Source organism: Oenanthe melanoleuca, chromosome 1 (assembly GCF_029582105.1).
Source record: "Oenanthe melanoleuca isolate GR-GAL-2019-014 chromosome 1, OMel1.0, whole genome shotgun sequence".
NCBI lineage: Eukaryota > Metazoa > Chordata > Aves > Passeriformes > Muscicapidae > Oenanthe > Oenanthe melanoleuca.
Window position 1 is genome coordinate 77,850,708 of NC_079333.1, and position 71,266 is coordinate 77,921,973.

At 38.9% G+C, this 71,266-nt stretch overlaps 4 protein-coding genes across 11 annotated transcripts in view; 3 read left to right on the forward strand and 1 right to left on the reverse strand.

The window, feature by feature from the left end:
- Window positions 1–15,344: 15,344 nt before the first annotated feature.
- On the reverse strand, window positions 15,345–19,564 carry LIG4 (DNA ligase 4). Of its 2 annotated transcripts, none has more exons than XM_056490783.1 (2): window positions 19,462–19,564; window positions 15,345–19,014 (listed from the first exon to the last, which is right to left on the reverse strand). In XM_056490783.1, exon 2 carries the CDS (start codon window positions 18,946–18,948, stop codon window positions 16,210–16,212), a length of 2,739 nt encoding a protein of 912 aa, XP_056346758.1. In that variant the 5' UTR covers window positions 18,949–19,014; window positions 19,462–19,564; the 3' UTR covers window positions 15,345–16,209. The 2 variants fall into 2 exon arrangements, with proteins under 2 accessions (XP_056346758.1, XP_056346750.1); XM_056490775.1 differs by having other exon boundaries at window positions 15,345–18,962; window positions 19,462–19,539.
- Window positions 19,565–19,585: 21 nt separating this feature from the next.
- Window positions 19,586–27,883, forward strand: ABHD13 (abhydrolase domain containing 13). Of its 3 annotated transcripts, XM_056490816.1 has the most exons (4): window positions 19,644–19,731; window positions 20,364–20,550; window positions 21,411–21,446; window positions 24,710–27,883. In XM_056490816.1, the coding sequence occupies exon 4, from the start codon at window positions 24,745–24,747 to the stop codon at window positions 25,756–25,758; it is 1,014 nt and encodes a 337-aa protein (XP_056346791.1). In that variant the 5' UTR covers window positions 19,644–19,731; window positions 20,364–20,550; window positions 21,411–21,446; window positions 24,710–24,744; the 3' UTR covers window positions 25,759–27,883. The 3 variants fall into 3 exon arrangements, with proteins under 3 accessions (XP_056346771.1, XP_056346781.1, XP_056346791.1); XM_056490796.1 differs by lacking the exon at window positions 20,364–20,550 and having other exon boundaries at window positions 19,586–19,731; XM_056490806.1 differs by lacking the exons at window positions 20,364–20,550; window positions 21,411–21,446 and having other exon boundaries at window positions 19,638–19,731.
- Window positions 27,884–31,804: 3,921 nt separating this feature from the next.
- Window positions 31,805–47,971, forward strand: TNFSF13B (TNF superfamily member 13b). Of its 3 annotated transcripts, none has more exons than XM_056491029.1 (7): window positions 31,805–32,074; window positions 37,386–37,564; window positions 37,646–37,751; window positions 45,322–45,378; window positions 45,776–45,888; window positions 45,986–46,136; window positions 47,750–47,971. In XM_056491029.1, the coding sequence occupies exons 1-7, from the start codon at window positions 32,041–32,043 to the stop codon at window positions 47,860–47,862; spliced, it is 753 nt and encodes a 250-aa protein (XP_056347004.1). In that variant the 5' UTR covers window positions 31,805–32,040; the 3' UTR covers window positions 47,863–47,971. The 3 variants fall into 3 exon arrangements, with proteins under 3 accessions (XP_056347004.1, XP_056346995.1, XP_056346986.1); XM_056491020.1 differs by having other exon boundaries at window positions 31,824–32,134; XM_056491011.1 differs by having other exon boundaries at window positions 31,824–32,074; window positions 37,152–37,564.
- Window positions 47,972–60,285: 12,314 nt separating this feature from the next.
- Window positions 60,286–71,266, forward strand: part of LOC130252881 (arylsulfatase D-like) — a 14,496-nt gene continuing 3,515 nt past the window's right edge. Inside the window, exons 1-8 of one of the 3 annotated variants that reach the window (XM_056490937.1) lie at window positions 60,295–60,399; window positions 60,482–60,848; window positions 62,655–62,743; window positions 63,236–63,385; window positions 65,227–65,348; window positions 66,685–66,807; window positions 70,052–70,475; window positions 71,203–71,266. The exon at window positions 71,203–71,266 is cut by the window's right edge and continues 73 nt beyond it. In XM_056490937.1, coding sequence (XP_056346912.1) covers window positions 62,718–62,743; window positions 63,236–63,385; window positions 65,227–65,348; window positions 66,685–66,807; window positions 70,052–70,475; window positions 71,203–71,266 — 909 coding nt within the window. In that variant the 5' untranslated portion in view covers window positions 60,295–60,399; window positions 60,482–60,848; window positions 62,655–62,717. Of the gene's footprint in view, window positions 60,400–60,481; window positions 60,849–62,654; window positions 62,744–63,235; window positions 63,386–65,226; window positions 65,349–66,684; window positions 66,808–70,051; window positions 70,476–71,202 lie in introns of all 3 variants that reach the window. The other 2 variants (XM_056490954.1, XM_056490945.1) reach the window with 2 other exon arrangements.

Consider the following 71,266-nt stretch of genomic DNA (forward strand, 5'->3'; position numbering starts at 1 on the left):
CTGCAGGGCCAGAACACCAGTTCCCTAGCCAGCCCATGCAGGGATTCTCTGAGGTTTTACAGTAGTTAGAGGCACTAAGGCACAACCAGCATCTGGCCAAAAACATGGAAAATATTTCCCACCCCAGTGCAACCTACCACTTAAACCATTGTGTGGTTTTTCACTACATACTCATGCCAATTACAGGAACAATGTGTTTAGTTCAAAGTGCTAATATTATTAACAACAATGAAAATAACTGATTATTCCTTTTCCTTTTTATTTATTTTGGTTTTATGATAACTTGTCACTTTTTTTTTATTTACCTTACCAATGCCATTTTCTCCCACTGTTTTACTCATTTATCCCACTAAAATTGCTCCTCTTGCTCTTTTCTCCCTTTGTTCAGGTTGGGCAGCCCCTGGACACATTTCTTGGCAACTTCAGGCATCACTTCAGGCATATCCTTCCAAAACTGAATGTCTTCTTTTTTCCCCTAGTATCACTATTCTGTTTTTCTGCTTTTTTCCCCCATTATATTTATAGACTTCAAATCTTTCAGTCACAACCATTATCTTGCCAGACATGATTGATTTCCTCATGGTTTAGTAACTCTCAAAGCTCCCTTTTTCTAACTGTTACAATGTCAAAACATTTTGCCATATGTTCATGCATCGCTTTCAAAAGCCCCATTGCTTCCTCCTCAGAGCAGAGCCTCTTTGTATGAATACCACCTCCAGCAGCAGCACTAGCATATGCCATCCCTGGAACAGCATTGGAACACACCTCACTTGGGACTTGTCTATCCTGAACATTGTGGAAAACTGTACAGGCTGCATGGGATCAAGTACACCAGGAAATGTAAAGGTCTCTCCTTCCATCTGTTGGAGGATGGAGAGAGGCAAGGCTATTTCAGTTTGCTTTACTTGCACATTTCTTTCAGTGTCATGCTGTGAGTCATCCTCCAGTCAGAATTAGCTTAATAAATTGGAGTAAAGAAAGATTCAAGAAAGACTACAAGTAAAGAGTCAGCTGGGGGACCCCAGGTGATCTGTGCTCCTTGTTACCCTCTGCGACAGTTCTGTCAATAAGATTTTTGTGAGAGAAGAAATAATGGCTGAAAATTTTAGGCCACCAAATTAGGCTAAGGAGACTTACCTTGAAGGATAAGATGTAATGGACTTGCTGGCCATGCCTCCCTTTCCTAGCCATTAATGACAGTAATCCTTAACCTTGTGATCTCCTTTTGATGCAGTCTTTCCCCATTTCATTACTGACCTGTCCCTCTGGGCAGGCTGGATAGATTGGCTGAGACCAACAGCATGAAGTTCAAGTCCAGGTGATTAGACATTGGAATGGGCTGCCCAGGGAGGCAGAGGAGCCATCCTCCCTGGAGATATTTATGGAAAGACTGGACACAGCACTCAGTGCCATGGCATGGTTGACGTGGTGGTGTTTGGTCATAGGTTGGACTCAATGACCTGAGGTCTTTTCCAACCTAATCGATTCTGGATTATTATGTCCCTAAATTAATTTCCTTCCTTATTTTCCACTCTCCCTTCCATCTTTAAAACACATGTTTTACAAAGTTTTTTCCTTTCTTAAACCTGAAGTCTAAAACTACTTTTTCTCTTAAGACCTGTCCCATATTTTGACTAACTTAATATGGGAATAAACCAAATGTTGTTCCAGGAAACAGCTAGTGCTACAAACTGTACTGTAATAGTAACAGATGCAACGATTAATTATTCAGAGTTTTTGAGCATAAGAAAAAAAAAGACTGACAAATTTTGGATTAAGATTCTTTTAAATTAAAAAAAAAAAAATTTAGAAAGAGTTATTGTAAAACAATGTCCCAGGAATCCCAACATGTTATTTGGGAGATTGAAATTAAGAAAACCCCACTTCTTTGGCAATTCTTTAGTCTCTGCCTTATTCTGAAAAATCCTTGCCTCACTGGAGAGATGCCATACCTCTAACTATATAAGCCATTTCTTGTCATCTTGGTGTCACTTTAGAACTATGATGTTTGTGCAGACATGTCTTTAAGTATTTTCCTTCTCTTTCTGCTCTTTTCACATGTGTCATATAATTTTTGAGGCTTGTTTATGTAGGTGCCTCATAAATTCAATAATTTCATAATTATGGGTACACATGTTTGATAAGACATCAGTGGCAGTGTATATGCTTCTAAAGCAAGGACCTTTTCTTCCATTTTCAGACAAATACATATACAAGATTAGTCAAGAGAATCTCAACGACATTCTTTCCATCCAAATATTTTTATTTTATGCTGTGTTTTGCTTTGGTTTAGTCAAAACAGAGTGGCAAATAGACTGCATTTCATTTTTATTGCTGCTGTCTCTGTTCTTCCTGAACTCTGCGAGTTGTCTCCTAAAATACTGTCTGACAAGGAAATTGTTTCCATGCTGTTTTGTGCTTTCACCCACAGAATCTCTCAACCAAATCCACCAAAAATTGACTCTGCTGTAAACTAAACAGAACAGTTTGATCACAGCTAGTGTAAAATAGTATCATTCAATCAAAGTCAAACCAGATTGACTTTTGTAACTTAACAGGTTGGTTCAAAATGTCACTTGTGCCTAAAGGTGCCCAGAATAATCTGTGTATATCAGATGTGAAAACTGAAATTTAAGTTTTAATCCAGTCCTACACATGCTTAAGCACAAGCCTTTTAAAAATTAATTTAAAAATACATAAGTCAGTAAAACCACTTCCACACTTAAAATAAACCATATTTTTAAGCAGTTGGCAGGATAACAGCAATAGAAATGCTACAAGCCACTGAATTCCTCTGGCTTTTTTGATGGCCTTTGATCTTTCACCTACTATAAGGATGACATGTGAACAAAATTTTTTGCTCTTGATGCACTGACTCAGGGGTTTTTGCCTGTGTTGATTTGACTTAGCACAAAGAGAAAATGTATTTTCAGCTATAAAAGAACAACATATCTTCAGTTTTTTTAAAAAGTGGAAAACAGGAAAGGTCAATTATTACTGCAGATGCACTGCTTCCTCACTGATGATATCATCAGAATAAAAGTGATGTTCTTGCCAAGTCAGCACTTTGATACAAGCCAACACGCTTCTAATTTCAAAGACATATTTATACAAATGTACAAAACCATAAATAACATGATTATCCAGATATATTTATCTTATCTTTTGATTTTCCTTTTCTTAAAATGCCATTTCTATAAACACAGTCACTTTCTGCATGACACTAAGATAAAGGCAAATTTTAACTCTTGATTTATATTTCAAATATTCGGCAACTCTTTCCACACATTAATAATAGTCAGATGGGGCTTCTCACTGAATACATCTTGAAAGCTCTGAGTATCTGTAATCCCTCTCTTAGTACTCACACAGGCATAAGGAAACAAAATTATACACAGGTGCATACAGAAAAAGGATTGCTTTTTCTGTTTTGAATATGAAGGAGGCATGAGACTGTGAGCAAGGATGTGAGAGGTCACCTACCTGCAGGGCTTAGACACAGAACCCTAGGCTACCCAGAGGCATTTCCAGCTAGTTAAAATGTGCAGGTGGAATGTCCTCTGGAGGAGGACACCTGCTTAATATATATATGTGTACCTACATATACATATATACAAAGCTAGTATGTATATACAAGGCATATAGTATGTGTGTATATGTAAATACATATACATACATATAAATATACATACATATAAATACAGTGACAAATTAATCCATTAGGATGCAGAAGCTCTAAACTTGAAACTACTTTTGAAGTATTGTTTTTGCATTCTACATTAAGCTTTTATTGGATGAAATGTATAACTGGGTCTTGAAGCAGGGCTGGCAATGCAGTGCTCCAGAACAGATTCCACAGGTAAGTTAAAATGCCTGTAGTCTATCAAGGCCTCCAGCCTGCTCTCCTGGGTTTCCTCTGGAAAGTTGGCACAAGTGACCCTGAAGCCTCTCAGTCTCAGGATATTTAACACAGGTCACCCACATCCTGCATGTTAACATCTGTTCTAACAACAGCCAGCATCACTTTAAAGAAACAGCAAATTTCATTGCATACCAGGCTGAGCCACAGCAGCAGGTTTGCTGTGAAGTGATAACTGAGTTGAGCCCTTTTGGAGCAGTGGATGGAATATTATCAGCCTTCATCACCAGCAATGCTCAGTGCTGTGAAAACTGACATGCTGCTCTTCATATTCAGAAGCAGGAGACAAAATATTTTTTTTAAGATAAGGTACCAAGGAGCTTAGAATCATAGAATCACAGAACAGTTTTGGTGGGAAGCTATCTAGTCCAATCCCCCTGCAATGAAGAGGGATGTTTACAAATAGATCAGGTTGCCCAGCACAACCCAACCTTGAATATTACCAGGGATAATTTACAAAGCTTTAGTAGCTTTTAGTAGTAATTAGAGATGCTAATTAGAAGTCTAAACTCTGTCTAAGGTTTGTAACAGCTAAATCCTATTTTTGCAACTTTAACAAAATGAAGGTAGCAAAGGGCTTTTATGCCAAAGGACTTAGAAAACAAGAATGATACAAGGTGAAAATTCTTAAAGCATTGGAACTGCTACAAATTAGGAGGTAAAAAAACAGCCTATACAAGCTGATTGGTATCTTTCAAACATGTATTTTCTCATTAAATGTTTCACTCCAGTGGTTCCATAGTTCTGGTCTCGTTCATTTCTGCACTTGGGAATGCTGACTGATGATTCAAGACCTGTGGATTGAAAACTTCATTTATTTAACCTTTACAGAGCCTAGGTAATTTCAAAAACATAGAGTAATATCTTTGCTTTGTTTTTGTGCTCAGGAAGTTAAAGTTATATTACTTCAGCAGAATTTTTCAGTTATATGTCAGCTGAATTTTCATGTACAAATGTATTCCCTAAGTTGAGTGATCATAAGACTTTAAATGTCAACTCAGTATTCATGAGGAATCTTTTGTCTGCATTAAGAGCCAGCTGCTGTCAGTGATATTGGGTTACAGAGCACAATAGCCAGCCAAAAAAAAAAGAAAAAAGAGAAAAGAGAAATCCAAAGTCATTGCTTGATTTGATTGTTATTCACTTTTAAGTACTTTCATTCAACTCTGATTGCTGTAGAATTTGTCTGCTTTATGAGTGTCTTTAAAAGGAGACATTGATGTTTTATGCTGCTTTAAGTGCTAACAATCATCACTGCTAATGAACACAGAATCATTAATGTCTAAATCATTCACAGCACAAGGGTGTTTCTTTCCCTCTTGAGTTTGCTTTTCCTGGGACAATTAATTTTTATATTAGCTACTACATCTGTTTCCAGTACCATCTATGAATTTTAGTTTATCCTTTGGATTACAACAGTAAGTTTTTCTCTGTAAAGGTAGAATTTTTTATTCAGGAGAAGAATTTTTAGAACCTCCCCTCTATCCATACAAATATACATTTTTATTTTGAATTTTTGTTTAATTCTTAAATCTATAACTTACAGCTCTTTTAACTATTCCCTAAATGAAAGCGGATATTATTTTAGTGTAAATAACATAATACTATGAACCATGAAGGAAACAGGACTCATTATTAAAACTGACAATATTACACAATGACATTATCAAATCATGTAGGAACAAGTTAAAGAAGAAATTGTATCATCATACCTGTTTTATATTTGGATCTTATATTTTGGATCCTGAAGAACAAAGCTTTCTTTAAAAAATGCTTTTTGGTGACATATTATTGTGACAATTTCAGGAAAAGCACAGCACTGCCAAAGACTTGGACTGAATCATAGCCCTAAAATTCCTAAGGAAGAAACTGCAGTGTTCCAAGAAAAATGAATACTCTGAAACTGCATCACCAACAAAAAGATAAGATTAACAGTTTTCCTGTGGGGTTGGACAGTGCAGCAACCCTTCATCCCACAAACTATCCAGTAACTCTGGTGAAGCACTGGAATACCACCTAAACCAAACCATAATCAAATCACATGATTTTACTGGGATTGTGTATTATCACATCACTTTCCCTGTTCTGTGAGCTTGGCAATTATGTAGTTTATGGAACTAAAAAGAGCAATCTGTGGAACTTTTTTTTGTCTATAGTCTCTTTTCCTCATATTTGGCTCTTTCTGTTCAGGTAGAAATTGCCTTCTTATATGAATACTCTCCTTTTATTTCCATTCAATTTAGATTCACTGAATATTCATAAAAAAGATGTGATAGCATTGAATTTTTAGAATCTTTCTCACAAAATAAAAATGACAACCAGCACCATATTACAGCAGACAGCAATATAGCAGGAGTGTGCTAGGTTCTCAGAGTCTGAGTAAACAACACAAATAAAAACCATGGCATTTGCAAGAGGGGTGCTCATCAGGATATACATAACACACTGCAGCAGTGCTGAACTTACAGGGATCTCTGAGCCACAGAATCAGATGAGAGTGGTTTCAAAGACTTTTGCTTAGATACTTTGATGCCTAAATGAAGTATGAGATTTTCATGTCATTGGGCATTCACTGCTCCCTCTTCATGTGAGCACTAAGCAGCAGGCTGCAGCTGGCAGTGTCACAGCCTGTGCTCCTGTTTCTGTGCCTTAGGTGGATTGACTTAATGAGAAAATGGGAAAACTGAGAGAAGTTCTTTTGGCATCTGATATATTTTCTTTCCAGGATAGGTGCAGAGACTATCCCTCATAGAGGCCATTGCCACCTTCTCAGGCATCTCCCACTGGAGCTTGGGCAGAGGAGTGAGCAGAGAGAGGGGTGCCATTATTTCTTTGTGAAATTTGGATGGAACTGGCCCACTGGTTCAGGAGTTACAATATATTAATAGACACAGACACAGGCATTCACACTTTGATTGCTCAGTGTTCGTTCTTTTCAGAGACCTTGATTGAAAGTGTTGAAGGGAGGGAGAGAGAACAAGTAAATAATCTGCTTCCTATGTAATGAGGTCTGACTCCTAACAATCTGCAGTTCCCTTCATTTTGCCCTTGACTTCTCACTTTATGGTTAACACAAAATTCTCATAGAGAGGAAAGAAAAGAAAAAAGCAAGTCTCTGGAAAGACAATTTTACTACACACACCACTTAATACATGCAGCTTCTCTCTGAATTCAAAATAAGTCTCTTGCAAGTTCCATTAAATATATATATATATGTATGTATGTTTTAGGAATGTATCTCCTTCATACAGCTTTTCTTCCCTCACAGCATTTCAGCTGACTGTGTTTCAAGAATGGCTTCCCTCTGGTAGAGAAGCCTGGCTCAGACTTCTGAGGAAATTTTTAAGTTGGAAGAAAGAGTTGTGACGACATCTGCACCCGTGTGAGACAAGAAAGGTAAAGTTGCCAGGGGAGGTAGAATTAGTGAAACTGGGTCTGTGAGTGGTTCAAAGATTTTGAAGGAAAAAAATCCAAAGTGGAAAAAAAAAAAAACTCTGAAGGAAGAAGAAGGAGGTGAAAGAGAATTCAGGAAAAGATGAAATCCAGAGAGCATCAGGGGACAACCTTGGTGCCTTTACCTGACCCAGGATCTTCCTGACCTGACCTCAGTATAGATCCCTGGCTATCTCTCCCTGGGGTCTCTGAGTGTCACTTGGGAAGGGGTGAAGGCTGAGCACACTAACATTTAGCCCAGCTGTTTATTAGGTAGCCAGTATCTGTACATGCCTAGCAATGAATAATTGTTATATACTTTATAGCTGTATGTATTATGCTGTCACAGTCTCTTTGCAAATAGCTAAAGGTGTCCAAAGTGTTACAAACAGTTACATCAGCTGGGCACACCAAACAGTCGTGCTGCATTTCTGTGGATGCCACCAAAACCCAAACAGACCAAAAGCAATTGGTGGCAGAGCTTGAACAAGGAGAGAATTCTGAGGTATAACTTCTAAGAGGAAAGGAGTTAAATGACCTGTGCTCTCCACTGCATTGTCTTTGAAATCTGGCTGTTGTAACTGCTCAGTGGGGTAATTTGTGGTTTATTGTTCACAACTAATGATCTGGAATGCAAGGCTAGAAAGCCTAACTGCAAGAAAGGGTCAGCCTGCCTGGAAGCAGGAATGCCAGAGACACATGGACTTCTTGCAAGGGTATAATGGTTCCCTAGGTGATGAGATGAGAAACAACATCAGCACTGCCTTATAAACTGTCCTGGAATGGGAATATTCAGGGGTGCAAGCTTAGGGATGACCTTTGGATAGCAGGGCTGGGCTGGGGGACAGACCCACAGCTGGGCTGAGGTGCTACATGGAACCACTACCAGGATTAGTGCTGATGCAAGAGTTCATAAGGAATTGCTACGACACCTCTATGGGAGCTCCATATAGAACTGCATGTACAGGTAGAACTCTGGCCAAGGCATTATTCATAAGCCATTTCTCTTTTATATTTAAGCACACATATGTGTTTAGCTGAACTCTAGCTGTACCATAAAAATTCCTCAACACTGTATATATCCCATTTTCAGACTGCACCCCTGTAGCTTTCAACATTTCTTAATCATTCAGGCAAAATATGGTAGCTGAGAGGTAAGCCCCAAAATGGAAACTGTGGCCTGACACTTTGGAAATTTATAGGTATTTTTAACCAGCAGAAGAAATGCAGTGTGTGAAGCCTCTCTCTTTTAATTGGAGACTTTATTGGAAATACAGTATTCACATCAGCCCAAGACTTCTCATTTCATCCTGTGGGCCAATGGCTGGGGCATTTATATAGATTGCTGTATCAGTTCCTATAATGATTTCTCAACGGTGTCAAACAAATAAACAGCTTAGAGAGCAGGGAGTGAAACTCCCCATGGCAAATACTTCATCTGTGAATCCAGGTTAAAAAGTCATTTAAAAATCTGGATGTTTACCAGTCCTTTTCAAAGAATAGTTTATGTTCACCCAGCTTTAGGAAGAATTCAAGTTCTGTGCCAGGCTTGCTTTATATATCTAAATTTGGAGGAAAAAATAAAGAAGTAAATTTCTTTCAGTTAATGAGCTTTTTCTTTGCCCTTCACAATGTGTTCAGATCCAATTATTAAAATTTTATTAGAGAGATGTCACTGCCTGAAGTAAGGTGCAAATGAGACTGAAGTCAATAATACAGATTTTTATTTAACAGTAATTGTGAGGTAGAGAGATAGATAGACATATAGATGGAAAGAAATAGGAAAAAGAAAGTGAAAGAATAAAAGTAGAAAGGTCTATGGTCATGTCCTGTTGGATCATGCCACAAGACTTGATTGTTGCAACTTCAAAGTCTGTTGGGGAAAGCAATGGTCACTGCCTTGATCCATCAGGGGTGGGGAAATCCACAGAACAGCATCAACACGTGCTCAGGTTTAGGTGGGGATGCCCAGGTACCCTCCCTGGATTACTGGAGTTTCACACTGAAGGATGTAATGCCATGGATCACAAGACACTTCAGGAGTCTTTGTGGTTTAAGACCTCACAGGTGCCTCTCAGGCCAGCACAGCTGAGTCAACAATAAACCATCAGAGGGGCAAATACCTTCAGGCTGCTTGTGAATGTCCAGACACTTCTCCAGAGGGGAGTTTTCATACCTGAGCCATTGTGTAAGGGAGGACACCTGGCATGATATAAAGCCTCATGGGATTTGCTCTTACCAGCCTTCTCCCTTATCTTGTTCAATAGCCTCCTGTGGTGAGTGTGCACTGCCCTCTGCACCTGGGAGGACAAGAGGTTGATTGTTTGAGTCATTAACCAGCCCAGTCTCTCACCCAGCTTGTGGGGTTTCTAGAGGCCAATTTGGTCTATTAGAATCAGGCAGGCAGATGTTTCTGTAAAATACAACAGTAGCATAGTCCACCTATTCCTGGGAAATACTCAAATCACAGACTGTAAATAAAGTAGGTGGAATATATAGAAGGGTGAAAACTCTTTTAACTGTTCTCCCAAAATAGGGATCATGAATAATTAAGAACATCAAGGAGAAAGAGGTGTGAAGAGTGACAGGGAGTTAGTGTCACATCCTGAGGTGTCTCCTTAGACCTGAGATCACCTCTGGAGGACATGCAGGTGGTCTGGAACCTAGCTCTTTCCAATGCCCGCCGATGAGAGACTGCAGGAGGCTGTTCTTAGAGGTTTTCATGGTTGTTTATTGTTGCTTATCTCAGGAATGCTTTGTCCAGCGAACAGCAGTCTGCTCGCCAGACGTCCATGGCAGAATCTGCCTGGCAGAGGCAGGACTTATCTTTTATAGTCTAAACTACGTACTAGGTATTTACAAATGACCCCCAATACAATACAATCTTGTTACATGGTCCAGATCTGTTCTCATCCAATCTAAAAGTGCCAGCGTGTCACCCAGCATGGATGACACGGAGAAGAAGGAGGAAGAATATCCACACCCCCAATTCTCCATCTTGGCCACGTGTCCCTTATCACAAGCATTCTAGAAATCTGCTAATTCTACATTCTAACAGTCTAATTTACACTCCATTTACTTTTGTGGCTTGCATTTCTTCTCTCAATGTTGGCAAACTGCTCCAAGGAGCCAAATCCAGCCCCTGAGACACCTGGGTCCCATTCCAGGGTCCTTGGGGACCCCGCCAGGGGGGTCTTAAACCTTCCAAGGAAGCCAGAGGAATACTCTGGACCCCCACAAGTTAGATTTCACTTTTATAGATGTCTGTGGGACAGGTTAAGACAGGCTTTCTACCTCTCAGTTTCTGGGACATATGTTGACCATTTTATGAAGAACTCCTGGGAAGAGGACCCACTTTATCTTAGGATACTTCAGAGAGCACTAAGCTTACAGCTGCAGTGAACAGACTGGACACCCAAATCAGTGATCTGCATGACATCATGGAAGTGAGGGAAATTTTTGTACAAGTAACAGGAGATAGGCAGACCTGATTTCTCTCTGCAGATCTCCAGAGTATGTTTAGGAAATTTAAGCAGTTCTGCTTTGAATCTAGATGCACATAATGTTGACGGGTCAACATTTAAGTTAGAAGGATATATTGGCAAAACTTATTTCTTCCTTGTGATCATCTTGAACCTGCTCACAGTATATTCATGTCTGTAAAACAGCCAGTCCAGCCTATTTGTCTTGTACAAGGCACACAAGTTAATGCTGGTGCATAAACTTCTTTATTTGCATTTAACTAACTTCCAAGTCATCCTGATAAACATGTTAATTGAAATAGCTTGTCTTCCTGATTCAACAGCATTTAAAACAAGACCTAGCACAGGATTTTGCAGGATGCAACCCCACTAAAAGGAATAAGTAAAGGATAGAAGAGAGGTTGGGGTTGGAGGTGCTTGTGGTTTGGAGGGGGAAACTAGGCTGACTAATAATGCAAATGCTGTTCCTGCTTGAATACTGATGAACCAAGTTATCTGTTCTGGCCACCTGCCTAAATATTTATTTCCTGCCAATGTTTGATTGCCTGTGCTGATCTTTGGGGAACTGTTATAGTGTGAATGCTGCTAAATGATTTTAATCTTTATTTTAATTCCTGTAAGCTTTTAATATAATTGTAAAAGATAATATGTGATTTGTGTGTTGTCTGACTGCTAAAACCTTTGTGCAATAATAAATGAGTATTGAAATTCCCAATGGAAATTCTGGAATATAGCCAAAGGGCAGATAACTGTGGGTGAAGGCTTAAGTGAACAGCAGCAAAGTTCTGCCACTGCCCTTGCTGGAGATGCAGAGAGAACACTTTGCACTCTTTATCTCTCCTCAGCCTGTGTAAGAGGCAGCTGTGGTCTGTTTTCTTGGCCTCTGTGCACTCATTCTGTTTTGATGTTGCCTATAACTGCATGGCCAATCATGAACACCTACTTGTCTTCCCACAAGCTCAAATTCTTGCAGAAGAGCTGTGCCTGTGCTCGGGAACCACAAAACCAGCCACCTCCCCATGTTTCTTGTCTGCTCCTGAACACAATCCAGGGCACAGCATGTATTTGCCATGGTCTCAAGGCTCTTCTTCATGTCAGATGCTCAGCTCAGGCTCAATTCCTCATCCTGACTAGACAGATCAGTGCCACAGTCTGCCACTACTATGCTGCTGTCCATAATGCAGCTTGGTTATAATATCCTCCAAAACAGTGATAAAACATCAGCTAGGATGGCCTGACCAAGGCTAAGTTTTAACATGACCAGACTATTTTAGGAAATAAGAATTTTTTCTGTATTAATGAAGAACAGCTGGTGGTGGTTGACAATATAGTTTAAAGAACTGGAACTAGGAACCACTTCTCTTTAGTGTAGACAGCAGAATGCAAGAAATGATCTGTGCTGAGTCCTGGCAACTTCTTTTTTCTACTGACCAAGTAAAATTTCCACAGTCCATTTTCTGGATGGGGAGGAAGAGGTCTGTGGGTAAGGCACAGTCATTCCAGTGACCCAGCCAAAAGTTCAGCACTCTGAATGAAACACAGAATTGTGCAAGTCAGACCAGAATTCATAAACAAAGACAACCAAGTACAAAGCATATAATTATAAAAGCATTTTGCATTGAGAGCAAATGCAAGCACGATTTTGAAAAGGTTGGATTTGCCATGTCTTCCAAAAACACAGGTCAGGAAGGCAGGTTATCCAAAACACATACAGCAGAGTATTTCTCCTGTACCATCACATAGTAAGACCCAGGTGTCTTCCCAGTGGGACAATGTTTCTTTATATCTCCCAGTCACTAAAAAAAGTTAAGCATTTCAGTCCTAAAGATTGAAATATTACCTGTACTGCACCTTAGATGCCTTTACTGAGTTTCTGCCAGGAATCTGCATGAGATCTGTATGCAGCAGTTGTTTTGTTCCTACAGCTCCTAATCACCAAGGGTAAGAATTTAGATAATTGATATTGAAAAAAATATATTCTTGAGTTACTACATAATTCAGAGAGGAAAAAAAGAGAAAATTATGTGCTTTATTAACTCTCTTTTATTTATTAACTTTGTTCATGTTGTTAATGCCCATGACCTCATTGCTCTGCCCTAGTTGCTGCTATAGCAGTGTGTCAGGAAGTTTATTCCCAGCACCTGCTGTGTTTCAGTTACAGAGAGATGTAATCAGCAAAACTGGCTATCCTGTTTATTCCTCTTCTCTTCATACAACCATGTTCAGAGACCTGAGCAATGTGATATCTATCATCTTTATATTTATTTTTGCCTTGAATATTTTTTTATTACTCTAATAGCACTCAGAGATTTTAAGTAAAATAAAACAAAAAAAAAAAAAAAAAAAAAACAATCAAAAACCAACTCACCAAACAAACAAACAAAAAAAAGACCAAAAAAAACCCCAAAACAACCCAACAAAAACCCCAAATCCAAGATGTACATGTTTGGTATCATTAAATGTGAACATGTTTACAGGGCAGACTGAAGCATAACAGAAAGGTAGGTGTGCCAACTAGCTTTAAACTGTATGACACTTTGACCATACACAAGACACCTAAAATCAGAATGGGAAATTTAGTTCAGACCTGAATCACAGAACAATTGAGGCTGGATGGCACCTCTTGAGTTCATCTAGTCAAACACTGCCCAGCTGAAGGGTCAGGTAGAGCAAGTTGTAGCTGATTGAATACTGAATGTTACCAAGGATGGAGATTCCACAACCCCTCTGAGCAACCTGTTCCTGTGTTTCACCACCCTTACAGTAAGAATTTTCCTAGTTTTAAGCAAAAGTTCCTGTTCCATTTTGTGCCCATTCTCTCTTGTCTTGTACCTTGGCTGCTGATGACAATTCTTCAAGCTAGGCATTTCAACCAGCTTTCAGTCCACCTCCCTGTCCATTCATCTAGCCCATACTTCATCAGCTGTCTATGAAAATATTACAGGAAAGTGTCAGAAGGCTTCCAAAGGCTGAGAAAAACAACATCTAGAGGTCTATTTTTCTCCATCAAGCTGGCCTTGTGCTATAACAAAACAAAAAATGCTAGGCAAATTATAAGAATTTAAATTAGGACCACAAGGACTTCCATAGAAAATGAAACAAAACAAACAACCTTCTACCTGAATGTATTTCAAAAGATAAATTTGAACTTCATAAAAAGCTACAGAAGTACCATAGTTAACACATCCTAACTAGTACAACTCTGTACAGAACCAGACAATGTGAATTCATTCTATTCTGGGAAAGACTGAGATAAAAGAATGGAATATGCAACACCTCACACCATACCACTCATTTTGTGTGTAACAATCCCTTGTTTTTCCCTCTGTTATCTTATCTCTGGCATCTTTAGTCCTGGAAAATGTATTTTACTTTATGCATGACAGGGAGAAAAACGAACTCTGGTTTCAGATTTGCATAGTTCCTCTACCAGTAATATTAACAGAAGAATAAATTTAAATATATTTTGTCACTAATCTAGTGACAATTATACATGTTGAAGCATTCTTATTACATCAGTTTTCAAATACAATCACATATTCTGTGAACATTAATGCCTGAGGTTTGAACTTAAATTCAACTCCCTTATGTTTTCTCAAAATAATCTTCCTCAAAATTACAAAGGAAGAAAAGCTACATCTGTTAAAAACATTAATGCTAAATGTATTTTTTCTAAAAGAAAATGCTGAGGTTGATGCTTTTAATCTCCTTGCTTCTAGAAAGGAACATGGAGAAACATTATACCTACAAGGTCCTTCACTGTTAGGTTTGTGCAAGTCAAACTTAAGAGTTCTCATTCCTATCCCCTCTCATCAAAAAACAGTACTGTAAAATTTTACAGGCCCATCTACTGTCTTGTGGTACAACAGCTGTTACCAGCTGGAGATGCTTTATGCTCAGTTGAACTGTGTTAAAAGGCATTTCCCTAGTCACCTTCAAATAAATTTTGTAATCTTTTAAAGACATTTTATAACTTCAAGTCCCTCTTTTGAAAGAATTTAAGCTGCAATTACATATAGATTGGAAAGATTAAATGGCTTTTGACTGTATTTTAACAGAAACAATGACACAAAGTATTACAAAAATCCCACAAGCAAGCTACAGAGGTTTTTAAAATCTGTCACCAGATCACTTGAGATGGCAAAAACAGAATAGTACATCTTACCTGTTATTTACTATAGCTGACAGATTTTGACTGATTTCACCTGAATAAGTGGATCTTCTGCTTTTCAAGGATATTAATACAGACTCTTAAAACAAACAGATGTATTCTTTCAAAAAAGAGTAACTGGAAAATGAGCAACAGGAACCACACAGTTCTTAACTGTTTCACCAAATAGATGTATTACAGTAAAAAGGTGACAAGCTTTCCACAATTTCTTAAATTTGGTTCTGGAGCTCACATCCAAAGACCAGATGAGTAACAGGGGGACAAGAGAAAAGTAAGGCTTTCCTTCATTCATTCAAATCCCTGTTGGGTCAAGGGGTGCAACTAAAAATAAATACCAGGCAGACTTTAAAAATAGATTTTATTTAGTATTTGGAAAAATATATATTGAACTGGATATTTGGAAATAATCCTCCAATAACTTAAGAAGCATTTTTAAAAGATAAACTGATGGTTAATTTTAAAAGCCCAATCCTGTCACAATTCACAGTTAAACTGTAATGAGCACAGGAGGTTATTACAATTCTTAAGTAATTGATTTGTATTTCATACATATTTATTAATTCATTAATTCATTATCACCTCAATAAAAAGTTTAGGTTCTTTTGTACAAAAGCTGTTTACACATAGAAACATGGGAGCTACACAATACCCTAAAATCAAAGTGCTTATGAGGCTGTGTGGTGCTTAATGCTAAAACAAATTAACTTCAGCAACTTAAAACAGTACAGATGAAGTTTATAAATTACTGAATTCTCTAGCATATGGAATACATACAAGTTCATAAAAACATGAATGTGATTATAAATCGATAGCTAAAGAATAGATAAACAGCAGAATCCCCATAAAATAATAAATTATTGTCTCCACTTTGAACAATGGAGGCAAGCATTATTAAAGCTAGAACAAGCCAGCCAGTTTCAAACACATTTTATTTAAATAAAACTTTAGATCTCTCCTGAGACCAGTTTGTGGATTAAAAGGCTTAAATTATTTATCTTGTGGTGTTTTTTTCTCCTCCAACATAGCTTAGCACCCTCCTGCTTCCGCAACAGTAAAATTAAAAGCCTCCCTCCTATTTCAGCAATTCAGTGTTATTCTTTTGCCAGAGCCAGCTTTAAACAGACAAGAAAAACACACAAAAAATTTAGGACAACCTCACAAAATCCAAGACCAATCATGCCTTTGCTCCAATCTTAAAAACTGCTTTAAGCTAAGTATTGATTTTCATTCTTTGCGACTCCTTCCTCCACTGAGTGTGTTACCCACAGCTCGGACACAATTTTAAATTTTTTCCCAAATGTTCTCCTGAGTGCTTTCATTTCTTCCACCCGTGAACGATCTTCTCCTACAACAACATGGGAGACACCCTCCTCAAGGTGAGGAACTATTTTTGCACCATAAAAACGGAGCTCCAAAGCCCTAATTGATAGTGCATTTCCAGGGATTTTGCTTTTGGGCACATTAACAACAGCATAACAGTCCACATAAATGGTGCTTCCCCTGAATATACCAAGCTGACAGCTGTTGTCCCAATAACGTTCTTCTAGCTCTGCAATCAAATCCAGAGGCATTGCCTTATTGTCTTTGATTCTTGAGAACACTTCCCTGAGCTGTGCAACATCTGTGTTTGCTGTGTAACTGTCTCCATAACAATCATACTCTCGAGCAAAATGTTCTTTTGTGTCAGGAGACATGTGAATCATAAAGGCTGGTTGCCAAGGCACCAGCATTTTGCTTTGAAAACACTGAAGGAGCCACTCTGCCCTCACCACATCATATTTGTTGGAAGCAATAATGTTTTTCACCCTGACATTCTCAGCTCCTACAATGACACAGTAAGTCTCTGGCCCAGGGTTCTGTACCACACTGCCACCACATTGGGCTATTCTGCTTTCCAGCTCAGACTTTGAGTATTTTCCTGTTCCTGTCATAACACAAAACTCAACGTCTTCAAATACATTTGAAACCTTGCTTACACTAGAAAGATCAGGAGCTTTAAACTGCTCAGCTATTCCAATTATCTTCCTCACCTTTGAAACAGTTTTCCTTTTTTTCTCATGTGGCTCATCATTCTCATCTATATGAAGGTGCTTAGAGGCCAGTTTTCCTTGTGCTTTGCTTCTGAGATCTTCTAACATGTCTGAAGTCATGCACTCATACCATTCTTTGTCTTCCCTTATCTTCTCAATTCGGGGGAATCTCAAAGTACAGTCAGCTTTGTACATATCACTGTCAACAATCTCAGCTGCCTTGATCTGAACTATGACAGAGTTGCAAGGATCAATGTACATTTCCGGCTTTTCACTTCCACACAAGATGTTACCAGGAGGGTCCTTCCTATTGTAGGGCTTCCAGTGTTTAGACAGTTTCAAGCCTAGATCATACAACTCTTTCATAGTATAGCCAGAGCCAACACGACAAATGGAGTGGAAAATGGTTGGTTTTTCATTTGGAGGGGGAGTCTCTGCAACAGCACATAGAAAATGAGACATCATGCCACCACGAGCCCCCTTCCCCCAGTAACCACCAACAATTAAAAGGTCCAGTTCATCCATCAGTCCATTGACATATTCTGGCTTGATTTTCAACCAGCCTTCCCCACGTTTGTCAGGCTTGTAGGTGGACGTGGGATCTTTCACCATAATTCCTTCCTCTCTGTTATCTATTGCATCATTTAAAGCATCAATTACTTCTTTTCTTGTTCTGGCACTTCTCTTATGGACAATATGTATCCTGCCCTTTACTGGGGTAAATACACTACTTAAGATTTCATATCTTTTGCTTAGGACTTCATGCCCCAACTTCTGATCATTAACCATCAATACATCAAATACACAAAAGCAAGTCTGCAGATCAGAGTCCTCCACCATTCTTTTTATGTCAAATTTGTTACCTTTTTGCATAAAAGTTTGTGTCTCAGGATTGTAAGCCATCATTTCACCATCAAGAATGCAATTTTGTATATTGCTCTTAAATACATTGTGAATAAATGGCGTTAATGAACCTTCAAGGGGTGAAGCACCAAACTGCTGAGTATAGTCAAACCCATTTCGGGAAAAATACTTGTACACATCCCCATCTTTGTGCATCTGCATACGTTCACCATCCAGCTTAGTTTCTATGTAGAATGTCTGGTTACCCATTTGTTTCTCAATTTGCTGGACATCTGCAATAGCAGCAAGCATTGGTTTAAAGGCAGAAAACAACATGATAGAAACATCACTAAGTGAGACAGAGGGATCGTGCAGTTCTCTGCAAACTTTTTCTAAATCAGTAGTAACATTGTGCAATTCAGCAGCATCAGGATGAAAAATGGAAAATATAGTTTGTTGACTAACACCCAGCTTTAGATCCTTTATAATCATTCGGATAAGCCATTTCTGTTCCAGCGCTGTGCTCTGACTAATTAACTGAAGAAGACTTTTCTTTAACTGACCCTTGTTTTTAGCAACATTATTATTAGCTATCACATCTAAATGTTCATTGACTTGCTCTATTGTCAGTCTGCCTTCTTTTGGGCTCCTATGTTTTAGCACAAAGTATGCAATCATTGCGAAATCTCCAGCATCTCCACGTGAGCCCGTAGGCGTTCTGTAATTTAAAAGCCTTGCAGCATCTTTTCCATCTTTTGGTAAATTAAGCAGTTCAATATAGAGCTTTGCAAGCATGGTTTCTTTAATTCCATATGCCATCCTTTCTCTTTCCAACTGTGGGAGTATGAGTCGCATAGCTGGGTAAAAGGAATCTGTGACATCTTTCTCTTTTTGGTGAAGCGCATCATGGAATCTCCTCCAGGAATCCAGAAAATCCTTGAAATGCTTGGTTTTCTCCGGACGAGATTTGCACTTCTGCATTCGCTCCAGAGTAAAACACAGATGTGCAAAAGGCACTTGAGAGGCCACTGTTTTTTTAGGAGGAGTCTGCGAAGCAGGTGCAGAAGCCATCAGTCTGTTTTTCACTGGGAACAAAATAAAATTATGGATTTATAAACAAAACGCCAGCATGTTATTCTGTAAAAAAAAAAATAAAAAAAAAAAAATAAAATTAAAAAAAATCTCTACTTAGGATTTACGGTTTTTTCTCATTTTTCCAATTAAGATCTAGCCGCTATCTTAAAGGTCGCCAGCTGGTTCCTCGTTTAAAGATCAAACTAGCAGCGAGGCTGCGACACTGAAACACCGGCATCAGCTGGACAAAGGTCCGCACGGCAGCAGAAGGCACCGCGCCCCCCTCCCGCCGCTGCCCAGGCGAGATCGCTCCGTGCTCGGACACCGACTTCCCCCTCCACCTTCCCCGAGAACGCAGCCTGCCCCGACACCACCCGCCCCGGCCCCTGTGCCCCGGCTGCGGAGGGGGCCGAGAGGGACCGCACCGGGGCACCCCGCACGGCCAGGGCGCCGGGGAGCGGGCACCGGCCGGCCGGAGATTGAGGCACGGCCACCCCAGGGCAGACTCACGGAGCCGCGGCTGCTGCGGAGCCGGGCGGACAGCGGACTCCGCCGCCCCGGAAGAGGAGCGCCAGCCGGTGACGAGCGGCCCGCTCCGCCCCCGGGCCGGGGCGGGCAGAGGCGGGGAGAGGGGGCAGAGCGGCCGGGCTGCGCCCTGGAAGCGGAACCGCGGCCGCGGTGACTTCCTGCCTCGGGAGGAAGGAGCGGCGGCTGGAGCTGCGCGTCGGGGTCCGCGCTGGCCCGAGGCCCCGGCGGCGGCCGCCCGGGAGGATGCGGCGGGTGGGTCCGGGGTGCCTCGGGTCCGGCCCGCCGCGGCACGGCACGGCACGGCACGGAGGGAGCCCCGGCCGCTGCGGCCGGGAGGAGCCAGGCAGGGGCAGCCGGGGCGGCGGGGCTCGGGCTCGGTGTGGGGCTCGGTGTGCGGTCTCGCCGGGGCTAAGCGCGGCTCTTCCCCGGGGCGGCGGCAGGCGGGACAGTGTCCGGGCGGTGTGCGGCTCCTGTGCCCGCACAGCGGGACGTGGCTGCCGAGGAGCTGCTCGCTGGACAGCGCCGATAAGAGTTCCTGCGGGTGCCTTCCTGCGAAGCCCCGGGACACCTTAGGGCTTCTTGGCAGCAAAGGCTCGCTCCAGCGTTTCGTGTGTCTCCGCTGCCGGATTAAGCAATTCCTGCAAATGGGTGCTTGTAGAAGGTGGGGCTGATGGTAGCTGTAGTGTTCGTGATGGGCCAAGTGATTGTTTTGGAAAGGGTGTTTTGAACTGTGTGTTTCTCTGAAGTCAAAAAGGAAGCAATTTAACCAGCTTCGAAATTACCGTGTTTTAGGAGCCTATGGTCCCTAGAAAGTTCAGGTTCCAAGGTAAGGTATAGCCAGCCTTGGTTTGTTGTTGTTGGGTTGGTGGTTTTTTTTTACACAGTATCACCGTAAATAAAGACCTTGAATGACGATGATACTTTGTACCATTTGTCAGCTGGGAGGAGAAGTACCGAGGGAGCTCAAGGCAAAGCATTCTCAGTTATCAATGTGTCCAGCTTGATGCAGAGCTGTGGATATTGGCTGTTTGCCAGAGCCAGGAAATGTGTGCCGCTTAAGTTATTCCTACGGTACTTTCCACTTTGTTAGGAGAAGCTATTTTGCTGTTTTGTTTGTTTGTTTGTTTAAATGAGTGTCTCTGTAGGATTTTAGTACTAAGAAGGTGTATTTTTATGGTCCTCGCTAAGCTTGTAGGTTTTCTTCCGGATCAGTTCCCCTTTGTAGTTGAGAACCTAATATTTCTGCTAGCAGATGTCTTCTGAATAAATGGAATGGTTGTGCAAATCTTGTCCGTATCTGGAGGAGGTAGAGCCTAGGAAAAGGAAGTGGAGTCGAACATATGTCATTACGTATTTCTTAAGAACACAGAGAAATATTTGATTGTGTTTGTTTTGAAATCCAAAGGATTGCAGTGAGTGTTGAGACTTAACATTTTTTTTTTAAACTCTTTAATGAGGAAGCAGCCATTAAACATGATTGTGTTTCCTAGCACTAACTTTAAATCTACTTATGCACTAAAAGTTAGTTTTAAGGAGAGAATGTAATGTTTGTTTTTATGCACTATATATATGTGCTAAGGTATTATTAAAATTATTATAATAATTTTAATAATTATAATTATATATGTATATTATTATAATATTACAGTATTGTCAGGTACTGTTTGTTAAGTATATATATAGTCCAGGGTATTTCATTGTGATTCTTGAACTTCATTATAAGATGTTTTCAAGCTCATCAAATGTTTCAAACAAGCATTCAGCTTGCTAGGAGGAGCATGAGATGCAGCTTCATTAGTGAAGCAGTTCTAAATTTTAGGGGGTTTGGCTCTTTTCACTTCTTTATCTTACACGTAGCAAGATAAACAGTAAATTACTTGTGTAATTCAAAACAATTTTACTCAAAATTCATAAATGGAATTGTCTTTCAGGCAGAGATGAAGCCTGGGAAAACATCACATCTGAAGGTAAATGTTTTATGATATGATTAGTGTATGAAAATAGTATTGTTTAATATTAAAAATGTAGGCAAAGGCAGATCAACAGAATCATTGGCAGACACAAGAGTGATTTCAGCTGCAATTCAAAATGAACAATAAAATGTTCCCTAGTACTTTAAATATGCACTTGAATTTTTGTGAGTTTTTCAGTTGATAATGGTGTTAACCACTTTAAAATAGCATTAGGGCAAAATAGAATGTTGCTAAAACGCTTTGATCATAAGAGGTTCTTTTTTCTCAAAATTTTTATTTTTCTGAGTGATTTGTATTTTCAGTAGTTACCTAATTTTGGGACTTGTTGCTCATGTGATAGAGGCCTGCAGTAGTTCCTAGGCTGTGGATGCAGCAGTGGGGATGTTTAGATACAGGGGTGTGTGTGTGTATATCAACATATGTGTCTATCCCAGCACAGAGCTGAAACTCACCACTTCCAAATTTCCTTTCTGTCTTGAGAGATAATACAGTTCCATGGCAGTTTAAGCCAAAGGTACAACAGCAGTCTGGCTAAGCCTTACTTTCATTAGGTCTTGCTTTCATTAGGTCTAATTTTCATTAGGTGTTGACTTGGGCCTCATTGCTGTTCCTGTGTGGCAGTGGTGTCCACAGTAAAGCTTTGTATTTCACCATTGTCTTCTGCTTGGCTTTTAAGCTTACAAGCATCACCAAATGAATACTTATAGGAAGTATCAGGATTCCCAAAGGCTACCTTTTTAATGCTCATTATCACAGGGACAAGAGGAAAAAAAAATTAATGACCTTATGCTTATTTACCTAGCCTTTTATTTAGTTTAAATAATCAGTGATTATGAAATATTGTGAATGCTGTAAAATGGGATGTGACTCCTTGTTATAGGAAAATCTTGTTTTCAAAGTTACAACAATTATGTGAAACACAGTGCTGTAATACAATATTTCTTCCAAAAAAAAATTTATTTTTTTTTTTGTTAGTCAGGCAAGAATGCCCTCCAAGAACTTAAAGGGATGAATGCTTCTTCATATAACTAAGACAGTTATGGGGCAAGCCCATGACTGGTGGTTATAGTCTAGGAACAGAAGCAGTCTTGTCTAGACAGGACATCAGGTTTGTCCAGGTGGTGGGTTGATGGGTCTGCTCTGTTTCTCAAGTTGACCACATCAGACATCAAAGTCTGAATACACTGTGCCCCCACTCTCATGCCTTTTCCAGATTATTCTGGCCCCCTATTAGTCACAAAATTAGAGATGCAAGAGAAATGCAACAGATTCTCTTCATAATTCATGACCAAGTATTTGCATCATAAGATGTTGCATTGTAAACTGCTTGAAAGGTTTAGAACTTCCCATCCAGCAAACCAGGACTGGGAAATAAAGACCAAGAAGAGAATTGTGTATATGTGTGTTGTCTTGCAGTATGTTGAATTGTCTCAAGTCTTATACACTTCAAAACGTGCTGACCTTTCTACTCACTGAATATTACTATTAATATTAGCTATTAGCTTACCCTTTTTATTTCTGTTCTTCAAGTGAAAATTTTGTTCTGTTTGTATCATCTTCTGCTGTTTGGAAGGTCTGCTGCTTTGAGCTCTGTGGAAATTGTGGGTTGTAGTCTTATTGAGAATGAGATTTTATTGATTTGGCTTAGAGTCTCTTCTAGGTCTGTATGCTTGTTTGAGAAACCATCCTTTTTCTGCTGTAGTGATCTTTTAATTGGTATTGAAAGATGGGGAGGAACCTAGGAAAAATTATCTTATTTTCCTAGCTAACGAGTCTTGCAACAAGATACGAAGGCCTGGAAATTAATAGAACCCGTAAAGTTTTAGCTGGGGAAAATTTTTGCACCAGTTTTATGTATTTGGAATAGGTGCACTATATAAAAGCTTAATATCTCATTGGGTTTGGTTGATACATTAATCTTAAGATGTGACATATTTATTTTTATTTCTGATTTAATTCTAATTTTTTGCATAAAATAGAGCTGGCAGTTTTTTCTGGTCAGACTGGATGCTTATATCTTGGAATGCAAAGGCTGCACCTTTTATCACTCGAGCCTATCAAGATGGGTGGTATAAAATGCTTGGATGCATCTCTGCATGTCAGACTCCTTTGGAGTTTGAATTCAGATTATTGCTGTGCTGTATCACTTTAGGAGATTATAACTTTGTGTCTAAAATGTGCCTATTATCTGCTATATAGCTTAGTGTTCTCAAACAAGTGAGTTTGTGTTCTCTGTTCCAGGTAGTGTGATTATTCAATTCAGTGCTGACTGAATGGTTACTATAGTTTTTGTGTAGGTTTGGCAGTTTTTGTCTGTTTCCATATGAACCAGGAGGGAATACTGTGAGATACTGCATGGGTGCTAGGAGACATAAATTTTGGTTGGAAAGAAGGTTTAATCCTCTGTCATTAACATCACTCTCCTCATTTTATGCTTTGTATTTGTTTTTGTCTATTTTCATGTTCGGTATTTTCAGCAGTGCTTTTCATTGACCAGAGAATAATTTAGTTTACTGGCTTTTCAGTTGTCTTGCATGATGATAAAATCTTCCATTCAGCTAAAGACTTAATGCAGATTACTGATCTGATAGTGGAAAATTGTTATAAATCAGAAGCAATCAAAATAGAGCAAAAAAATCTGTCATAAATGTATCTTCCGTGTGGTATCTTAGTATGGAGGAGTCTCTCTTCTGAGCAGTTCAGGTGTTGCTCTGTAATCACAGTTGATTGAGATGCTGAAAGACAGCCCCTGACCCATAGCAGTGCTGGGGTGTGTGGTGAGCTTCCACTGGCTGCAGAGGGACGTTCACAGACTTACTGCATGCTACTTAGCAGCTTAGAAATAAAGGCTATTCTTGTTTGTGTTCTCTGAATTCTAGAGTTACTTACATGAGCAGCTTTGACAAACTGGTGATGCAGTCTGTATGGCTGTTCTCTTGCTTAGTAGGAAAGTCTGAGGGAAAGCAGAAGGTGTGATCTCAGTCAAACAGTCTTCTAGTGCTGTTAATGGACTGCCTGCAGAAATACTGTAAATGGGATTTTGAAGAGTCCCAAAGCCTTTCCTTATGATTGCATTTCTGCTTTTTTTACAGAGTCAAATGGTTTCCAAAAGTTCAAAGGGAGTTTGCCACCAAATTTTATGTTAATGCTCCAATACATTGAGCTGTCATTATTCTTGTGCAAGTACAAATGCTTAAATTGCTTTTACCTTTTTCTTTTTCCTATATTTATATGTATGCATTTGGATTCTTTTGCAGGATTTACTTGGAGTAAAAGATCACTGACTTCTACAATGGAAAAATCATGGATGCTTTGGACCTTTGTTAAAAGATGGCTACTAGCTTTGGCTTCCTGGTCTTGGAGTCTCTGCCGTATTTGTCTTTTGCCCTTGATAGTGACCTTTCACTTGTACGGAGGCATTATACTCCTTGTATTAATCTTTGTCTCGATAGCGGGTATATTATATAAATTCCAGGATGTCCTGCTTTACTTTCCTGAGCAGCCCTCTTCATCACGCCTTTATGTTCCTATGCCTACTGGTATACCACATGAAAACATCTTCATCAAAACCAAAGATGGAGTTCTTCTCAATCTTATTCTGCTGAGATACACGGGGGACAATGCAGCGTATTCTCCAACCATCATTTACTTTCATGGAAATGCAGGCAACATCGGCCACAGGTTGCCAAATGCTTTGCTAATGCTGGTAAACCTGAAAGTAAACTTAATTCTGGTCGATTACAGAGGGTATGGCAAAAGCGAAGGAGAAGCGAGCGAAGAAGGCTTGTACTTAGATTCTGAGGCTGTCTTAGACTATGTGATGACTCGGTCTGATCTTGATAAAACAAAAATTTTTCTTTTTGGCCGTTCCTTGGGGGGAGCAGTAGCTATTCACTTAGCTTCTGAAAATTCCCATAGGATTTCTGCCATCGTGGTGGAGAACACCTTTCTTAGCATCCCATACATGGCCAGCACTTTGTTCTCTTTCTTTCCGATGAGATATCTTCCGTTATGGTGCTACAAAAATAAATTTCTGTCCTACAGAAAAATCTCTCAGTGCAGAATGCCTTCACTCTTCATCTCTGGGTTGTCTGACCAGTTAATTCCACCTGTTATGATGAAGCAACTTTATGAGTTATCCCCAGCTCGGACTAAGAGATTGGCGATATTTCCTGATGGGACTCACAATGACACTTGGCAGTGCCAGGGTTATTTCACTGCACTTGAACAGTTCATCAAAGAAGTAATAAAGAGTCACTCCCCTGAAGAAATGGCGAAAACATCATCTAATGTAACAATAATATAATTGATATTCTTCTTTGGTGGTGGGGTGGGGCAAGTACCTGCACTGTACCTTGATTTGTGATAAGTGGTAAAAGAATGTCTGTTTTTAAATGTATGTCATGTCTGTACTTGCCTAAAGAGTGAAATTAAACTTGGAAAGGTCTGATATTTTATTAAGGTGTTCCAGATAATTTTTACATTGGCAGCATTGTAAATGAACCATTTTATGTCTTTCTCATACTTTTTTGGTATCTCTGTCCATATATTCCATTTGTTTGATATGTACAACAGATGCTATTAAAGAAACTTGCTACAAAAGTAGTACAGAATGTATTTAGAACATCGGGAGGCTCTTTGGTATTCACTGCTGTATGTGTGAGCTTTTTGGACAGCCATGGTTAGCACAATGATTTGTTACTTCTTTTAGAGTTTATTTAAAATGTGCCATGCATGAGATTAGTGTTTTATTTCTTGAAATTTTATATTATGCAGAATGGGAAATCTTTAATGTGCTAAATAATATAAAATATCATAAATGGTAGAGTATACTTGCAGGTATACTATCCTGGGTTATTACTGGTTTCTATGGTTATGCAAACTTACATATGTCAGACTGCAGCTGAAGATGAAAAGATACTTTCCTTATTTTTATTTGCTATTTGTATTATAATAGTGCCCAGAAGGTTGTATGTGCCTAACATCATGACTTGAGGATTTTACCCAGGCAATTTCTTTACAGAAAATAGAAGTAACTTCTTCTTTCAGAGATCAGTGCAATCTAAGCTCCTTTCTGCCTCAAGCTCTCCTCACTAATGTACAGGCAAACTATTTGTTAGTACTAGCTTGCTTGTGCATTTGAGGTAGTATTTCTTAAGGCAAAATGGGTGGTCATAAAAGGTAAAAGTAGGTTTTTGTGTTCAGACTTTTATGCTTGTGTAGTTAAATATTTGTTCACTTTATTTATACCTCCTAAGGAAACACATTCAAATAATTACCAGAGATAAATGTGTATAGTTGTTACAGTGGCCATAATGAAAATGAGCAGATAGTCCTTGGTGGTCATATCATGAGGTTCAGCAAGAAGAAAAGATGGGGTCATAACAACCCCATCAACAACCCCATCCAGCACTACAGGCTGGGGAGTGACGGGCTTGAGAGCTGGTCAGCAGAAAGAGACTTGGAGGTGCTGGTCAGCCCTGGATGTAATGGATGGATGTAAGCCTGCAGTGTGTCCCAGTGGTCAAGAAGGCCAATGGCATCTTGGCCTATGTTAAAAAGTGTGGCCAGCAGGACCAGGGCAGAGACTGTCCCCTGTACTTGGCACTGATGAGGCCACACTTCAAATCTTGTGCTCGATTCTGGGCCCCTCACAAAAGAATGATATTGAGGTGCTGGAGCAAGTCCAGAGATGGGCAGCAATGCTGGGAAGGGTCTGGAGCACAAGTCCTGAGGAGCAACAGGGAGCTGGTGGTGTGTAGTCTGAAGAAAAGGTGCCTCAGGGAGACATTGCTCTACAACTACTTGAAAGGAGGCTGTAGCAAAGTGGGCATCAGCCTCTTCTGCCATGTTTCAAGTGCAAGGATGAAAGGAAATGGCCTTGCATCAAAGAAGGTTCAAATTAGATATTATAAAACAAATTTTGCTGAAAGAGTGGTTAGCCATTGGACTAAGTTGCCCAGGGAGGTGGTGGAATCACCATCTCTGGAATCCCATGAGTTGTCTGGATGTGGCACTTGGGGATATGGTTTAGTCATGATGATGGTTGTGGTTAGGTTGATGATTGTACCTTGAAGGTCTCTTCCAACCTTGTTGATTCTGAACAAAGGCATGCAGTTAGCTCAGTCTCTAATGGAGTGGGAGCTGTCTAGATCTCTTCTGCAGGTTTAATTGTTCATCTGCTGCAGCTGAGTTTGCCTCTTCCAAGTTGTTTTTTTTTTAATGGAAAGAACAAATCGAAAAATCTTCCACACAACCTGTAACGTTTCCCTTTGGATTCAAATTTTTCAGTAAACTTTTCTGCCGTGTCCTGATTCAGAAAAGCATCTTGGCACACACTTAAAATCCGTTTCCTGAGGGACACATTTTAAGTCATATTTTAAGCTTGTAATTAAGGTCTCTGGTTGAATAAAACTGCTTTCCTGAACTGGTGCCTTAATGGTTATGCCTCCTAAAAAAACTATACATCTATTTGGATCTATGGATGTGAAAACATAGAGCGTACTTTTCAATTTGAGTAAAACCAAAACTATTTTTTCAGCCTTACAGTGATGATTTTTTTTTTTTTTTTTTGTCTTTTGGGGAGAGGAGTATTTGGGCAAGGAATATTGGAGAAGTTTGATTGGGGGCTAGGAGATGAGGCTGTGTTTGTATAGCAGAAAGGAGTTGATAGATACAGCATTGCCTTTCCCTGATGTATTCTACAGTGAAATGTGAGCTGCTTGCAGATGTTTCATCTACTTCACATTGCTTTAGAATAGAGATGGGGGGGGAGAAGGAAAATTAGCAGTCAAATACTGCTTTTCTAAAAATCAGTTGATAAAGCCAAAAGAGTAGATTAATTGTTGGAGGCAGAATGGAGAGAAAGGAATTGTTTCAGAAGTTGTCATATCTTGACATTAAGTACCGTTGGGTGAGGGGAGGGGTGGGGATTCACAAAGCATCAATTTCTAAAGTAACGTGGCATTTAACCCTACTTCCCACTAATCAAAACAAAACTCTTAACCCCAGAATAACCCTAGTATTATGTGGTACTTGTATACAAGTGAAGTATGTCTATTTGAGCACACAGTTGCTAAGACAAAGTCAAATGTTTGGTGTTAGATTATGGCAATCTGAAATTTCAAAGTGGGCTGTTTCTAAACATTACTTTTTATTATCAAGCCATATATCTTTTCACTATATTGTCTGCATGGCATAAAAATTAAACTTTAATTTTGCAGGTATTGGGTGTGAGTTGACACAATTGTCATATATGCATCCTTTACTCTTATGTGGTTTCTTCCACCTTCCACATATGCACAGTTTTGTTTCTCACTTAATGGGTTGGCCACTTGTGAATGAATCTTACTATGCTATTTTTCATTGCATTGGTTATGAAGTCCACTGAAGGAAAATAGGAAGGAAGTGATGTTTTTATGCAAATATTCCACTGCTCTGCATACAATTCTTTAAGGACGGAGGGGGGAACAAAGGGGAGGAAACTTGTTCTGACAAGTGAAGACTTGTTTTTATTTCATGGACTGTGTCATGAAAACCACAGTTACTTGCTGCTAAAAACTGAACTGCAAGAAACATAGTAATAATAACTTTAAATTGCCAAATGGTGTGTTATGATACTGTTGCATTTATTTTATTTAATACCATTTTATGTTTTCCCATAATAGTTATCCATTTGTGTATCCAGATGTTTCCCAAATATTTGTCCTGTAGGTATAAATTTCTAGTTTGGCAAGATGTTAAATTCTTTTCATAGGTTTGTAAGAAAGCCTTAGTTTAAATATATTCATTAAAGGAATTTTCTGGTTTATAAGAGGAGATTTAATTTAAAAAAAAAAACAACCAAAAAACAAAGTTCCCAGGGAGGGGTCAGGAGTTGAAGGAGTTGAACAGCTGTAGCAGTACAGTTCCTTGTAAGGAAGCATAAAACCTTGTGTATGCACACATGTGTATGGTTTTAATTAGTGGAAATACTTGAGGCTTCTTACTAACCCAAGTTTACATTCCCAGAATTTGTTTCTGAACTGTGAAACGCAGAGAGATAAGCTGTGCTTTCTTCTGGAGAAATATTAACTGGTTTAGCTGCCCTCATGTCCATTTCTCAGGTAAAATTAGAAATAGAGCACAAATGCATTTGGTAGGCTACGGACAATCTGTCAGCTGAAGGGCAGAAGGATTAAGTATTTATACAAAATATGCATATCAGCATCTCTAAGCTAATAATTGGGTCATGGTGAATGTTCACAGTGAAGAATGCAAGGCAAAATTGAGAGTCCAAGGTATGGTCTTTTCTGTTAGCAAAAAGATGCAGATGTACCTCCATTTGTATTTCATCAATTCTTGAAAAACAGTTTTATTTTTGTTGATGACTGGTGATTTTGCTAGGGGCACTTCTGCCAAACATAAAATTGGTGCCCCTTGCATGTAGTGGGATCAGCCTGATGTATCCCATTAGGTATAATTTGCAATGCCATCCTGCTTGTATAATTTAGAGTAGAACCCAACAGAAGTGTAAATAGAGATAGCATATTAAAGTTCTAAATAACACTTATGTTTTGAATTCAGAAACAGTCACTGATTATGAGATGCAAGCTTTTTATTTTATTTTTCTTTAATATATAGTTAAGGCAAAACTGTCTTATAAAATATTCTTAGTTTTTGTAGACAAAGCATAAATGTTATTGTATATGTGCTAATTGTGGCAAAGTTTTACATTATCATTCTAGTTGGTTTTTACAATAAAGTTAATTTTACAAAAAAACACTTTTCTATTTTTATGTACTGACATATGCAATAAATTGATACATTAAAAGTGCTGTTAATGTCTTGTTCTAGTTTGTGGCCTGTCTTCAGTGTGTGTGTGTGAAGAGATAGTTTTGTTTGCATGGTAACAGATCTACCCCAAGGTGTCATTTCGAGTCACTTACTAAAGCCAGAGAACATGGACTGGACATCTTCATGTTAGATATGGCCTTTGTGGAAAGCTATTACAGCAGGGGAAAAAGCACATTACAAACATATTTCTAAGCTTTGTCATGTATCCTCCCTTTGAGGAAGTGTTAGTAAGTAAATCTGGTATGTGGTAGCTCTCCATCACTTTCTAACACATTTTGCATTTCAAATTTTCTCTGTTGTCTGGGGGTCTGAGAGATGGTCTAAACATAATGTCTGTGAGGAAATATTTTGAAGTGTTCCTGACTAGTATACCACCTATGCTGGCACTATTTTAAATCCTACAATGCCACTCAGATTTATAGTTAGTTCATAGTTGGAGTGGGTTACTCAGTCTGAAGCAGTTTCTACTTTCTTACAGAGAAATGCTTTTCTAAGCTTGTATCACCTCTGCTCCCATTTGGCATGGTTAATATGAAATACCCAGAAAATAAGGGCTTACTGCTGTCTTTTCTAAAGCTGCAAAATATGTGTCCTCTCCTGAATTACTGCAAGCTTTATAGTTCATTTTTAACCCAGTACCTAGGAAACAGGGCTGTGGGTGTGGGGGTGTAGGTGTGGTGCATTTGGACACTCTGTTCAAGATACCTATTAATTTGGAATGAAAAAAAAAAACAACTGTAATTTTCGTAAAGGAAGAAATGACAGTACAGGAACAACTCCAGATTTGGATACTTCATGTGAATATTGCCCTGAATGAGAAGCAGGTTGCTGTTTTGTCAATTATGTCACTAAAACTTGCACGGTGTTGCTCTAGAGAAAACAAGCCTTGCATTTGCTTTTTCATACTTGAAAATTAGTAAGCAGCTGGGCTACAAAGTGCAACACAAACTGTGCCTTGAAATGTCTCATGATGTTAAGATATTGAACATGCCTGAGCTTTACATCTCTCTTTGGACCCTATTCAGGATATTCATTTTAGATTTTGTAGTGAGTTCTGTCCCTGTAAGTAGATAAGGAATATACACTGATTATTTTCTGGGTTTGTTTTGAAAACATTGATGTGATTAATTTGTTTTGCTTCAGCTTGGATGGGGGCAGAATAACTCTTGTATTTCTTGGAAAAGCAGCAGTTTTTCTTTCTGAAAGGCAATGCAGCTTAAGAGCAGACTTGGTTTTACTGGTTTCACTCCCAACTTGAGATACATATTTAATAATCTGAAGCAATGTGCTGAATAATGCAAAGCTGCAAGGTAGCTGACAGAAACATAAGTATGTTCACATACCAGGTTCAGAGAGATGTTGCTGCTAGCTTGACAAATCACTGAAGAACAGATTGTGCTGCTGGAGGACAGAAAGAAAGGAAGTTTTACAGCTGGTTTGAATTCCAGTTAACTTCTGGTGTGGGCTAATTATTTACAAAAGTTCAAAGGGAAAGGTCAGGCAGAAAAGCCTTTCCTGTCCTCTAGGGCTCAGGGACAGTGTAGCAAATACGGCCAGGAGGAAATTACATTATGATTTGAAAATACTTGAATCCTTGTCCTGTGCCCTCTATTGAAGGTCTCCAGACTGCAGGAGCAGCAGAGCAGCCACGTGAAGGGCCATGTCTCCGTGTTTATCTTGTTACCACACAAAAGCATTTTTAGCCCATCTGTGCAAAATCTAATAAGGTGCATAGTGTCAAAGAGGTGGAGAAATGCAACTCTCCGTGTTGCTGCATAGCAAAGCCGGTGAGACTGAAAGAGAAGTGGGCTTCAGCTGTATGACAGAGCTCCTTTTTCCCCTGGGCAGTAAGAAGCAATTGCTGTAACATCACGGGAAAGGGAAAGGAAAGGGGAAGGCAAGGGGGGAAGGGGGGGGTGGGAAGGCTGGCATAAAGGTGTGGTATATAAATCCTGGCTTGTCTTTTTATATTTTAAATGTTTTTAAAATTATTTTCTATCTGGTTCTCCTGCATACTTTGAAAAACACCTATAATAATTGCTTTTCCTTTCTGTGTCAGTTCCTTTTCTCTTTGAAAGTACTGTAATAATAATGTAAAAGAGTGACAGTGGCTGCAAGTCAGATGTTTATTTTGTGTAGTATGCATTTGGATCCAAATTGTCTAGGTATCTAGAGAAATAAAATATTGCAAGGGATAAAACAAGGATGGCATACCTAAAATGTGCAGAGACATTTGTGTGTTATCCTTGGTAATTTTGAAATGTTGAGGGAAAGAGAAAAATTACCCTTTTTGCCTCTGAAAAATCTCATAGAACTTTTTGTTTTCCTTCTAACAAGGTAATTTATCAAATAAGGCTTTAACTCTTTGTATAACACATCCTTTATGTGCAAGGTATTCAACAGCTTCCTAGAAGTTAAAATAGTAGGGTGTAAGATATACAGGCACAGGAGTATCCAGAAATAGAGTAATTTTTGGATCCATTTGTGAGGCAGAACTTCCTGGGTTTGCTACTGTGTAAGTTGTAGTTAATGGCTGAAAGAACTAATTAAGTGTTCTTGAAGGGAATGTGTGCTGTTTCAGAGGGAAATCTGTGGATACTCTTAATACAGATAGATCTCCTTATTAGCAGAAATCTATAATACAGGATTCATTCTGGTCTCCTCCAAAATAGTCCTCCTATTTTGTCCACTTTCCAAAAGGGCTTGAAATTAAATGGAAAATTTCAGAATGGAATCTTTGCTTTTTCTGTGCTCCTCTCTCTGTTCTGCACTGTCCTGTGTGGTAAGGTGAGATATCATGGTCTCTTTTTTGTGATAACCACAGGGACCATTCTGTGGCTGCTTCAGAAGTATGTGAAGCTGGACCCTTGCCCCTGGAGGCATAATTTTAGTGTGGCCTTCGACATGCTTGCCTGGATCTCTGGGTTGCAGCATCTGCACAACCTCCTTTTTAAAAACAAAGCATTTGTTTTTGAGTAAACTTTCATGTTTCTTCAGTAAATTGGGTTTTTACCCAAGCCTTCATAGTCATATCAACTGCTTCTCTTTTGTATGTTGAACTTCATTATGGGTTTTTCCTCCCCCACAAAGAAGATGCTTTTGTGGTTAAAGCACATAACTGGATTTCAGGAAATCAAGAATTCAGTTTCTGGTTAAACCACAAATTTCCTGTATGATCAGCTACTATCTCTGTCTGGGTTCCCCACAGATGTTATGTTGATCTTTTATAAATTTTCAGATTAGCAGGAGCCATCTTGATCATTTAAACTGATACACTTCATAATGGAAATGAAAAAAAATAATTACCTGCATAAAATTGCAGGGCTTGTTTCTGCTGTAACATCTTGGAAGTTTTAACCAGCCTTAATTTTGTTCACAAACCCATTTTCCTGTCTTGTAGTAAAACATTCTCACCTTTAAGAGTCTTCAGTGAAAATGTGTTGGGGTTTGGTTTTCATTTATTTATTAATTTGAATTTTACCTAAATGCTTGGTTTTTTTCCTGGAAGTAAAGAACTTGGTTAGCTGAGTAGAATTCTTAGGCTAGCCAAGGCATTTCTTAATAGTTTTCCTTGGCTAAATTAAAGAGGTTTTTTCGTCAGTTAGTCTGAGTGTTCAGCATAGCTCATCCCTTGGGTTGAGGAGACACTATGGTGTCTGTATGGATGATGTACTATGCATGCAAATTAAGACCATATTTTCAGAATACCTTTATTATAAGGGTTTATTCTTATTTGTTTGCAGAGTTAGATGGCCAGGACTAAGTTTCTGCATGTTAATGCAATAACATTTTCTTTTGTAGAAATAGTTTGGAAAATGTTGCTTTGAGCTGGTCTTGTGGCAGCCCCTAAAATTTTCTGTCTGCATGTGTGTCTTGTGTCCAAAATTGTTGCTGTGGTACAAACGTTTTCAAAAGGATTTTCAGGAAAGCTGTCCAGTAGAAGCAGGCTGCTAACAATAACCTGATTATAATTTCTGAGATTAGTTCCTTAGGTCTCTTATATTCATTCTGGATTTTTGACAGTTCAGTTTTGTCAGTCTTAGCTATTTGCAAATATGTCAATATAAAAGCAGATGCTATTTCCCCCCAGTGTTTATATCCAAATAGTATACCTCTGTTTCAACTAGAATATTCCACTGAGAGCTGTGTTCACCTGAAATCATCTCCTTCCCATGTCTGCTGATGGGAGGCTGATCTGAGCACTCCTTGGTCCTCTTTAGTCACACCTTAGTTTAAAACAGAGCAGAAACAGCACGCACTAATCTTACTGACTTTGCTTTAAGCAGGCTAAGGACTGCTTTGCAGCTCTGCCAATAAGAGGAATCATAAGAAGAGTATGTTATGACAAGACATATGGCAAGCATTGAGGCACTGACTCCAGGTTCTAGGCTCTGTAACTAGAATGGGGGTTTTGTTTGGTTTGGGGGCTTTTTTGGGTTTGGTGATTTTGGGGGATTTTTTTTTGAAGTAATTTTTGTGATTTACTTTGATGTAATAAATTAAGCTCCCTTTGATTATGTTAGAAGTTGCTCAATTAAGTGTATTTCTAGGTAATTAATACTGGCTTTCATGATTGATATCTTGTTGTCAGTAGTTATTGTTCCTCCGTTTTTGTCATCACAGAAGTTACATTTTCTTGTCTGAAGTTACATTTTCTTTCGAACCACATAACTGCTTATAAATCACAGAACAACACAAGGTTGCCAACAGAGAGATCCCTTTGATGCTTAGCTCCAAATGCCTATTGAATTTAAGAATTTCCCATGTGTGGGCTGTTGTGATTTTCCTCATCTCCCCTGTGAAATTCTCATTGATCAGAATTATGAGCAAGATGGAGCCAGATGTCTTACAGAAGTCCTCTATCTCACCACAATTACTTTGCCAGCCCAAATAATGACCCCATTTAAAGAGGCTGTGGAGGCTGGGAACAGCCTATTTTCTCTAGCAGTGGCTAGAGCACTGCTATTTATATACCAGTCTGTGATATTCTGATACATTAATGACTGCAGAGACCTCACTGGCCAATAGTTTCTTGGTATTCCTGGATAGCTAGTTATAACTTTCGTTCTCTCACTCGGTTTCATTTTCTAAAATAGCACTTCTTTTCCAACTGTCACATTATTTTTTATTTTTGGAACAGTCAGTACTAGGCTGGTAATGTTCTGATGTCTAGGGATACTTGAAGGCATGTCTGCTTAGTTCCAATAATTACTACTCTGTTAAGAAAACCCTACATTAGTTAATATTAAATTTACTTCAAAATGCAGCCCTATTTACAGCTTAATTTAGCCTTTAAAACAGAAACAGAAATATTATGGTATTCTATTTTTTTCCACACCAATATCTATATAATTTCTCACATTATGTGTGTGGCTTCTAGGCATAAGATATAGGATATATTTTTTTCCTTTGCATTTAGGAACAGATTTACTTGTCTGTGCAGGATGTGTGTGGTTGCTAGAGATGGAAAAAATAAATAAAAGAGCGCCTTGCATCACAACGGAAGATGGTAAAGTTTATAATCACACCAAATCTCTTGTAGCCTTAAGAAACAGAAGAGGGAGAGGCCACGGAAGTTGTTACTTTATTGTTGTTCCTTCTTCTTTCTCCTTCCCAACAGAATTAACTTGATCTGAGCTACTCTGGTAGGTGCTGTCATCAGGATTTATTACACAGCGTTTGGACTGATCTGTAAAAGTTTTCTCTTTTGCAAAGGCAATGTTTACTTACATGGTAAAAAGGATTGACCTCTTTCATTTTAGCCATAGTTGTGATACTGTTTATTTTTTTTTCTGTGACCCAGACCACTGGAACTTTTAACAAAGGGGTAAAAGTTTAATTTTGTGTGAGAAGATAATAAAAAAAAATCACATGGACATATGTGGGTTATCTAGGTAGCCTTGCTGTTGCAAAGAAAGGAATTGCTAATACAGAGTTTTAAGATTAAAAGATTGATATGCTCTTAAAAGATTAATTTAAACTCAGGATTCACCTAAGTGTTTTCAGCATGTGTGCTTAAAGTTTTGGTTTGTATTTAGTTTTAAATTCTCTAAATAAATATTTGCCCTTTCACCTTGTTCTTATTTCCCCCTCTCTTATTCTTTTCCATCCTCTAGTTTTCACCTCTTCTAGTTCCACTATGCCAAATTTCCTCTCCCTGCTTCTTCATGTTCCCTTTTGCATTAATGCAGGTTCCTGAATTCTTTAGAGAGACTGTATTTATTAGCAAAGTTTAGTAAAACTCATCTCTTTTCAAGTTAGTTTGATGAACTGAACTGCAGAATTTGCATCTTTGTACAACTGAGAAACCTGTAATTTGTGACTCATACCTGGGAATGTTTTTCACTATTGTTTTTATGAAAAGACAAAAAATTTATTTTTAATAATTTGTCTCCTCTGTAGGCATATTGGCACTTTAGATATGAATATAAAGATGTTAATATAGATGATATAATGTATATACAGAGTGCATCTAAATCCCTTCACACACACAGAGGCACATGCCTGTCATACATGTATGTCTTTTAAGTAGCACATGATGAAATTCTGCCAGGAAACTTTACATGGTTTCTGCACTTCTAGATAAGACTCAAAATTACTGGTGGTACTGGCTGTGCCTGAATTTAAAGATTAAGGGAAATGGCTATAACGAGCTGCCACATAAATAACTAGTGGAAAGTGAAAGGAGGAAGGTAGCTTGTGAGAAAGTATTCATTTCCAAAATGCTGCACAGAGAGGTGAAAACAAAGGGAAGACAGAATCTTAGACGTTCACTCTGTACATTAAGTTTAATGGTGCTATCAACAGCTTCATATGACAGGAAATGATCTGGGCGTTTTGTTCACTTATTCTGGATGCCCTTAGTTTCAGAGAGCAACTGGTAACATGGATTGCACCTCGGAAGGGGACAGCTGAACTCTCCCTCTGGCTTTAGTAAGGAAAGAGCAGCGATGAAATCCGTGGACTGTGTGCACGTCATCCAACAGAAGGATACCGCCTCCTCTCCCTCTGCCCCCCCTGGTGCTGTTTCAGGCACCACGGGACTTTTTTCTGTCACATTCCTGTGGCTTGCAATGCTCCTGTCCTCTTGTCTTGCAGCAGTGTCTCTTTACCATGTCAGCATCCTGAAAACAGAGCTAGAAGCTCTGCGCAGCGAGCTGACCCACAGCATCCAGGCAAGGTCTCCGCCAGAGCAGCCGCTCTTGGCCCCCGATGGAGGCAAAGCAGGTACCCCAGATTCTCCCTTCCTGCAGGTGTCTGCAGCTGGCTCCACAAAGGTAAGCTGGGAGTGTGGGCTCTGACTTGCAGGGCATGGACAAATGTGGGGCTGCTCTCACTGACCTGCTTCTCCTCCTTAGGAGAGCAGGCTTGCTGGTGCTGGCCCGGCGGAGAGTTTCCAAAAGGAAATCTGGAACGGGAGTAGGAACAGGGGCAGGCGGTCTGCTGCCAACACAGAGGAAAAAGGTAAATACCAGCTATGAGGTGGGTTGGGGTGCTGCAGCTGGGTACTGCCTAGAGAAAATCAGGAGTGTTTGATTCGTGTTTTCTTTGTCCTATCAGTTGATCTGTGCTGGAGCCCATTCTGGTTTTCAAAATTATTGGTGGATGAATGGTGCTAGCCATAGGCATATTCTCTTAAATGGCAGAATATTGCATTTGAAGGGACCTTTAAAGACCCTGTAATCCAACCATCCTGCCATGAATAGGGACATACTGCTTAAGGTACCAGATATTTATGCTATCTGCGGGTTAAACTTTGAATGCTAGTCCCAAATCTGCATGATGCGTTGGAGTTGAGAAAAACAACTTAATTCAGATGTTTAACTGTTCAGTGCTCTCTGATCAAAGTAGGGAGGGAAATCTATTAATAAAAATGCCAATTCACTTTTCTGGGAAACATGCTCACCCTAAAAGAGAGAAGTAATGAGAACTTTAGGGAAATAAGAGCTTTCAAGAAGAAAGGCTGCCTTGTACCTGACAGAAGAGGCAGACTACAAGGAATTAAGAAGCTTAGCAGCATTTCTACATTAATACAATCTGTCAATAGATAATCAAATTAATAAAGGAATGCCTATCCAGTAAGATTTTTTTTTTTGGTCATGGTTCTCCTTTTTAAAAGGTTCTTCAAAGAACACGGAAGACTGTGCTCCATAAAAGACCTCTGATGAGTATTATAGAGTTGACATTTAATGGGTATATTTGTTTACTTTGAGGATAATGTGCCTACATTTCTTTCTTTTTCCAAACACGAGGCCTTGCAAGTTGAAATGCAGAATTTTATTATACCAGTTTGCACACATAATCTAGTTCCACTGAGTAACTAAGAATATTCCTGAGTTGCTAAATCAGTTCTCTCTTCTTATGTATACTTTTATATTATTTTAACTGATATCTGAAACCCTTTAGAGATGTTAAAATGGAGTAAATTATAGGTAAAGACTAAATGAAGCTTTGTATAAAATGAGTTTCTCAGTGAGCAACCAACATGAAATATATTTCACTTGAGTTTCAGTAAGCTAAATGAAATTAAAATTCTAGAGAACAATTACTCTACTTACTTCCAATATTCAAAAAACTCCATTGATTTAGGCATCTTTTAAAATCCACAGGTTTATATGAGATTTATTCTACTTCATTAGTAGTCTTTGATTCAAGATCTTGGCTAAGAAAGATTTCGCAAACAGGACTGAGGTCATGATTGCTTAAATTGTATTTCTTGTAGCCTGTTTCCTATCACAGGAACCACAAAGCTCCCCTGCCCTCTCCACCCAAGGGACTCCCAAATAAAAACAAGTGATCTGAAGTACAAATATCATAAAAAATAAGGAGATGTCTTTTTGTAAGTGAATGTTAGAACATCAGTACTTTGCAAGTGATCCAGTTTCCTTCACAATAGCTTTTACCTTTAGTCTTATTGCTATTTGAGGTGAGCAGGGTTTGGGGCTCTCAGGTGTTCTGAGTACACTTTTGACATGTAGCCACCTCTGATTATGCCTGTTTACCTCTAACTTGTAAAATTTCAATCGAGCTACTTATTTCTGTAAACTTTTTTTTAAGGTACACTGGCTTTAAAGTTGTTTAGGATGGATGACAGGAAACACAGAATATGAACATTCATTTTGAAGGGAAAAGCTACATAAGTTAACCTATTACAAAAATGTTTTCTGACATGAACCTCATATTTTTGTATATAAAAAGGAAAAAAAATAAATTGCAGTTCTTGCATTTATATCAAAGGTTGTCTGTAAGAATTAGCTTTCTGCCTGCTCTAATTGTAAAAAATGTAGCTTTTCAGAGTTCAGTAACATATTATGTTTTCTCAGATCAGATTTCTCTGATGCTCATAAACTTACTAGTCAATGTTAAATTTTGTTTTAGCAGAGTGAGTTAAATAGAAGAACATGGTGTTGTTCATGGTGCTGAATCCAGTCTACTGCTTGGTCAATTACACAAGATTACAGGCATTTTGATTTTCTGACATTCATATTTGGGTACCAGAATCCCATCAGTATCCAAATTTTCCTGCAGCTGTATAGCATTCGTTGTAATAATAGCAAATAAATCAGATTATTGAGTGAGGTGCCTGTTCTTGTCCTACTTCTGTTTGCTTCAGCAACACCTCAAAGTAGACTCTGATTTCATAATTGTTGACCCATCATTTTACTTTTATATGGATCAATCCCCTAGAAAGTTAATATCTGAAAATGTCGCTGATATCTAATTGCTTCTCTTGTGCTTCAACAGAGAGCAGAAGAAAAATATAGAACTAATATTTTGTTTATAAAGTTATTGTTCAGTTCAGGGTGTCTTTAAACTTTAACCATTAAATTCCAGAAATGGATAACCTATCATTCTTTTTTCAGAACCAGCACAGCCTTTCTTGAACATACTGAATTTACATTTTAATGCATACAAGTGGCCACGATTTAGCATTTTAATTAAAAGGACAACTGAACAGAAGTGGATTTAGCACAATGTTTCTTTTTTTATGTATCTATGCTAATTCATAAAACTATTAGTCATCAGTAGTTGCATGGTTTTTTGTGTCTTGTGAAAATTTCCAGCTTGGGTAGGTTGAAGAGAAGTGTTTGAAGCATCAATTCCAAATAAAGCTGCACAGTTAGCAGTCAGAACCAGAGTTCTTGATGCAGTGAGTAGGAGGTAATGGGTGATTTTGAAACGTACACTTCTGGCAAATGTCATTTCAGGACACATGACAACAGATGTACTTTTTATCCTTCTCTTTACAAATTTCATCTGTGGAGGAAAATTGGTGCACAACAAAAGGCCTCTCCTGAATTTTATTTTCTATTCACAATTATTGATTGCAGTGCCCGTGTGTTTCTCCCTAAGCTGTGTGCGCACTTGAGTCTAGCAACAAGATTTAGGTCCTGTAGACAAAGCTAAAGTACAAATGTCTGGTATCATTTTAACACTCATTCTGTGCCTCATTCTGATCATTATTGTGGGATTCTGGTTCCCATGACCTGGGAGGTGAAAATCAGGTCTTCTGTAAACGTAAATGCAGCTGCCCTGCTGGGATCAGGCTGCAGCCCCATGGACTGCATTTACTTTGGTGTATTGAGGTTGCCCAACTTCTGGCATGTATAGAGGAGCTGAGGAGCTATTCTATGTAATTCCACAAATCAATGAGGCAGGGTAACCTGGCATGTAACTTGGAAGTAGGTTATTTTTATTAGCGATTCTCAGGTTCTAATCCAACATCATTTGTGTCCGTGGGAAGTAACTATTGCCTTCCAAGCATGGTGTGAGAATTTTGCCATTGCTCTGGATAAAATTGCTGTACTGGAAAATTGGTACATCTGTTGTGTGGAAGTATTTTGACTCTGTATGTTGCTGCTTTAGATATCTGTGGCAGAGGGACAGCAAGATGTTTTACAAGTGGTCCTTGACTTTAGTGATCTTTGAATTGGGACATAAGCTTTTTTTACTAGCTTAAGCAAATGCCACATATAAAATTCCCATACCAAATATTTACAATACTTCATATTTTATTTTTTGAAGAGGTCAAATATAAAATAAAAAGGCAAATGAAATGCCTACTTCTTAAAAATAATGACAACAGTCTAACTCAAAAGGAAATAGACCCTTCTATGCAAGAGCATAGAAAATTACTTGATGCAATTCCTGCAATTTTACATGAAGAATTTAATTGAAAGAATGAGTGAATAAATCAGTGCTGTGTGTTATGCAAAACACTGCAGTCAAAAATACACCAAAGTGGCTCTAAGTTTTCAAACCAACATTCTGGTTTATACTGTATAATAGAAGTCTTAATTCCTAGTAAACAATTCCCTTGCTTTTCTAAATGTAACAAGTTATTGGCAATTCTGTGGAGGTCAAAATAATGCTACTAATTCTTCTAAGATGTTTGTTAGATCCTTGTCATAAGTGCAACTATGAAGAAGGCATTTCAATGCAGGAACTTATTGAATCCATAATTAATACCATAAAAATGTCTCTATTAAAAAGCACCAAATTAACCTGTCATTCTGGTTTCTGCTGTGATAGAGTTCATGATAAACAATTTATAACAATGCACAACAAAAACTAGAGTAAGTTCTCTCGTGATGAGAAATTAAGAAGTTAAGGGAAGAAGAACTGCAAATGGTTCAAGAAAATGCTTGTCATTTATAAATCTTGTCTGGTGTTTAAATGTGCCTTGGGAAGCCTATAGAGAACAGATCTAAACAAAAAAAAGGAACCTAAATAAGCAGGTCTGGGTGGTTTTGTTTTGGTTTTTTTCCCAGGGTTAGGGTTTTTCCCAGGTTTTATTTCAGCAAAAATCGGCACAGATGTCTCAGGCCTCAGATATCAAAACTTTAAATTTTATACATGAGCTCACAAATATTAAACTTTAAATTTTGATCATTAAATGAGATTGCAAAATACTACAATTATTATGCAATTTAAATAATAACAAAATTTGCATATGAGGGAAAATTTTATTTTACCCATATAAGGTCTTAAGTTATGGCAATATGCAGAAATCCGGATTGCTGTCCTCCAGCCAAAGATAGTAGGTTTTTTAAAATGGTGACTACATTGCTCAACTAGTAGAGAACACAACATTTCATGTACTGGCTGTGGTCTATAAAGGCATCTGGACTGACTAATGTCTTCAGAATTGTGTCTTCTGTTCATGGAGTAAGACAGACTCTGAAATGAATTTCTGCCAACCCACAGCTTGCAGAGCAATTAAAATCAGTGTGAAAAAAGAATGTCCATCAAAGCAAAGCCATTATATAATAAGTCACAAGAGGATGGGACACATTTCTTCATTCTAGATGCACTTTTATACAGGTAGATCTCATGGTGACACTCAGTTTAGATATTTTTTACACATTTTGAAGATGTACTTTATTAATCATGTATTTTTCTTCCATTATTAATCAGAAATCCTTTAGACTATAAAGATGTTTCTCAGGTTTGATTTACAATGGGCTGAAAGACATTCAATAGCAACTATTTAATGTGTGTTTTGTAATATATGCATTCTTCTATTGTACTTAAGGTAAGATTAGGGCACTTCTTGGAACAGAATTGCTAGTGCTTCTTAACAACATTTAGTTTTTACAGAAAATTCCTGTTAATTTACCCAGAAAATATACTTTTTATATCCACATCTTCTCCTGAATAGTGGTAGTGTTTACTTGGGATTTGTTTCAATGAGTTACTTAATTTCAGGCATGTAGATAGTTCCACTGAAGTCAAAGCACTTGTATATACTGGAAATAGTTATTTGTCAAGTTTGGCTTTTGAACATATTTTTGAAATACATTGTTGTTTAATCTTTCAAGCCCTCTTTTAGATATTGTCTTTTGTTACTTTAGGGAAAATGGCCACTGTGCCACTATTGATCTATATATTGATCTGCATATATTAAAAGAAAAGAGAGAGTTTGCATTTTTATAGAGATTAAGTGCAGATCTGATGTCTGTAGAATAGAGTGGTATGTTTTTTTTAAAAAGTTGGAGATGATCTCAAACTGTACTAATCTTGCAGATTTTAATTACTGTGAGTGATTCTCAGCAATGCTCACTAGTATTTCAGTGCTGCAACCAGCTGAAGCAGAAACCTAGACTTGCAAGCTGAGAATTAGGATAGTTTGAAAAATGCCCACCAAGTTTGCAGAGCTAAAGTTGCCACAGTTTTCACTGCTTGTGGACACTACCCACTGGTACCTAGCTGGATAGCAGCTGGTTAGTGGGAATCATCACAAACCCTCTCATTTGATTAGTGAAAAATCTGATGGCCACAATACTGAGCTCTTTTAACAGCAGGAATTAAAATTTTGTTTTAGCTTACTGAAATACTAGGGAATCAGCAAATTGCATTCACTAGGAAGGCATTTTGTTCCAAAGAAGAAATATTACCTTGTGAAATTAATTTCTTGATGTGCTGCATTGTGCGTCTCCATAAAATCCCATTTTAATTTTATTTAGAAGTTTATTTTCCAAAAAACTCTTTTGTTCACAAGTGTGATAGAAAAATGTATGAAGTATAATACTGTTTTTAATTTTGTGTTGGCTTGAGTTTTTTTATTTCTTACCAGAAAGTAGATAATTCAGATGCCTTTAAATTCTTGGTTTGAAAAATCTGTAGCTTGTAGCACATTATTGATGTGTATTGGTAGGACTCAAGGACACATTTCAGTGTAGGAGACAGGAGTTTGTATGATAGCATTCCTGTCACCATAAACAGGGCTTGCAGGTTGTGTGATCATTCTGGCATTCCCAGATGTGCACTCAAATCCTTGTGTGCTGCCAGTTGGCACTGCTAAGTGCTGGGGAGCATCCAGCCCTCTTCTGCTCTTTTCAAGAAGGGCCCCTTAGAAAGGAGACTTAGAAACAGACAGGGACTGCTTTCCACCCAAATCCTTTTGCTACCTGCTGTGCAGCAAGAGGTTTGTGCTACTGGACACTTGGTTGCTCATGTGGGTTCCACTGACAGATGCAGAAACAGGATCCCACATATCCATGACATTCCCCATTATAGCCAAATCTGGGTGGCCAAATCTCATCCACAGCCTTCTTGTATGAAAAGTGATAAACATAATGGAGCAGAATTTTCTTCTCTTGACTCTTAATAAATTCATTTGGTCTCTGTCATGTGCAGTAAATATTACTGCCCAGTATTCCATCCTTCAAAGTGGCAGGAGAACCAGATGTTTTGATTAAAATCTGCTCCAGGAAAATGTAACTATTCTTTTTTTTTATTTTTATCCTGCTGCCTGACACTTATGCTTAGCAGGTTTTTTGACAAGAACTTTGTTTCACTTGCAGATCTATGTTTTAACATTCTGCAGTATTTTTCTCTGAACAAATACCTAATTCCTCATTAGTGTCACCAATCTCCACGATTTTGAGCAACACATTTTGACATACACCAAGCTATTTGTTATATGTGCACATAACAAATAATTTGCTGGGAGTCATCTATTTTCCCTCTTAGTCTCAGTATAGGCTGATCAAGTGTAGGTATCTGAAAACATACTGAAAGTGCATATATATGGACTTGGAGAATTTATTATGAACATGTATATGATTAATATTTTACAGCAACTATAAATGGAAAGCAATTTGTCTAAATAATATGACAAACATTGTTAGAAAATCTGCTATCTGTTGTAGCTTGTGTGGTTGGGACTTTTTTCAAGCTTTTGCTTAGAAAATTAACAAGGCTAATTGACCTGATGATTTCTAGCTCATTTGAATTACTGCTACATTATTATATTAAGACCAGATATTAAAACAAGCATTACTTATGCTGCTACTTGAGCCTCCCACTTAGCTGCATGATCTCTGAAAGTCATCTAGTATATTTTGTGACAGGAATTTCATTTTCCACACTTGAGTAAGATCTATGTTAAAACAAATATGTTCTGTTTTAAAATAAGTGGTGAGACTGAGAGATTTCTTTTGTGTCCTTTTTATTTCCTTAAAGTAGTTTCATAAGTTTATTCTATTACTGATTTGTGTTTCTTTGATTTCAAAATGCTTTCACTGTTCAGTGCTGCAGGCCTGCTTGCAACTGATTGCTGACAGCAAAAGTGATATCCAACAGAAAGGTAAGAATATGTGCCATGATTTATAGTTAACTATTCCATGGGATAACTGTTTCAACAAATTTTTCCCTAACTTCAAAGCAGTAACTGAGTTTTAACAGCAAATTTAAAACAAAACACACACACACACACACAAAAAAAAAAAAAACCACCAAAAAAAACAAAAAACCAAAATGACAAAAACAATGAAAAAAATTTTAAAAATAAAAAAACAACAAGGAGGTCCCTAAATCTGGAAGGTCCCTGTATCTGGATGGCTCTTTCAAATATCATCTTTTCAGTGGGGAAAGCCACCTAGTGAGACTGGAAGTTCTATCTAGAAGTCAGCTTTGTTAATTTTCAGCAGGTGAAAATGAAGAAAATAACTTTTCTGATCACCCAAAATTATTTTGTCTTTTAGATGATTCAAGCATTGTCCCTTGGCTCCTGAGCTTTAAACGTGGAACAGCTCTGGAAGAACAAGGAAACAAAATAGTGATCAAAGAAACAGGTTATTTTTTCATATATGGCCAGGTGAGAAAGCTCAATTCACTTCAGCACCTGACTTTTGTAAGGATTTTTTAATGCCTCCATGCAATAAGTCTGAAGCTTTCACCTCTTCTTTCTGTAGGTTTTATACACAGATACAACATTTGCTATGGGGCACCTCATACAGAGGAAGAAGGCTCACGTGTTTGGTGATGATCTCAGCTTGGTGACCTTGTTTCGCTGCATCCAAAATATGCCACAGTCTTATCCAAACAATTCTTGCTATACTGCTGGTAAATATCTGCATTTTCCTTTTCTTTGTTGGCAAATAAGCTGTATCAAATGGAATCTGCATTGTTGAGCAATTGTATTGCAGCAGTCATAAAGAACAGGGTCTGCATTCATGGGTCTGGCTAACTGAAAAATTGCAGAATGCTTTCAGAAAATACAATTTTATATAAAGTATCAGCAACTGGAGATTATACATCTAGCTTGGTGATTTTAACAGTTTTGCTCTCTCCATTGATTCTCTAATGTGATTAGACATTTTGGTACTTTCAGTTAGATGCCTGAGGCAGACAAGAGGAGTACCTACCAACCTTATTGAAAAACTCAGTTTAACTTGAGAGTTGAATTCCACTTTAAGTTATCACAAGAAAATATTAAAGAGCTATAATCTTCTTTGAAATGTGTGTATGTATTTTAGCCATCCAATACTCACATACCTTACTGTGATACTTCTACTCCTTATAAAGGCATTTTTAGTCTTTGGTTTGATGAAAAACAGTTAATTCCTATAAGGTGTTCTTTATGACTGCATCAATTAGAAACACCACAAGAAAGACCAACTAAAATATTAGGTGCAAGTCCAGCAGGCTCAATGATCAATATATGTGTATATTCCTGAAGTAGAATTTAAAGGATCAGTGTCAAGGTCTATAAAACCCCATATATCATCTCTTGTCTCTCTGTTTTTCCACCTTAATGGTGGATTTGAGGGTTTTGTCTTTGCTAATTTTCCAGCAAGATTTTTTTTCAATGCCTTATGAAAAAGTGGGTGACACTGAGGAATGGAGTTGGCTGTTGGCAAGTAATGACATTAAACAAATGGGATGTGGCAGGAAACGAATTTTTTCTCAAAATAAAAATAAATTTCAACTAACTAACTAACTAGATACTTTGTCCTGGCAATTGAGGCTGTCCAAAAATTTCCTTTAATTTTTGCCCCTTCAGTCACACATTCTGTCAACATAACCACCTTCAATTTCTGTATTCTGATTTTACCCTTGTATTGCTGCTTCCCATTCCTAACTAGGATCTTTATCTTGCCACTTCATGATTCCTGTTTCCAAAATTCCCACTGTTGTGTTTTCACCTGGAAAAAAAAGTCTGACTGCTCTGTTGAGCATGTGTCAGAGCAGATATGAGATGTGCTCTCAGCTCAGTGGCTGCAGCTTGAAGGTGACAAGATCTTGGTTATTATATCAGCTGATGTGCTGATGGCTGGCAGGAAGCAAACTTTTGTGCTCTGCAGTTGCAGTGGATCAGCTGATGTGTGGTAACTTCATTAGGTTGGTAAAGCTCCAGCAGTGTGGGAACAGAGTGGTCTGGGGCAGTAATACTCAATGCTGATTATGACTGTCTCATCACCAGAACATGAGGAACCTGGCTACACCACTGCTAGAAATTTTTGCAGAGTTTGCTTAAGTGAACTGTGATATGCCAAGTGCAGTGTGAAAATTAAGTCCATCTTCACAGAGGATGTTAAGTGTCAGTTTAAAAGCACTCATCACAAGAAAAAAGCCTTGCTTACATTGGCAAGATGACACATAATGACTTTTGAATGCCATTTATAAAATAGTGTATTTGAATTATTAACTGTAAAATATTCCAAATCTTTTGCCAGGCATTGCAAAATTAGAAGAAGGGGATGAACTTCAACTTACAATACCACGGAGAAGGGCTAAAATATCCTTGGATGGAGATGGTACTTTTTTTGGTGCAGTAAGACTCTTCTGAAGCCCTTCACTTCTGCTGTTATGCTTAATGCCATTTTCTTCTCTACCTATGCCTTTGTCAGAAAAAATATGGAATTGTAATAAAGCTGCCAATTCTCTCTCCCAATTCACCACAGGCTTCTAAGAATTTTCTTCACTTTAATATGCAAACCCAAAACAGGAAACATACCAGACATGCTTGTGATATAACCACCATGTGATTTACCAGAAAGCCAATTTATTTTAGGCAATGGGAGACTCTGGATAAGAACTATAAAGCAATGAGGTTTTGGCTTTGAAACAATTTGTTGTCCATATGGTAAATTAAAGGAGTTGACCAAAATAATAGCAGGACCACAGACTAGCAAATTGTTATCAATTGAAAAGGAAATCTAAAATATAAGTGTATCTTAGATCTGCATTATTTCATCAATAAAGTATTTAATATATAAAGTGTGGGCAAAAAACAGGATTCCTCACCACAAAATGAAATTGTTAGGTGGGTTCTGAGTTTTGGGGTTCTTTTCTTCCCCAGAGATACTGGGGAAGGAAAAATCCTTAATGTCTGGGATAATGAAAACACATAAACAAAATAGTAACCACTGTCTTGCTCCATCCATGTGAACAGAAAGTAAATAAATTACTAAAACCTATTAGCATTTACTAATCAGAATTAATTTTACAGGAAAAAGGACATGTAAAACCCTTTAACAGCTCAGTCTTCAAACCATTGCTACTCAAGGAATATGTTTACATTTCTATGTAAGCAAGGCTGGCACAGGAAGAAACAGTGAAATTAGACACAGTACTATGGTTGGAATTGGATTTCTGACTCCATAATTTCTGCAGTCATATACAGATGTGTGCAGATATATACAGTATATAGACATATCTGTATATATATGAAAGTATGTATACACACATAGGTATTGGGCATTTGGGCATAGAATTTTATCTTCTTTTGTGCAGTTTATCCAATGGAAATACTACTTCATACATATTTTTAATATTTCCCTTGCTTCTTGCTATGATCCATTATATTCAATATAGTAAGAAGAAAATAGATCTGGAACAAGCCATACAACTAAGAAAATACATTTGTATCTCAGAGGCTTTTTCTGCAGTTTTGAATATAGTGCTTAACTCTGTTTCACAAAAATATTCAGATCTGTAGAAAGAATAAACAGATGTTCTTTTTCCTTTTCTTTTGTCTGGCTGCTTTGTTCAGTAGATAGCATTTATGCCTTTTTTATCCCAAATATTGTATGGTCAAAGGAGTTATTTTACTTATTCCCCCAATCTTAAAGAAGCATTGAAGTGCTATTGGAATAGATAAAAAGTAAAATCCCAATTAATGAATTATACTTCATTTGAAAATGTTTTTTAGGACCTGAGAATTGTGTTATATGAGATCACTTAGTAATGAAAAGATGCTCTGTATGTTGCAGTTTCCTTATCTGTTTTTATGAATTGTGATTTGATTGATTTCTCATGGTGATTGGTAATAAATAAAAGAGATTTGGAGCTCAGAACTATAAACCATGGTAAACTAATTATCATTTTCTCTGGGTGTCAGGAAGACATTTCAGCAACAAGCATATGTGTACTGGATTTTTGCCTAACTACGGTTTCAAGATATCTGCAAGTCTAATTTTTTAAAATGTCTTTATTTATGTGTTGTAGAGCTGAAGCTGCAGCTGCTTTGTCATTATTATTATTATTATTATTATTTTATAGCACTTTGATGTGCTGAATTTGCCAAAAAAGGTATTTTAAATCCTGTACAGGAGCCTTCCATGTAACCAAGCTTGTATAATACTGCATGTAGGTAAAACAACTGCTAGCATGCAGTGAGTGTTATTAGTCTGTTATTAGTGAAATACATTAATACATGATGCCCAGAACCTTTCACCAGAAGTTTGTTGATTTTAGTGTTGTCTGTTTATAGGAAAAACTATGTTGTTACTGTTGCTTTCCCAGAAACTCAATAGCTAAACTTGGAAATTTAACTTTTATTGTGTAAGCTTCCCCAGTGGTTTTGGTGGGCTTGTGTGTGCTTAGCTTAAGCCATTTCCTTGGCTGTATTTCTTCCTTCTGCTGCTGACAAATGTGCAAAGCTCAGAAGTTTGGACTGGATCTGGCACAGGATTTGGCTTGGAGGAAAACTTCTGTCTCCTGAAAGAAAAGTTTTCAAAGGTGTTCCCTTCCTTAGAAGTTTCTTCACGAAAAACATGGATCATGTTTCTGTGAACCACGAGAACTCCCACATGTGTGCAGAGTACAAGTTGACAGACTGTTCAGATATTTCAGATTTTCTGGCAATTTTGTTGCTGCCAGATTAGCTTTTTACTGGCTTCATGAGAAAGCTTGTCTTCCCAAAATTAACCTATTTCTGCACGAAGTTGAGTTTTAACAGATCATCATTTTCTGATCAAAGCATAAAGGAGAGGAGAATAGTTCATCCCTGATCATTCTGCTAACAAGCTGGTGATACCAGAAGGCAGCAAAGTACATCCGGACCATCATCACACATATGCTTCAGAGACTGGGAGTAAGTGAAGCATTCTTCTTTTGGGAGATATTTAAATAAGTGTGATGGGCAATAATTAGAATTTAGTTGGTTCATAAAATATTCTACATTTTTATCAAGGCTGTCTAGCATTTAAGACAGGTTTCTGCAAATGCAACAAACTGTGTGTATACTGGCTCTTCTTCATGTGGTGTTAAGCAGCAGTGTGGCAAACATAAGGGACTTTTTCTTTCCAGTACATTTTATCAGAAAGTGTGAAGTTGTATAACCCTTTCCTTTTTGATTTTGTGCATTTGACAGATATACAGCTGCTTTGAATGTAATGTATTAAATGTGATGTGCATCTCATCTCTTTTATATAATGTGCAGTCACACCCTGCCAACATATATTTGTTACGCGACTCTCCTATATCTGACTGTTTCTCAAATTACTCAGCATCTGCCAATTTAATACTTCCATTTCAGAGGTCTCACAGTTTTGCCAAGCTTATACTGCTGGAACTGACAGTTTCTGTATCTCAGGTTTGTGTCTTAGTTTGAATTATCTTGGGTAATCTTTAGCCCTCAAAATTCTATGCCTCTAAAGGCGAGGTTAGGAAAAATGCATTCTTTGGAATTTATTTTAAAAATTTGGCTACTTTTTCTTTGGAAAGATCTAGAAATTTTGCTTTGAAAGAAAAAAATATGTGTAATGTGGGTTTTGCTTTATTTTTGAAAGAGTTTTCTTTGTTCCTTCCTCTCTTTCTTCTGGACTCCCACAGGGTATATGCTTCTGAAGAATATTTTATGCTTCCTCATGTTAAGCATATTCTATCTCTAAGGAACTTTCAAAAAGAAGAGGAAAACTTTCCCAGCAGTTTTGTGTCTGGATTACATCAGTAAGGTCTAAGCTTGTTTTCCAAAATCAGTTCAAACAGCAGTGAGAAGGAAGTTGATGCGAATAGAGGGAAGAGGGAAGCTAAATATTTTATGTAGAAAGACTCTCATGGCGTTTTCAGGTTACATAGATCCCAGAAGTGATGGGGAATGGATGCTGGATGGCAGGAACAGGAGAGACCCTAGCTGGGATTTGAATGATTGATTTCTAATTCACAAGCTGTCTTATTCATAGCTCACAACTCATAACTCTTGCACCTCTGAGCAAAGTACAGCTGGGGAGAGCTCTTGTTCTTCCTCCTCTGCCATGGCACAGGTGTCACACTGTGAAGCATGAAAGCCTCAGCAATCCTGCTGCTGCTGCAGCCACTTCAAAAATTCTGACACCTTCAGCTTGGACATTTGGTCTACACCATCTCTGGGAGTCAGCAGGTTATGGAGAGACTGCCAGACAAACAACAGGCAAAGATGATGGTGCAGGAGACAGCAGGCTGCCGGTGACAATGGCTGCATAAGCACCTTTAGCCCTTTCTGGCCACTGTCAAGCATACACAGTGCCTTTGCTTTGGCCAAGCAGCACTGACCCCAGCATTCATCAGGGGACAGCATACAGCATGTGCCATGTGTTAGCCAAAATCTGAGCAGGGAGTGAGTGAAGAGCCACACCATGGGCAGTGTAGTCAGCCACTGCAGCAGGCTGTTCACAGATTTCCAACACATTTTTGGATAAATCCTTGAGCAATATAATCTGAATTCTGCGTTGATCTTTCTTTGAGCAGGATGAAGTACAGGCCTCCTAAATGATCCCTTTTCCCTGGCTGATTCTCTGATAAGAAAGCAGGAGATGTGAGAAACTGGTGGGTCAGAAAAGGTCCTGCTGGGGAAGGAAGAGTGCTCATTTCCTGAGTGCAAATGAAACACAGGTTCCTCAGTGTGTGCTTCAACAGGATCAGCAAACATTTATCTACTGAGCAGGGCAGGTTCCAGTTAAGCACAGCAAGCTGCTAGCAGTCATCATGACCTCAAACCTAAGAGTGTAAATTGAATCAAACCATGTGGCCAAGTAATAACCTTCATTCACTCTCTTGCAAGTTTCCTTTGACTTTTTTTCCTGCCCCCCTCCCCAGTTCACTCAGTGGATAGAGGGAAGGCACTTCATCCTGTGGAAAATGGGATATAGATGGAAAGTGTTGTAAGCTGAAGGCCAGAAATATATTTCAGAAATGTTGAAAGGAAGTAGTAAATGAGGCAGAACATGCAAGAAGAGAAATTACAGTGTCCTGTTTAAATCAGAATAACATTCCCTTTCTGTCAGTGAGAATTGGCTAAAAAGTCATGTTTACTTTCCACAGATGTTGGTTTTTTTTTCCTTCTTTTAAGGCTAAAGCTGTTTCAGTTTTGACTTAAAACCATTTCTACAATTTTTTTTTGGCTAATCTACAGATCCACTGCAGATCCTGTCTCTAGTCCAGATGAATGTCAGTTATTCCAATGGCTTTGGGAAGTCATGTATCACACCATATATGTGAGCTCACTTTCCCCTGTGCTCAGGGTACTTGCTTTCCAAAGCTTCTCAGCCTAGGGAGAAGTGTTGATGAGCTCCTTTGAATCTGGAGACTTACACTTTCAATTTCCCTGGCTCAGCATCCAACAGCCCTTTTGGAAATCTAAGATGAGTTCCTCCTAGACATAATTTTCAGTTTCATAACAGTTTGTTCAGTCTGAAATATTTCAAGTAGAACATGCTGGGCTCCACAAACTGTGGTTTTGACAAAGCTCTGTTTTGTCTGAAAATTTCCAGACTGCCCTAGCCTTTGCTGTAGAGTTCCTTAAACAAGATTTTTCACAGGTGGTCACTGAGTGAATGTTCCTCATTCTCTGTCTGACTGACTGATGCCCTTGTGGTCTCATTTGCAGAAGTGTTGAAACACACAGCTGCAACTGAAATTAGCAGGAGCATGCTTTGAATACATGGAGGGCTGTATATTTCTGCTGGAATCCTGGTGTGGAAATAGTACAGCAACAAATATTCTGAAAAAGCCCCAGAGGAAATAAATTCTGATCTGGAGGCAAATACATTAGAAGTGTGCAATCAGCCAAGAAAAAGTATGAGGGAAAGTTCTTATATCATTGCTTGATGCTGGACATTGTGTGCAATGAATGCGATGGGGATCTTAATGAGAAGGGCAATGTGAGAGTATATCAACTAACTTCTGCTACAGGTACCAGGACTGACACTACAAATACAACTTTGGCCCATCTTCACTACAAGCATTTAGCTTTGCATTGGAATATTTGGTGGAGGTTGGAGACAGGATATCCAGGGGCCTGTTTCTATTTCCTTCACTAAAAAGGGAAGCTCCATTCCCCAGAAACCTCATAGAAACTAATTCATGTAGCTGTGGAAGGGTTGGTGACAGTTCTACCTGTTCTTAGAAAGTGTTTGTCTTGACATTAAGAGAACTTGAAAACTTCATAATACCTGGCACCACTGGAGAGCAGACCTAGCATTTTCAAAGTGGGAAGAGTAATGGGGAAAGTTTGCCAGAGGACAGCAGATAAGCACTGTCTGGTGGGAAACTGCTGTCTCAGGATTTCTTACCTAACTTTAGTCATCTTCAGAACAGGAAAGTCACAAAGATGACAGGGATTTGAAAAGCTAAATGAGTCTGTTTTGAAATAAACTCTTTCCTTCAAAGAGTAGATTTTCCATCTCTCCACCAGCACGAGAAGGGCATAATATGAGCAAAGTGAGTGGATGGGGTGAAGTGCACATCTGACAAGTGCTGGCAAGTGGGAGAGGTAACTGAGATGTAGCTGTGTGGAAGGGATGAGTGAAAACGAGACAACAGCAGAAGGACTGTCATGCTGCTGCTGCTGCTGCTGCTGCTGCCTGTGGCTGTGTACCCCACTGACTCCACTGCTCCATGCAACCTTTCAGTCCTGTGTTAGTGTGGCATTTAATCACAACTGATAATTTTTTTGAGAGGAAGTTCATGATGCGTCGTACTTACGCCTCTATTCAATTATCAGTCACAAATACCAGCCAAAATTACCAATGCTCAACCTTTAAAGTAACACCAGTGATGCTCTGTTGGGCTGCTGCACTGGAAGTGAGTCAGGGCTGATGCAAACAAGCAGGCAGATGAGAAATGTGGTTGAGTCTGACATTCTTTGCCTGTGAAAGGATGATGGTACAATTCCCTACCTCTTAGGCTGCCAGAAATACATCTTCCACTATCAGTGTATGCAGTGAGCAGTGGAAACAGGACAAGCATGTAGTCTGCTACTTTTTCCATCTCTTATTTTCTTTCTTTCTTTACTTATTGTATCCAGAATCCCTTCATCCATCTTTATTTCTCTCTGTACTCTCTTGCATTTATCACTACCGTACTCAGAACATGCCAAAACAAAAGAGGGATGGGAAGAAGATAATTTTGCTGCCTCCATCATTAGTTTTTGTTGGACATCCTCACACAGTCATCACCACCAGAGAGCAGAGTCCCATAAGGACTGTGGGTGTGGGCAGTCTGTCCCCCCTGAGGGCACTGAGCTGCAGCTCCCATCCCTTTCCATCCCAGCACACAACGAGCTGCTCATGGACATTCCTCTCCCCTGTAAACCCAGAGTACTGACACTGCAAACGGAAAATGGGAAAAACAAAACGGGAAAAACAGAAAGGAAAAGAGAAAAAGGAACAAAATGGTTCTGGAGCACCAGTGCCAGTGAAGTAAGCTTTACTGCCAGATTCTACAGTTAATTATGAGTTAGCTCTAGGAATAATCATAGAATCATAGAATATCTTGAGTTCAAAGGGATTTACAAGGATCATCAAAATCCAACTCCTGGTCCTGCTCAGGACAGCCCCAAAAATCACACCAACACTCATTAATATTTTAAGAATTTTGGTCACTATTCTCATGGGTTTAGGTCCACCTTGTTATTAATTCTCACTTCCCTCTATTCACATAACTGAGTCTAAACATTCTCAATGTATACATAAGCTCAGCCTGGTATGAGAAATTATAATTTATTCTTCCCTAATTTCCCACCATGAAGGGATCCTTCTCCAACCTCTGAACAGCCAAAAGCTTTGTTTTGTTTTTTCTTGTTGACCAGGTTGAAAAACAAGGGTGGGAAGAAGAATATTTTTTTCTGTAATTTAGAAGCCAATGCTTTGAGAAATTTTCTATAAATCTATTTCATCACCTTGATTTAATATCATAGAGGCAAGAAGAAAAAGAAGTCCTTGTATTGCCATAAGTATCTTAACTCTTAGAAGGCATTACCTGAGTGCCTATAGTTATCTTCACATTTTCATTAGTTTCCAACACACCTTTCATTTTAGCTGCAAACCTCTTTTCTGTTAAACTGGGAACAATGCTAACCCCATTCCTTTGATCCTACTCTTTAATTCATATCTTTAGAGCTGGTATGTTGTTTTAGTCTGCTCAAGTATTTGCTTCTTTAGAGATGGTGGTTGCTTCTATATATTCATTAGTTCTCTTCACGAAGGAATTGTGAAACTGATCCCTTGGGATGCACAAACTTCCTGTCTGTGCAGAAGAGCCAGGAAGAATGGCAACATTACACACTGTTGTGGCTAAACAGTGCCTTATTGCTCAATTTTCTTACCCTAAGGCTTGAGTACAGGAGATCACATTGACTTTCTTTAAGCACTCAGGACAAGGCTCTTCTGGCTTGCTGAAGACATCAGCATCTGCCATGAGGAGGACTCCATGTTCTGAGGTAGCTGTCTGGTACCCAACTGTGATCCATGGGGAGAAACAGGCACTTCCGTGTCAGTTTGACTTTTACTTATGTAAATGATTCATGGCTGAGGTGAATCATACTGAAAATTACTTTTTTTTTTTTCTCTGTGACTAAAAGACATTCAACACCTCGCACAATGTATCCATCCAAATTTAGAATAAGCAGATAATGGCATATAAAAACAAATGAAAGAGGATAGTCTTCATGGCATGATTTGTAAATTGACATTTAAGGAGAGTAACAGATTAAGAGCAGCCTGGTTGAAAAGGACATGAGAGTACTCATGGGTGAGAGGCTGGACTTGACCCACCAGTGTGCTCCTGGAGCCCAGAAAGCCAAAAGTGTCCTGGACTGCATCAAAAGCAGCAGGGTGAGGAAGGGAATTCTGCCTCTGCTCTGGTGAGAGCCCACCTGCAGTGCTGCATCCAGCTCTGGGTCCCAGCACAGGAAGGACATGGAGCTGCTGGAGTGAGCCCAGGGAAGGGACACCACGAAGGTGAGAGGGATGGAGCACCTCTCTTGCAGAGACAGGCTGTACCAGCTGATGTCACCCAGGATTCTGCAAAAAGGGAATGCATACAAGTACCCTCAACTATTTGTACAATAGTTTATATATGAAAATTAATTTATTTGGATCTCTCAATTACTTTTAAATATTGGCCAACTCCACAGATGCAATGGTTTCTCTCTTTTTCTCTCTTTCTATTTTTTAAAATTTAATTTTATTAATTTATTTTTATCTCCTTCTGAATAAAATCAAAAATCCCAGTCATGTAAGACATGCATGGATAGCTACAATACTGCTTTACCTTGACTTTGCAGATGAATAAGGCCTTTTCTTTGCTTAGAAAGAAAGATTCAGGCCTCAAGTACAGCCTGGGGATATCCTCAGCAGTGGCAATGGTAAGTTCTGCCTCTGTCTGTCTATTTGCACCTGCAATAGAAAGGCAGAACCTTCTGCTCAATTCTGTTACAAAATCCTTTTTCCTACCAAACTGAGACCAGCTGCATTCAACTCAGCTGAGCTGTCGTGTGTTTATTCAACCCATAGACACAGATCTAACTTCCACTACTCACTCACCCAGCAGCAAAAGCTGCCCTGGGAGCAGACTTACTGCTGACTTTCCACTGGCCATCAGGAATTTCATCTGCACACCCTCTGAACATCCTAGTGCAAAAGATACTTTTAGTGAACTCCTGGGTAGAGAGATACACAAGCACTATGAAAACTGAAAATGTGACCAAAGTACTGGAAGGCACAAAACATGATTCAGATGAAATGCAAGTCATTTTAGTCCCAGTACACGATTCATCCCAACTTCACAGAGCTATTTAAGCAGCCAAAACTGTAGCAAAGTCTGTAAGCTTTTGAATCACCATAGGTAAATCTTCTTCATGTCAAATGTTCTGCCAACACATTACCCCAGGGCAGCTAAATGGCACTCTCAGAATCACAGAATTCACAGAACTCATAGAATTCACAGAATTAACAGAATTCACAGAATGAATAGGTTGGAAGAGGCCTTTAAGATCATCGAGTCCAACCCATGCCCCAACACCTCAACTAAACCATGACACCAAATGCCACATCCAGTCTCTTTTTAAACACATCCGGGGATGGTGACTCCACCAGCCCCCAGACAGACCATTCCAGTACTCGATCACTCCTTCTGTGACAAACTTTTTCCTAATATCTAACCTATATTTCCCTTGGTGCAGCTTGAGACTGTGTCCTCTCATTCTGTCATTATGAAAGAGACCAGCCCCACCTGACTACAGCCACCTTTCAGGGAGGTGTAGAGAGTGATAAGGTCACTCTGAGTCTCCTTTTCTCCAGGCTGAACACCCCCAGCTCCCTCAGCCATTCCTCACAGGGTTTGTGTTCCAGCCCCTCACCTTGTTCCCTCCTCTCAAGGGTCTCAAGGTCCTTCCCAAACTGAGGGGACAGAACTGGACACAGCATCAAGGTGTGACCTCACCAGTGCTGAGTATAGGGAAAGAATGAGCTCCCTGCTCCTGCTGGCCACACTGCTCCTGACAGAGGCCAGGGGTCATTGCCTTCTTGGCCACCAGGGCACACTGCTGGCTCATGTTCAGCTGTACCAGCACCCCCAGGTAGTTTTGTATGGCAGTATTCATTTGTTTGATCTCTTACTAGAATGGTAACAGTATGGTTTGGTATCACTTTAACCAATTCCAATATAACTTGAATATAGAGCCATACAAATTCTCTCTCTACAGGCATTAGACTGGAACCTTCAGAGAATATTTCCTCTCATCCTAGAATGGCATTATAGGACAGCTGGACTGCCCTCAATGTGACAGTTTTTCACCATTGATCATAGATCTAGAGAGCAGGCTTAGATGGGAACAGTTAATTTTTTGTAGTGAAACCCAGGTGATATGACCCACTTTGTGGTGTAGGAGGAAACACCACTGGATTATGTCTCCTATTGGAAACCATATGGACAATTAATTGAATTACAGCCTTCTAAGTGTATTACTTGCTTTACTTACCAGCAATAAGTCGACCTTAGACAGGAATTGGGGCATCTGAATTCCTGCTCTACCCCAGACCAGGGAAGCACTTTTGAAGCCCCTCTCCCACTCACCCCCACCTCCTGCAGTTTGGCTCATGCTGCAGGGCAGTCCTGGAATACAAGAACCAGGCTTCTTCTCAGTACTGCATGCTCCAGGACGACAGGTAAGGCTCTGCAATTGCTCCTGGGCATCCAGGCCTTGAGGACCTTGTGTAAATCAGTGTTCCAAGAAATAACATCACAACATCATTGTGCAATGGCTTTTAGAAAGGTGAGTGCGGATCCACTGTACTCTGAGACAAACAGAAGTCGCTAGAGGGAGCCCTTTAATCATTTTATCCTGCATCAAACCCCACTAACTTGGGCCTTCAGCTCTCAGACTTCAGCACTTCAATAGCATCATAGAGCATTACTGCCTCCAGAACTCAGTAAAGAGAATGAGGGGAAAAGACAGGAGTATGCAAGGCTTCTGCAAAAATCGACATTCTTTCCAAATTCTGAGAAAATACAGACTTTTTAAAGATTTCCCCACAGAAAACTTGCTAGTGCCAATTCAGTTCATTGGTTGGGAACAGAATTAGCTTTGCCTAGACCTTTTAAAAATGTCATCTTTAAGTAGCACCAGGGAGAGGGAATGCCCTCTTCCCTCTCATCTTTCCCTCCTTCAAAGACAAACACCAAAATGGGCACAAGTTGTCACTCTGAAAATCTTTAGACCACAAGAACACCCCTCCTTCATCTAACTTCCTAACACCATAGGTGTGGGCAGTGGCAATTCCCAGCAGTCAGACTTCAACAAGTGTTGCTCAGAGCAGCAAACTGGTCTGGCTCTGTGTTTAAAGAGGGCTGTGTAAAAGACAGCAAAGGCATGTTCCTGCAGTGTAACTGCAGACATGCATTCCATTTTCTGCTGTATTCTAAATTTAGCAAATAACATAGCAGTAAGAGCTTGTGGTTTGAACTTGCAAGAAGTCCTGGAAACACAACAAGGATATAAGAATTGTGAGGATGGCCCCAGCTGCAAAAGAGGTTGGCTGTCAACAGGGCCCTGCAGGGACTGACTGCAACCTGGGCAGCAAAACCCAGGAGCAGCTCAGAAGGTGTTTCTTTTTAGAAAACATGCAGCAGTAGAGGGCATCAGACAACAAGAAATCCTGTAGACCCTAATGAATCCTTGCAGTGCTAAAGGCTCAATGAGGGGAATTGGAACTAGAGAGGTACAGACTGGGATTCTGCCATGCAGGTGGGGATGCAGGAAGCAGACACTGAGAGAAGTGAAACCAGGCACATCACTCCTGTGCATGTTGGCTGTGACCACTCCAGCATGCTACTGCTGTGCTGGGAGAAAGCAGGGAAGGGATCACCTACGGTGCTGTATCTTGCCTCAGAGGTACTCCACTAGCAATCCAACCTGAGCATTGCAATTGATACCTTCAGTCACCACAACACCTCCCTTCTCTCATAAGATACAACAATGGAGGGAACTCTCTATTAATAAAGCAAGATTGCTGTTGGATAATGACCCATGCTGTCCCAAAACACTCAGTACAAGAGGACTCTCATAAGAAAAAATCAAGAAAGTAAGGATTTACCAGCTTGTAACCTTAATTTGTCCCTCTGAGCGATGGCAAGGAAACAGGCAGCACTCAGAAGTGAAGCTGAATGACTCATTTTCTGCAAAAGAAAATTCAAGCCTCTTACCGGCATTTCCTCCCCACCCTAGAACTATTTTTCCCAGTGTGTACAGAGACAACTATCTCACTGCAGCATGCACTCAGGGTTGCCATAAAGTGAAGAAATCAGCTCAATTTCTGTTTCTACAACAAAAAACTACTGCTCTGTAAGTACAGCGATTTTCTCTTTTCCGTGGTAGAAGTGAGGAGAGGTTTTTTGGGAACTGTTATTTATAGTACCTTTCACAGGAGTGTCTCAGGCTTGAAGAGGATCATTCCTGTCCTTTGAGAGACTGGTGCTTTAGGCAAAAAGCATTTTAGCAGTGTCTGTGGCGTTTCCCAGCCCGACCCTCATGCCCATGTGAATGTCAGAGATGTGCAAACAGCAGGGGGAAGTGCAGCTGCAGACTCCATGGCAAGCCAGAACATCCAGCTGCTTGGAAGCTCTGGCATAACAAGCTTTTCCTGTGGTGAGCTGTGGGACGTGCAGCCAGGGCAAACTTCAGGACTGCCTCCAGAAACGCTGTGCAGTAGCAGCAGTCCTCGTGCTGAAAAATTCGGAATTGTTTTAAATCACCGGTCTGTCAGCTGCCTGCTTTGCACATAACTTCACCAGGTACTGTATTCCTCTCTTACTATGTTGGAAAATGCTAATGGCTGTTTGGATTTTTTTTTTCTTCTGTAGATAAAAATATCTCAAGGAAGTTTGTAAAATATTTTTCCCTTCACAACAACATTATTCTCATACAAGGCTACGCACAAAGTGAGAGCTGCAGGCTATGTGTTTACAAGTCTGGGTTTGCTTTTATCTGTATCAAGTCTACAAAAGAGGGATTTTTAAAGAAATTTTCGCAGATTGAGCAGCACTGAATTGAGTGGTATAAACTGTGTGACTTTTCACGGAGTGTTGCCAAACTGATGCCATAAATGCATACTGTTTTCAAGAAGAGTGCATATGAGTATGTCTAAACCGTGAATATTTTCTCTTGTGGGATTATAGTATCTTGTAAGTATTTTGTTGGAAAGGTAAAGACTGACTTAAAACTTTGAATGAATACAGAAAAACAGTTGATAAAATATGAAAGATATGCAAGCTATACCCCCCAGAATTGTTGAAATATATGAAGAAAGGGATAAAAAGTAAATTACTTCGGGGGAGGGATTAACAATGGGAGAGGGAGGAAGGAGTTTTTCTTTAAGCTGAATTCAGTTCAGATAGCAGAGGGGACTGTTTGCTTGCAATTTCTCTGCCTGGATTCCCATCACCTTCCACTGAGGAAATGGCTTGACAGGGATAATACCAGTCAGTTTAATAAACCAGTACTGTTTTCTGAATTTGCCTGCTATTTTACAGGCAGCTTCTGGGGAAGCTCAGCCTCGAGCTCCAGGCTGTGCTTTAAATCAGTGTCTACTGTGAAACACAAGCAGTCAGTGACAAACAACTGCACAATTAAATCTGATTATTTCCAACCCCTTTTACTTCAACTGTTTTGGAGGCTCATAGGATGTAAATGTTAGAGATGGCTGAGGTGCTCTCCTGTACTTTTCCTATAACTAGCTAGGATGCAGCAAGGGCACAAATTCAAATGCAGGAAACTGAGTATCTCTAGACAGCAACACTGCATCAGCTCTGCTGTTTGTAAGCAAGTGTTTGGATGGCAGTTTTCTAAGCATAGAAATTTATTTTTTCCCATTGTAGCTAGTAGTGTTGATGGATAAAATGCAAGAACTGTGAATATTAACTAAACTGCTTAATACATAATTTCTAGAAAACAAAAATAAATATGAAACAAACATAATTCATCAATTTGAGATGCTTGGGACACTTCAGCCAGGTGTGGGATAAATTTCAAAGAAGTGTCTTTTAAAGCTTTAGAAGGAAGCTCACTCAGCCCCTACTTTTGAGTCCTCAAATAGTTTATCTCACTGTCCTGACAGTGAAAGGAAAAGCCCCAGAGAAACCTCTTCATTCTCAGAGTTAAACAACAGGAGGTCACAAATTCTTCCAAGAAATTATAATTGTTGGAAAGAGATTACTAGAATTTCTACAACAAAAATCCCTCTTATAAGTCTGAAAGGAAACTTTGCACATTACATGAAAAAGCACAATGCTGCTACTGTCTATGATTATAGAAAAATAAATTATATTGAGGACTGGATTTTAAAACACATTCTTTCCTTTCTGAACAATAAGTAATTTTTATATAGATGATTCATGTAAGAAAATAGAATTATTTTGTTATATTGAGATAAACTTCTTTACACAGAAAGAAAAATCCCTCTAATAAGTGTAGGGCTAGCAATAAAAATAACAATAATGCCTTTACTCTAGTTAGGGTCTGATCTGAGGTGCACCAGAGTAAATAAACAGAATGTTAACAGGCTTTGAGTAAGATTTTAATCTTTTTTATTTATATTGCAGTTGCTACTAGGAAGATGCAACTATGACAAAATACTCTTGGATTTGAGCACTCTAAATGCAGAAATGATTTGGCAACTAACATCTCATTGGTAAGAAAAAAATCATGAGTTACTGTTGTACCATACTTACTTCTAAAGTGAGTGAAGCTTAATATTGATGTAATACTGTGTTATAAAAGAGAAGCATTGTTTATCTCTCAGTGGGATTTTTGGTTTTTTCTGGTTATTAACTTTTTACAACCAGGACAAAAGTTATGTCAGAGGAAGTTGATCCCATTCTCATCTTCCTAAAACAACTCTCTATAAACATCCAAAACCATGAAGCAAAATCACTTGTATGCCATCTGCTACATGTAAATTCCCATGTGAGACTGCTCACAGGAAACTTGGAAACAATCAGGAAGGGAGATTTTAAAGTTATAGTGCTGACATTTTTCTCTTTGTTACTTCAGTTTGGGTAAGTGACAAACACTCAGCACACCCTCAGAGAGGTCTGGTCTGCAGTCAGAGAGTCTGTGGCCATGTGCAGGGGGAGTGATGGATGGCCAGGTCACTGCCTTCTTTCCCTCTTCTGTGTTTCAGGTCAGCCCTGGTTACACCCCTGATTTTTGGTCTGCTTCTGCAAGCACCATGCACACAGCCTTCCACCATCACACAGCCAAACTTTGTCCTGCTGCTGGCTGATGACCTCGGCATAGGGGATGTGGGTTGCTATGGGAATGACACCATCAGGTAAGGAAAGTGGCCTTAAGGGTGAACAGAGCTGGTGTGGTATTCAATGTAAACCTGAAATCCTCTGCCCAGGATGATCTCATAGCCTGGAGGGCATTCCCAGGGCCAGCTCTGCTGTGTGGTGGTGCTTTACTATGACATTCATTCTTGTGTATTCCTTAATTGCCTAACACTTAAAAAACAGCATTGCCTGAAGATAGAAATATTGTCCCCTCCTTAAACACTCATTACCTCATTTTAATTCTATGTTATCATTCATTCCCAGTCTCACATCAAAATAGAGTTAAATTACCTCAATGAGCAATGTTACCAGGAAATATTTCTCTTTTCAGCCTCAAGGATTGAATTTGCTTTCTCTTTGAAAATTGTGCCACAGTATTGCCTGCTGGCTTGTAATGTGTTTGAACAAAACCAAATTTGCTATGATCCCTCCCCTCACCCACCAAAGTTCTTGGAATCTTACCATGAAAGGCTCCAGTCAGCAAGTTCCTGACAGGGTTCTGCAAAGCCAGGCCTCCACAGCATCATCCCCAAGGCATGGACTTCCTTTTTACACATTCAGGGTATTCTAGCAGGGTGCCTGAGTATCTGGGCTCTCTTGGCAACTGGTTCTCAGCAGTGCTGAGAATGGCAGGATTTTGAAATAGCAGTTTGGGAAGCAGACCTAGTGCTCCTTTGAGGAGCTGAGATGGCAATTGTGCTGAAGGGTGGAACTACACAAACTGCTCTGCCAAGTTAGCTGGACTGCACCTCTGGCCAAAGGCTTGTAGGGAGTAAGAAACCTTGCTGCAGATGTTGTTTCCTGGCAGCACATCTTTGAGGGGGAAGTTTATAACAGTATGAGTAGGAACCAACAAAACATTCAGGATCTTTTAAAATCCTACTGAAGGTTTTGCCTGCTTGTGAGCACCACTGAACTGACAAGAGCAAAAACAAAATTGTAAAACTGAAGCTCAATCTAATTGAAAATAGAAGTATGCACACCTTGAACGGGAAGAGGATATTGTATTCTGAAATGTAAGATATTATCTTGTCTGTAATTAGTGTGCCAGGCAAGCTTGTTTTAGTTGGTTGCCAGCTGCTTGAAAAATACCCTCTTCTCACCTACTTCCTCACCCTGTGGCTTCATTCATGTTGGCATGAGACATTGCCACTACTGTGTGAAAACATGCAGGATTTCTTTCCATTTTTCTCCTTTTCCCTTCATTACAAATGTCATGAGAAGTACCTTGTTAGCTTCCTTATCTGTACTGTAAGCCACGTAGCATCTTGTCTAGTCAAGCACTGTCACCCTGTGGCAACGAAATTACCATGACACTGGTACACTGAGGCTGATACAACCTTCTCTAAGATGAGGAAAGGCAGCTCTGGAGGCATGAAAGATCTTTGCTGTGTGGGTGGTGAGGCACTGGAACATGTTATCTGGACAAACTGTGGGTGCCCCATCCTTGGAAGTGTTCAGTGCCAGGCTGGATGGGGCTCTGAGAAACCTCATCTGATGGAAAGGGTTCCTGCCCATGGCAGAGGGGTTGGAACTTTGTGATCTTTAAAGTCCCTTCCAGCCCAAACCATTCTACAATTCTATGATTTCTGCAAGACTCTTCACAGGACATGGGAAAAAAAAATGTTGTCTTAAAACTAATACAGATACTGATTTTTAATAGAGAAAGAAAAAGAGAAATATTTCCCCATCAACTTGAGAAAATTAAAATAAATTACAAAAATATTTCCTGACCATCTTCAGATAGAAGAAACTTCTGAAAATAAAGGCAAGTATATAATTTCTTATTTTCTTGAGAGACTCTCTGGATGATATCTGGTGGCCCTGGTTGCACTTGCAGGACCCCGAACATCGATGGGCTGGCAGAGGAAGGAGTGAAGCTGACCCAACACATCGCTGCAGCTCCTCTTTGCACCCCCAGCAGAGCAGCTTTCCTCACTGGCAGATATCCCCTCCGATCAGGTTTGCCTTGCAAAGCCACACAGCCTGTGAACATTGCTTCATTGCTGGACAGAGCAATGTCTTACAATGGGCACAGAAAACATCAGACACTCCTCCCTCACTGAGACACACGAGATGTCAGATAGGCTAAGCATCTTTGAGGTGGCTTCTGTATCTGTGAACTGATCTGGGGAAAAGCAGAGCAGAGAATTTTGTGCAAAATTTTGGTTATGTTTTGGTGCTCTGTTGTACAGACTGCAGCCAGGATGGAGATAGAGCAAACTTTTACATTCAAAAGAGTCATTACACAAAACATGAAGAATAGTAACAACACACTTATGAGGCACTAGTTAAATTAATTTGTATCATAGATGTCTCTCAGATGTCAGAAGCAGCTCTGCAGGGAGCAGAGTAAGCCTGTGCAGATGTGTGTCCATTCCCTCCAGTCAAGGTGCAGAACGAGTCATTCATGGGAAAGCTTCTTTATGTATCTGTCAAAATTAATCTGTCCTAGGAGATAACAGTTTGACAGCAATATTATTTTTTCCCAGTTGTGTTTTTGAAGAAAAAACACTATCCTGTCAAACTGCATCCCTGAGATGAAGAGGTATGAAAAACAAATAGCTCCACATGTTTCTAACAGCAGCCCTCAAATGCTTGTTCTATTGCAAATTATCTTCAGAGCCTTCATTCCTGAGGCATTTTGAAGCTGATGTGTCATCCTATTTTATCATGACAGCTCCCACTGAGACTGGTAGTTTGAAAACACACAAAGGCTTGCACAGACCCTTTCCCACTGTAACAACAGTGACAGATTGAACTTTGCATAGCAAGGTGTGATGGGGTTCTGCCAGGATAAAATACTAAATGGGAGGGTGTAAACCTGCAGGTGGAGAGAAGACAGCTACTCTGTGGGGCTCAGAGATCAGACACCAGCCATGCCACTGTGCAAGGAAACCCTGAGTTCCCTGGCAGCCCTCAGTGAGCTGGAGCCTGAGACTGACAGGGGACTGAAGTCTCCTTAGGCTCCTCCCTGCCCTCCATTCACACTAAACAAGTGCATTTCATACAGCTTAGGTGCCTCTGTGACATATGAATCTCCTACACAATTGTGTCATTCCAAATGAAATGAAATTACAGAAAAAAAATGAGACACAAAGAGGAAAGAATAGATACTATGGTGAGGCTTATCTCTCTCAGTCTTGTCCAGGGTCTTAGATTCATTTTCCGAAACAAACAGCACTAGGAGAAATGTTTAACATTATCATTTCAATGAAATCAGTGAACAAAAAAGTATGTTGGATAAAAGTACTCAACCCTTTATACTTACTCAGATTGTTTTTTACTGCATTTTTAGGGATGGATGCTGTAAACGATTACCGTGTTATTTTTTGGAATGCTGGCTCAGGAGGGCTTCCTCCAAATGAAACCACTTTTGCCAAAATACTGCAGCACCAAGGCTACACCACAGGACTGATAGGTATGGGGGCACTCCTCTGCTATGGATGTTCTTGAATGTGTTTTACCTGCACATCTCTCTCAATTTGTTTTAGTTAGTAGCTGCTTTATTTCCTGATATGTAAAAAGAAACTCTGGCCAAAAAGTACCTCTCTTAAAAGAACAAGCATAAGATAAAGATAGCAATTCTTACCATTGACCCACTTTCAAGCACAGCTGTGGTTGTTAAAATTTGTACCAGAAAATGTTATTAATTCCTGAATATTATTATACCAGGTATAACATACTTATCCCAATACTATTTCATTTAAAAAAAAGTAAAAATATGCATGCCATTTAAATATGCATGATGATGTTTTACACAGTTCAGAGCAGATTCACACAAAAGGGAACAGTTGCTAGTTAAAACATTAGAGACATTTAATAGTATCACAAGAATTGGGCCTTTCAGAAACAGAAACAAAACAATTTTTATTTTCTTCAGTCACAGCATGCCACTGTAGTTCACCAAGATTTCAGTACAGCCCAAAAACACTGCCTTCTTCAGCATCAACCTTTCATTTTAATTTATATTTTATAGTGCTATTTTTTTTAAGTACAGTTGTAACTTTCGATCATGATCTTGTTTCAAATAATTATTTGAAGTTCCACATAGTTCCACAGACTGATAAAGCACAAACATAACTGTCTGATTCTTCAGCTACTTGCCATACCTCATCTGAGCGTGTAAAAATGCCAAAATCCAAAATCTGTATCTGGCACACAAAAATATTAGCTGCACAGACCAACTGAATTTATTAATGAAACTTCAGACTGCAGAGATAGATTTGCATTCATTCAACAGAATAAATCTAAACCACATGGGATAAAACTAAAAGAAGCCTTCCAAGTAATTTAAATTCTACATTACTGAAGCTCCATCTCCTCTTAGTTCTGTAACAATATAATTTTACTTGTTTTAATCAGCTCTTAAAGCAGACTATGCATGCTCCATCTTGGTTTCAGCATGTTATCACAGGCAAAGCAATCAGATTTGTCTCCATTCTCCCATGGAATTGCTCTGCAGCAGAGTTGTGCTGCTTGCCTCCCAGAAATAAAATGGGGAGGCATTTTCCCTGAGGGCATCTCAGCTAAAATCACACTACAGATGCCAAAAGCATCACTTAGACTAACCAGATTGATGGATATTGATTAATTGCACCATGGGGGCTGATGGAAAGCATCAATGATAAGTGACACACAAAATAGCACAAGAATTTTACATTCAAGTCATGAAGCAAAAAATCTTAACACATCTACCCATGTCAGCACAGCTGAATGAGCACTAAGTAGTCTCACCTGAATTGTTTGTGATTGTTTTGCCCTGAGCACAACCAGTTTAATTGCAAAGTTAAATCCTATTAATAACCTGCAGCTTGAGGTGATAATGAGATTTTTTTGTTGGGAAATGCTTTGAAGGCTCTTTGCAGTCAGAAAACCAATGCTGTATTACTAAAGCCCTCAGAGATTAATTTATCTTAATTATACACTTAGTTTAGCTTCTGGAAATTTGATTCTTTTCTAGCATGCCAGAAACCTTTATCAACCTCAGCTGGAGATTTAGGTGTTGGAGTGCATCTGAACTCCAAGAATCTTTATCTGCACCTGTATTTATGACCAATGTATCTATGTATTGATTACAAACCTGTTTCATTCAACAGCTGGCTCTAAATATGTCAGGAGGTAAACTGAGTAGAGATTTTAGCTGAAAGAGATTCATCTACCTATGCTAGAACTTCCATTCTTTCTTTATATTTACAGCTGGGAAGCAGCAATTTTTCTCCTCTAGGGCAGTTTTTCTGCTCCTATAGTAATGCACTGCAATTCTATTGAAACCTACCCAAGGTTGGCTGCTATTTCACCTACTGATAACATGCTGAACCGTTTCTTGAGGATAACATCATCCTGGAAGTGCACAGTTCCTCTTTCTTCAAGAACAGTTAGCTTCAAATTGGTTTTCAAGTAAAATTCTTAATGTCTGTTTTGATCTGACATCCAAGATCTGCATAAAATGCAATTAAACCTCTGATGAGTGGTAGATTTTGTTCATTCAATTCAGACATTCTCAAAACTCAGTGTTTGAACCAACAAGCCAACTTGCTATGTCACCATGTAAGTGCTTTACTAGTCTGTTTTAATAGACTGGAGGGGAAGCAAAACCATGGTTTTGATGTGCCACTCATGATAATAGTCAGTATGTTCATAATGAAGAACAAATTGTGTTGGAAAAGGTGTTCCTTCTGATATATGAAGACTTCAGTATCTAAAAGAAGTGGACTTTAACATTTTACAAATTAATTAAATACAAATAAATGGCAAAAAATATTTAGAAAACAAAGTCTTTTGTTCTCATTCAATATATGGAGATATAATGACCATCAAAGTTATTCACAAATTTATTACTTCATAAGAAATCCTGATCTCCTGAGCTCAAGTTTTTCTGGAAGCAATGGTTTGTCTGGCAAACAGCTACATGAGCTGCCAGTTTGACTACTCTATCCATATCTCCCCTTATCAATCTGGCACCAACACTGTGTGTTTGTTGCCATAGTCCTGACATCAAGTGCTTCAAAACCTCCCAGGAACAAGTCTGCACAGCACTTTAAAGGCAAAGAGATAACAAAAAAAGGTTATTTTTCCCTAAACTTACAAAAGGACAGCTTAATCTTATTTGATATTTTTGATAGGTAGATAGGAAGGCCATATATTTTTGCTCAGTTTGGAATTTTTATCAACTTCCAGTTGCCTTTATGTGTGTTTTTTTAAATGTTTGATCAAAGCTACAGGGCATGAATATATATATAAAGAGCACCAATGAATGCGTTGAAAATGTATAAATTTAGAGGTTTACTTCAGTCAATCCTATTATATAACTACATATAGATATAGATATAGATTAGATATAGATATAGATATAGATATAGATGATATAGATGTAGATATAGATTAGATATAGATATAGATATAGATATAGATATAGATAGATATAGATATAGATATAGATATAGATATAGATATAGATATAGATAGATATAGATAGATATAGATATAGATATAGATTAGATATAGATATAGATATAGATATAGATATAGATATAGATATCTAGTGTGTATATATATATATATATATATAAATGGTATATTTCTGGGTTTGAAATTTTTTTTGTGTAAGGAAAAGTCCATTTTTTTCAAATATTATCTCTTTATTTAATAATCTGTATTTTCAGGGAAGTGGCATTTAGGTGTTAACTGTGAATCCCGCAATGACCACTGTCATCACCCTTTAAAACATGGATTTGACTATTTCTATGGGATGCCTTTTACACTAATAAGTGACTGTGAGCCAACAGAGCCACCAGAGATGGACAGAGCCTTTAGAAGGAAACTCTGGCTTTCCACTCAAGTGATTGGCCTCATTACACTCACTGCTGTCCTTGGAAGACTGACTGGCTTGATTTCAGTCCACTGGAAAACACTGACCTGCCTTGCTGGGTTTAGTCTCCTATTCTTCATATCCTGGTTCTCAAGTTATGGATTTGTACGGCACTGGAACTGCATTATGATGAGAAACCATGAGATTACTGAGCAGCCAATGGTGACAGAAAGAACCACGTCCCTTATCTTGAGAGAGTCCATCTCATTTATTGAAAGGTGAAGTGGACTTTCTTTGAACACAAATTTTCTGGTTCTTGCACATTTTGCAGCTTGTAAACAGCACTTTCCTTTTTCATGTCTTCATAAGTTGTTATCATTTTTACAGTATTACATAGGATTATAAATGCTGTTATTTTTAGTCATTTTAAATAATATCAATGTTATATCATGTAATTGGAAAGGAAAAAAAGCTGCTGCTTAAGGTTATCTCTTATTCCTAGCTTCACTAAAACTGATAATACTTACCAATTTCCATGGGTTGTATTGAATATTTCTAGGCTATATTTAAGAAATATTTATACCTGTCAATAAGACCAGCATTGCAGCTTTAAGGAATAGCAGGTGATGTCAGAAATTTGTATTTGGGCCAGGGAAGGAGAATCAGAGCTGTGATGTAGCCTTATCATATGGACTGATAAGTGGGTAAAGCTGGCAGGAGATGAACCTGCTGCCTTCACTTCAGTAGCACAGTGGTGCTTTGCAACAGCAGAAAGTGGATCTTCAATCTAGAATTTTTCTATCTGTGATTCAGAGTAGAAAAAGGATAATTTTATAGGCACCCAAAATTATTCTATGAGCTCCTAATCGCTGGATTATAATATTTTACACAGTATATACAAGTATATACAAAATATCTATTAAAAAAACCCCCGTATTTTCCACTACAACTGATCTGCATTGAGAACCTTCCTCCCTAATAACAGTGCTGATTTCTGTTTTGTAGAAATAAGCACAAGCCATTCCTCCTTTTTCTTTCCTTTTTGCATTCCCACACCCCTCTCCTCACC

Bases quoted from the DNA above. Each gene is read 5' to 3' on its own strand.
- ABHD13 (XM_056490796.1), top strand. From the start codon at position 24,745: ATGGAAAAATCATGGATGCTTTGGACCTTTGTTAAAAGATGGCTACTA.
- LIG4 (XM_056490783.1), bottom strand. From the start codon at position 18,948: ATGGCTTCTGCACCTGCTTCGCAGACTCCTCCTAAAAAAACAGTGGCC.
- TNFSF13B (XM_056491011.1), top strand. From the start codon at position 37,238: ATGAAATCCGTGGACTGTGTGCACGTCATCCAACAGAAGGATACCGCC. The intron at 37,752-45,321 runs GTAAATACCAGC...TTCACTGTTCAG, and splicing joins TGCCAACACAGAGGAAAAAG to TGCTGCAGGCCTGCTTGCAA. The intron at 45,379-45,775 runs GTAAGAATATGT...TTTGTCTTTTAG, and splicing joins AAGTGATATCCAACAGAAAG to ATGATTCAAGCATTGTCCCT.